This window comes from Falco biarmicus, chromosome 4 (assembly GCF_023638135.1).
Source record: "Falco biarmicus isolate bFalBia1 chromosome 4, bFalBia1.pri, whole genome shotgun sequence".
NCBI classification, from domain to species: Eukaryota; Metazoa; Chordata; class Aves; order Falconiformes; family Falconidae; genus Falco; species Falco biarmicus.
In genome coordinates this window covers 42,876,334-42,948,422 of record NC_079291.1, presented here as the reverse complement: position 1 = coordinate 42,948,422, position 72,089 = coordinate 42,876,334, and the positions used below count along the sequence as shown (strand labels likewise).

The 72,089-nt window shown below is 38.3% G+C and overlaps 1 protein-coding gene and 1 pseudogene across 1 annotated transcript; one reads left to right on the top strand and one right to left on the bottom strand.

Annotated features, from left to right (window-relative positions):
• Positions 1-5,906: 5,906 nt before the first annotated feature.
• OTUD1 (OTU deubiquitinase 1) lies at positions 5,907-8,736 on the bottom strand. Its single transcript, XM_056337665.1, has one exon. It carries the CDS (start codon positions 8,443-8,445, stop codon positions 7,129-7,131), a length of 1,317 nt encoding a protein of 438 aa, XP_056193640.1. The 5' UTR covers positions 8,446-8,736; the 3' UTR covers positions 5,907-7,128.
• Positions 8,737-19,964: 11,228 nt separating this feature from the next.
• Positions 19,965-69,384, top strand: LOC130147263 (uncharacterized; annotated as a pseudogene).
• Positions 69,385-72,089: the final 2,705 nt, after the last annotated feature.

Genomic DNA, 72,089 nt, shown 5'->3' with positions numbered 1-72,089 from the left:
CACTTAACTGACAATCTGAAGGACTCCTGGAAGCAAATATAGCAGGAAATTTGTTGTGACAATGCCATACAGGATAGAACAGTTAGAGAAACACTGCAATCCTGTCCAGTCATTTTAGGCAACATTTTGTTGTAAAAGATGATGTTCTTTTGGGATTTTGTTGAAATAATTTCAGTGTGACAATGAAGTGTTTTGAAGAGCATATGTACTAGGGTATCCCAACAGTCCCCTTTGCAATAAGATATTTGGTCAAGTTTTCCACAATTTCTCATTAAAAGATTCTTTAATTTACCTAACAGAGGCCAGATTTGTCCTGTTTGTCCATTTTGCAACACGTTTGCCTCTGGCCAGACTTATATAAAACTCTTCTACAAGGAGAGGAGAGTGACTATACAAATGCTATCAAATACATAACCAAATAACTACATTTTTTACTGTTTGATACCATTTCTAGCAATTTCAGATGTTACAGGAGCTCTTCAGGGCAACTGCTGTAAAATACTAGCTGAAAAATGGAAATCTACTAGGAATCACATTCACATAAATGTTTTACATAAATTATTGTGAGTATATACAAAAGGACAGCTACCTAATTGAGAAAGCATCCATAAATATTTACTTCCTAATAAGTAAGATAAGCTGCATGCCAAAAAAAAAAAAATATATATGAGGTTTTCAGATACCTGCAAAGGCTGTGCTGTTAGTAATACTGCTTCTCATCAAAGTCCCAGTGGGATTGCAGCTTTGTTGTGCTAAATGCTCTACAGTGCAGAAAAGAGTTGTTTAGCCAAGGAAGCTTCCTATTCATCACTTTTATAAGCATAAATCTGAAGTAAAAGGTGTTATTCTACATATATTCAACTTACAGGTTCAGGAAGGATGCAGGCCACATGTACAAACATTCCTAACCTAAAGCCAAATATTTCTTTCACTGGATACTAGACATGGTGGGAAATAAATGAAAAAAGTCATTATTTCCTGGGTACTAATAGCAAAACATTACTTTCTTTTTTAATCTACCAGTGTTAGTCTCTTGTGGCCTCCACTCTCAGTTTGGCAAAAATGTAATATGTTGTAAGATAACATTATTTCTTTATAAAGAAATAATAAATGCAAGCACAGGAAAGCTTTTAGATCAGCAGTCACAATGCTGATCTATAAGCTGATATAACCATCTTTCAGAGCAAAACAAGTCCTTTCACAACCTCTTCATTTTGGGTACCACCTTTCCCTCAATTATACATAAGCAGCAAAACAGCTGTCAACTCCTAAACTGATTCAAATGTCTTATTTAATTAGGTTTTGGTTTACAGCACAACTAGTTCCCAAGGTTGAACTTGAACGGGTAAATAATTGACAATCAACAAAAATTTAAATGAAATTAAAAGATTGAAGATAGGGTTTTGCAGGAGTAATAGGAATTGTGTCAATAATTAATGAGACAATAATTTTGTCATCACTCCTACCTTAAGACACAAAAGGCAAGGTCAGTCCCTGTGGGTAACCTAATCCAGTGGAGCTGAAGTTTGGTAGGAAAGCAAACAAGTCATATAAACACATTAGTTAATTGCTTAATTGCTTAGTCAAAGCTCAGTCTTTAAGTCATATGGAAGACAGGCAATTTAGATATAAAATGTACTGTATTTACAAAAGGAGTACATTTAGACGACAGGCTCTCTCTGAAAAAATATCAACAGAAGCTCAGCTGGAGTTCCAAAGATCATGTTATTTCTGAAAGCAGCCATCTAAACTTGAGTACAGCATCAGCAATGGGAAGAAGTATTGCTTTTAGCCATATTAGGTTAAATTGACACAGCTTACTAAGTTCCAAATCCCACCCAGAGATCTGAAACCATGCGTTTTCTTTCCCAGAAATGTTAGTTAGTTGAATAGCTGAAAAATGAAGTTTTATACTCAGCAAAAAAAAGTTTTATGAAGGAAAAATGCTGGATCCTTGTACCTGTGAAAATAATGTGGTCTAGATAACTAAACTATGGATTAATTTTTAAAAAGGTATCTCAAGCATTAGTGGAGTCACAAAAAGCTGCTAACGTGCTTTCTGTAATTTTTAAAATTATATTGGTCCTTGCAAACCATTTTGATGTTCAACCACACTTTAGCTCATTGATACTTAGCAACAAAAGTTCACAGGCAATAAAAAATGCAGTGTCTTCGCCTGTGAAATTTTGTTCAGTGTTTTCTGAGATAGTGTTGCATCCCTTCTTTCATTTGCCACCCCCCAGCAGCTTGGCAGGATAAGAACTTCGCAGCTAAGCACCTATGAGCAACCACAGTGAGCCTGATGCATGCTGGCCCTGGCCCAGCAGCACAGGCCCACTGCCCATCACATCGAGCTGGGATCTCCCCATGCTTGGGATGTGGGTGAACATGGGAGATAAAAGGATAGAAGATGACCCAGGCTCCTTTACAACCATCTCCCGGCTCCAGCCTTCCTCCCAGCTACCCTCCCCTCCTACAAGCCTTCTTCACTGCAGATGCCGCCCTTCACACAGCTTAACTGTGCTACAGTGCTGAGGGTTCAAACAGTATTAACCATGCCTTGTAGGAAGGACATAACAGTTTGTTTTCTACAACTTCCAGTAAAAAAACTGTAGGAAATAAAATACGCATTAAAAGCACAATGGTTTAAAAAGACACACTAAACAGGCAGGAAATGCCAAATTTAAGATCACACAGGAAAGATCAGTTCTACGTGTGTATGTGCATCACGACACTACAACTGCATGCTCACATCTTCTCCAGAGAAGCCTGATTTTATTCAGTAACTAGGACAAATGTATGAGGAGATGGAATAATAATCACTCGTGCAACAGAATCCTGGAAATTACCAGTGTTTTATTTCTATCAACTTGCAGTCTGAACACCATGGATAGGTTTCCTAGTATTAAAAGGATTTTAAATACTAACTCCAGAAAAATATGACTGAAGTACAATATAGTACTGCATTGCTATATCTTTCTATCCATTAATACTATAAACTTGCTTTTAAAAAAGACAGATTATAAACTAAAATTGAACAGGAAATATCAAAGCCACTTCTTTTCAACTAAAATGCATGTGCACATGTCATAAATCAGCCTGTATATTAGTAAAAAGTTCAAAGTTAAAATTTTTCTGCTTCTTTAAAAAAGTCCTGATGACCACAGATTTGCATTTAGCAGAGCTGTTGTCCTTTCAGACCATTACTCACAACCTTTCTGCATGCTGCGCACTTTCATACAACCACGCCACTCAGAAATGTAACAATCTTTTTAAAACCAAAGCTGATGTTTTTTTTATTTTGCACCAACATCTTAGGAACACTTATCAATGGATATCAATAAACTGCTAAATATGTATGAAAGAGTATAAGCAAAAAATAAGCAAAAAATGGTTAATGTCAGGTATTTGTCCCTGTTGTAAGATACCCGTCATCATTTTTTGCGTGGATTCAGAAGCCCTGTATGTGCACACTGACAAACCACTAAACCAAAATTAGAATTTTACCCTCAAAAATCCTATCAACTAATTACAACACAATAAAAGCAAAAGCAGCCAGAAAAAATATTTGGATGCATGTGGTTTTGTACATGTACAAGGAGTACTGAAATACACTTTTATTTACAAGTGACATTAATGTAACCTTTATCTTGTACACACGTAATATACCAGCCAAGCACAAGGAGACATAAACCCAGTAAGCTGGCATTAGGCAACTTTTATGCGACTAATTAAGTTACTAAGCACAAAGAGTCATCAACAACAAAACAACAACACTTACAGAAATCTTCCCTTTCCCAGTTTCCCACCACCCTTATTTTGGGATGCATTCATTGTACATACAAACCAACTTGGTTCTTGCAAACCTTGACTCGTATAACAGAGTCTGTTCAATACACCTGAAAATTCTAACATATCCATTGCACATTTAGTGACAGAATGTCATAGTCTGGGCAACCTAAGAAACTCCTGAAATGAAGCATCCAACCTGTCAACTAATTCACAATTGTATTATAAAATACAAGCAAAGATGGTATTGCAAAGCTTATGGTCCCGCAGACTCCAGTTCACATTCACTCAGTTAAGAATTAAAGCGTTTTCTACCTGACTTAAAGGACCATACAACCAAACACGGAAAATCAAGCTCCCCTTCTCACTTATTGCCTGTTGACAATAATAAAGTCTGTTGACCAAAGTCCCCAGACAGGTCTAAGGATTAGCTGGGTTATGCAAGTGATTAGCCAAGGTTAAAATATTTGGGTACTGAAATAATGCGCAAGGACAACATTTGTCCTTCCCTTGTTACTGGAATTGTTGAACAGGGAACAGTAAGTGAAAACTTGCAACTATCTACTAGTGCTTTTGCTGGTGGCAAGTAACAATGTTACAAGCAGTTTGGTAAAGCTTTGTCCACATTGGGATCACCGCATAAAACAGCCTCTACTGTTACTCAAGCAAGACACCACTAGCTTGCATCTGAACTTAAATCTCAGATGAACTTTAACCACCAGAGCTGTAAAAAAAGTTTTCACTTTCCACGTGCCTGAAACATCTGACGTGCCATTTTTGTCATTTCATTTTAGAATAAACACTGTGTAATGCAAGCTGCAAAAACAATTGCCTCGTTACACGCTTCAGCAATACATCCTCAATGTCTTTGCAAACTAGTTCAACAAGTAACCTAGTTTTTTCAAATTCCTTAACGTTACCTGCATGCCCCTGTGACTCATGCAGTAGCATCAGAATTGCTAAGGAATCCTGTGAGAACATATCCCAGGGTTCTGCACTGTTCATTTTTAAAACTACTTTTTTGTTGATATTTTAATATAAATTATATCTTACAGAGTGAACACTTTATTTCAATCCTTCTTTGCTTAGCTTACCCTATGAGTGTTTCTAAGGTTTGTGCCACAAGACACAAAATTTGTAAACACAATTCATGAGACAGCTGAAAATGTTAATTTTAGAAGACCTAAAAGTTAAAAGTTTGAGATATTGACAACTTTGAATTAATCCATCATGTCTAACCTGAAACCTCAGCAGTCTGGATACAACATTTTTAATCAGTCGAGCACATCACTGATATTTAGTGATGCTGTATTAATATTTCTGTGCTTACGACCTGAGCAGCTGTTCTCGTCATCAGCTATCTCTGTTCCTCACAAACACACCCATGTCTGCATCTCTGCCTTGCTCTCACCTCAGAACTCAGCTTTCCAGAGATTCAGTAAAGTTAAGCAACAGGTGGACTGGCAAGACTGGTCTTTCCCAGTATTATTTGACCTTTAAATGAAGGGGAAAGCATGATCATGTGCATAGCCCGCATTTACAAGTATTTTGGAAATAACATAATAAACTTAATTAAATCTACTCTCTGCATCACATAAACCAGTATTAAATATACACACAATAAATTCTGCAGCTCTTCATTACAAGTGTGCTCAATTAAGACTGCTCCATTTCAGCTATTTAGTTCATTTTTAACCCCAACTTTAACCCAGTACCCTTATGTCATTGAAGGATGACCTAGTGAGATTAGGGGTAGTTTTGTAAATACATGCATGCCCACACACATGCAGAGTACTGTTTAACAACTTGCAAGGCATTTCCATCTTGTAAGGGGAGCAAAAAGCTGTATTTCCTTGTGACATTATCTCTATTCTAGTAATAAAAAGAGGGTTGCCGAGGTAGCTGTGGTGACAGCACAAATGTAAAACAAGTTTGGGACTGGCTGCAGAGTGGAGATTCCCAGTTACCAAAGTCACACTTGTGAAGTACCATGCCTCTTCTTCCTGCCTCTTAATTGGGTAAACCAAGGCAGAGAGGCTAAATAAAGGGTCCTGGGAATTCACTCACAGTTCCTCACCACACCAGGAATGCAAAGGGTGGACAAGAAAGAGCACAAATAAAATTATAGACTTTATTCATTCCATTTTAGCTGTGAATAGTCCTATTATACAAATAACAGTATAAATTCCAAAATCACAATATATTACAAAATAAAAAAGTACAAACTGCATTACTTAATAAATATATCTAACAAGTTAATCAGAAAGTAGAAGAGAGAATTTGGATTGGAAACATTTAAATGTTTGACCCAGCAAACCATACAAACCTCAGTTTAAATACTTTTATTCTTTTAAACCACAATGTGGAATACCATTCCTGATTGCTTGATTAGAAAATAACATCAAGTGAATAAAATGTTGTGATCAGATAATGATTCGTTGGTGCAAAACCAGTGCCAAAAAAGAAGCAGGGCTTACACAAAAGACACCATAACCCCAGAAACAAGAACACAAACACTGAGGTGCAGCCAAGGCAATTATTGCCAAAGCAGGAGACTATTATCCAGTCACAACATTCTATTGCAAGTTAATGTTCTGTTATTACAGATAAATAATATAAATGGAGCAGAGGGCAAGCCAACCAGTCAACAAGAGGCCAGTTTACTCAAAACAGTAATTAAATACAGAAGAGTCAATTGCTCCCTGTACTGTTCATGTGTAGCTGCATTCCAACTGGCTCAAAGGACCTGTTCTGTGCTCCAGGCAGAGAAAGCAACTGTTCTGAAAAGCAGTCTGTTCATACTTTGCTGCACTTTTACAAAAACCATTGTTTTAGTTTTGCAAGAAAATACCCACAATGCTTTCATCAAATTAGGGAGGGTCAGTTTGACATCAACTTCACTTTGTAGAAATATAAGGTTTATGGGTAAAAAAAACACAGCCAAAAATAGCTGTTACATCATAAGCCTTATTTACAAAAACTGTTTACAAATGTTTTTGGCTGTACAGCTGAAAGCCAGATACCAATGCAAGATGTAGAAGATGGAGGTAACAGTTTAAAAATATTGTGCAAAAAAATACATTCTTATAGAAAACAGAGCCAGTGGGGAGGGGAGACACATAGATGGAGCATCTGCTTGCAAATAATCCGAGGCTAAGTTTTTACAACAAAATATTACAAACACGTTTGTATCTATCCCCCAAAATCTAGTGTCCTTCTCTGTCTGGGGTGCTGCTGCTGCTGCTTCATTAAGGATTAAGGCATCACCATCACAGCCAGCACACCTTCCGTCTGTCTCAGTCCCTGCAGCAAAACTCCCAGCCTGCAGCCCAGGTGGTCTCACGAGCAGGCATTCTGCTCGATGTACATCTTGGACAAGGACACCGCCATGGACTTAGCCAGCTCCTCATCCCGTCTGCGCTGTACCTGAGTCTGTCTGCACCACGCCTCGTACTCGGGGTTGGGGCACACGCGGTCCAGCACGGCATCATAGTGCCCGTTGCTAAGCCAGCTCAGCCAGATACTGGGCCTTGTGGGGTCCTCGGGCCCCAGGTAGTGAACCATGGTGGAAACGGTGGGGCTCTCAGGCCGGCCGCCCGTGGTGAGGTGGATGTTCACGTTCAGCATCTGCCCCATGGCCAGCAGCTCCGGGTAGCCGGCCCAGGCCCCGTCCTGGGCGGCGCCGATGAGGAACTCTCCCACATCACCCTCGATGATGGGGTTGAAGTGGTCCAGGTGGTCGGCGATGTAGTGCACAGTCTGCTCGCGGAGCTCGCTGTGCAGCCCCTGGTCCCCGTACACCGCCTTGCAGACAGCGCGGTAGAGGCAGTTCCCGTCGGGGATGATGTGGAAGCGGAACCGGCCCTTCTGCCGCAGGTACTTGTCCTGCTTCTCCACCTCGGCCAGGTACAGCGCCAGCTTCTCGCTGCGCTCCGGCCGCCCGCCCGCCTCCCGGCGCTGCTCGGGGCCCGCTCCGTCCTCCTCCTCCGCGGGCGGGGGGCCGGCGGCGGGCAGCGCCTGGCTGCCGCTCCTCTCCGCAGGGCGACAGCCGGGGAGCAGCCCGGGCTGGGTGCCGGCGGCCGCCGCCTGCAGCGCCTGGCAGTGCTCGCTGAGGCGCAGGCTGCGGTTGCTGGGCTCCTCGGCGGGCGGCGGCAGGGCGGCGGCCTCGTCCCCCCCGGCCTGCCGCATGCTCTCCAGGATGCCCTCCAGCCAGGCGCGGCTGCGCGGCGAGGCCGGCACCAGCTCGGCGGGCGCCTCGGCTCGCTGCACGATGCGGATGGGCACGATCCGCTCCAGCGGTCGCCGCCGGCTGACGGTGACCTGCGCGCAGGAGCTGTACTGCGGGCCGCCCGCCGGCCGGCTGCCGGGGCCCGCGGCGGGGCCGCTCGGCATCACCTCCAGGCAGGAGGAGAAGGCGGGCATGGCGGCGGCGCTGCTGCTGCTGCTTCCCCCTCCGGGAATGAAGCCGTCCTTGGCGGAGCTCTCGGCGGCGGAGCTCGGGCCCGCGGCGTCGGCGGTGCTCGGTGCCTCCGCGGAAGGGGGTCCCGGCGACAGAGAGACCTTGAAGACACCGGCGGCGCTCGGCGAGGCCGCGGCAGCTGCAGCGGCCGTCCCGCCCGCTGGGTAGTGGGTGATCACGGAGCTGTAGAGCTGCATCCTCGGCTCCCCGCGGGCGGCGCTTTATAGGCGGCGCCGTCGGAGCCGGGGCGGGGAGCTGCGGCGGGGGCCGCGCTGGGGCTGCCGGAGAGGGTGAGCCGCCCGGGTAAAAATAAACAAGGGCATCACCCCGCGCCGCCCCGCCCCTCGTCCCGCTGCCGGCCGGGCCCCGCGGCACCGGCAATTCCGACTGCGCCACCAGCTCCGCGCGGCCCCGCCGCCGCCTGCCCCGGCCCGGCCCCCCCGCGAGCCCGCGCGGCGCGCCGCTCAGGCCTTTCTGGAAGCTGCTGGAGGCCGGGCCCGGGGGCGGGGCCGCGCCCGTGTTTACTTCAGGGCCAAGGCACGTTGGAATGCGTGGGAGGGCGGGGCTTGGCCGCGCGCCCCGCCTTCAGGCGGAAGGGGATGTGGCGGGGAGGGGCGGGGCTAGCGGCACCCTAGCGGCGGCTGGGGGGAGGGAGGGAGGTGGGAGCGCTGCTCTGTGCCCTGGGGGTCTGGGCCTGAGGGCGTCCTCTCCCCTGTCCCCGGGCAGGGCCGAGCGGTGTGCGGTGGGCTCGGCCCGGCCCGGGCTGGGCTGGCTTGGCCTGGCCTGGCCTGGCCTCGCCTCGCCTGGCCTCTCGCGTTGGGGGCCGGCTTCCGTGGTCTGCCTCAGCCCGCTGCCTGGCCGGCGGTGCCGGGGGAGCGGCGCGGGGAGGCTGAGGGAAGCGGGGTCCTGGGCCTGAGGAGCGTTTCGGGGGAAATGCCGGTGTCCCGTGCCGGGCTGGCGGTGCCAAACCTCTAATATGCGGCTGTGAAAGCGTTTGATAACGGGAAGTGGTGCAGAACCTTCAGGGAGGGGAGCGCTGCGTTGGGTGTTCCCGGGGCCGGCCTGGGGCTTGCCACAGAAAGCAGTGAAAGCCGTATCTCGCGACAGTTGGTCAGCCAAGCGGTTTGATTTTTAGACTTGACCATCGAGTACAAATTATTGGGGATGTTCTGCCTGCAGCTGACTGATGCTACGTTGTATCCATGTTATTGCTGAAAAGAAACGATACTTCTGCCTACATATAATCAGTGTTGTGATTCATAATTTGCAGCTGGGGTAGGAATAATATTCATTAGTTTTCTGACAGTCACTGGCACAAGCTGCTATTTGTCCACCTGCCATCCTACTTCGGAAAATGTAGTGCATGCATACATAAGAAGTACATTATAAATAATCATATAATAACAGGAGAGACCAGATTTAAAATATAGGTCTCATAAAGATCATTGTTAATTGGTTTATTAATGCCTGTAGTGTCTTAACATTAAGCCATATCTTTTAGCCTTAGCTGTGTTATAAATAAAGTTGTATCTAACCCTTTGACCATGAATAATGATGTTATCTGTACACACTGGATTTGATTATGTTTTGACAGGCATGCTGACCAAGAAACACCAGTTTACACTATGATTAAATGTTAACACAACCTTTCATTCCTACCAAAATGGAAAAAAAAAGGTATCAACATATGTAATTTCAAAGTGATGTTTTAAAAATTTGCTGGATTCCATCCCACAGTCTCAAAATATCTTCAGAAAAGCTATAGTATTCTGAACAGATTGCAGCACTTTAAAAAACCAACTGAACAAACCCCCTTGATTTTAATATTCCAAAAATTTTCTTTTCCTTGCTTAATTTACGTTAATTAAAAAGACAGAACTAAGAGACACCTGCAACAGACTGCAACGTCAAAAATAATTGTTTCTTTGGAGCCTTGGTTGTCTTTTGGATCCATGCCCAGGGGTCTATTTCCAGCCTTCAATTGCAGCTGATTCCAGGGCTACCAGCAACACAATACAGAATTTCATTCTTTTTACCCAGAAAACATGTTCCGATCCCTTCAGCTAACTTGCAAGTTGAAGATGCTGAAATCCTTCAGGCTAGAAACTGGATATTAATGAGAAAAGTTTTCATGTCTACCTTTTTTATTCTGTATAAAACATGGCTGCTAATTCCATGCATTATTGGGAACCTCTTAATAAAAATTTACAAAGTCAATATATATCCAAAATTATTGCCCTCAAAACTTAAATGTAAAAGGTGTATCAGATATGAATCAAAGCCCAAATGTCCTGACTTACCTGCTACAGTGAGAAAGTTGGTATCTTTAGAACAAGTGGTGATGGGCATCAGCCAGGAGCATTTCTGGCAGCCTGTAACAGGGGAATAAGGTATTACAACTGCTCTGAAATTACAGAGTGACTCGAGTATTTCAGAATGTTCAGAACTTTGTTTTAAATATAGCTTGTGAGATCAGTCAGTGAGTCTATTTCTGGACTAATCATTGCTTAGAGAGGAATATATATTGATCAAATAGTGGTAAATTGAAATCTTCTTTCCTTGAAATGAAGGCTTGGAGCAGAGGAAAGATTCCTGTCTAGTTTTATTTCTTAGTAAAAACTTGACAAGGTATATTTCCAAGTTAAAATATGTTGTAGTATATTCATCGTTAATTTAATGTAAAATCTCTGAAAGTTTGCCCCGTCCTAGGGGGTTTTAAATGTGCTAATAGCTGTTCATTGTGGGTTTGTTCATTGTTATTACAATAAAGATGTACACTACTTCACGCTCACTAGCCCTTCTACCTACTATTTTTTAGTTTTAAAAGGGTATCTCTGTGGTTTTACATAGTGAATTTCTCTCTCTGCTAGTAAATGCCAGAGCTGACTACAGGATGGTGGGTTCAGAGTCTTAAATAGTCTGGTAAAAGGGGGGTGGGGGAGAGGCAGCTCTTTCTGTTAAGAGAATAGTAAATGGATCCAGCAGACTAAGAGCACTTTGTCATAAGTGAGTGCTGCATTTTGAATACTCAGTACTGCAATTTTCTTTCTTCTAGGATATTATAGCAGCTCCCACTAATGACTGTTCTGCCTCTCCAAAACCATAGGTTATTTGGAACAGTGGTACATTAACAGATGGGCAGCTGTTTAATTCTGATTGTTAGCTATAATGAGGTACAATGCTTGTGGTGCTTCATTTGAGGAAAGAAACAGATTTATTTTGTGCACCCGAATTGCCATCATGTTAGTATTCTGATTCTCTACTATAGCATATTCTGGACAAAACACTTGTTTATCTCTGAACAAAAATCCGAAGAGTATCCTGAAATACATGCTAAATATGCCCAAGTTTTTCATAATGGTAGCAGATATTTTGTTCTTGTATTCTGTTTTCATTTATAAATAGATACAATGTTTTTCCTATATTTTCAGTTAAAATGCACACAGGAGGATTGCTAATAAGGTTAAAATACAATCAAAATCTGTTACTAGGTAACAAAATCTGTTACTAGGTAACTGAGAGACAACAAACATTTATACCACTGTCTTAGTGTTAATAGTATATTACTATTAACATATTTATTACCTCCCATATGAAGCAGATGGAAAGAGAAGCTCACCCTGGTGTGTTTTACCTGTGGTGTTATTAAATACTGACAATGTAACGTAACCAACATTTTCCGTAAGTGAGCATCCCGAGTTAGTCACACGCACTTGGCCTGGGGGGAATCCAGTCTCTCTGGACAATTAATGACAAAAATCCCATTGAACTGCTGCAGCACAAGCATCTCATGGCGAGTTTTCAGCTTTCGTACTAGGAGTTACCAGAAATCAGCACTAACCTAAAAGGTCATTTTCTTAGATGTCTGCCATCTGGTTTTAACAGTAATGTCCTAAACCATGGCCTACTCCAGAGAGCAATGGACAAGCACTATGAATCCAGTTCTTGTGGAAAAAAAAAAAAATCAAGGAAGAATTTGAATGTCTTCATTGCAAGGGTATCTGTAAAAGCCAGGGGCATGTGCTTGTGCCTTTAGGGCCTTTTGCTACAGGAAGATGGGGGTTTGCTGTTTCCCTGAGCTGCATATAGAGCTGCTGTTGATTCCAGGGAAAAGCTAAACTTTGCCTCAGTGTGGCGCGGATAAAACACAACACATAGATTGATTGGTTCCAGAATATTCCTGCATTTGCCACTTCTGTTACTTTTGCATGCATGTTGTGGCCTCACAGGCAGTAGAGGGGTTTGGAAAGCAAGGAGAACACAGTATAGAGAAGCCTTTCACTGTCTTCCACAGGTTAATGTTCCTGGCTTCTGGTTCACTCATTATAGGTTAATACAGAATAGATCTGGAAACAATCTGTGTAGTAATAAAGCATAAACATCTTCTGTGGTTAAAGTTTCCCCTGACGTGACTGTTATCACTGGTTACACTGCACATTCCAGGAATTGTTTAGATTGTTTAGAAGGCAAACCATGATCAGAGAAACAGCTGTGGAACAACAGTGGTATTCACTGACGTAAAACTAGATGCCTGAGAGTGGAACTACTTTTAACTTTAATGTGTAGTAGATAAATGATTGACATAGAAGGAACAAATTAATTACATCACCAGGAATATTTGTTAGCAAAGAAGGGAGAAGTTAGCTTAAATGATGTATTGAATGACACTGAATAAGCATTTCCACTGCCTTTTTTTTTATGCCAGCATAACAGCGCTTCAGCCAAAGATGTTTCTGGCTGAAGTATTTAATGAATTAATAGATCTTTGTAGATAATTGGAAAATGAAATGTTTAAATTTTATTAATAATTTGAAGTGGTGTATCAAGGACAAAAATAAAAAATAGAAAATAGAAATATGTATCAAGGATCTTCCAATACAGGGAAGAAATACACATAAGCTGGAACTAAAAGGAACTTCCTGTACCATCAGTTTTACTCTCTGTTGCCTGCAGGTGATCACATCATATCATATAATTTCTTTAATAAAATTACCAAGTTATAGATAACTTATTCAGGGTATAGTTCACGAACCTGTAAAGATGTCAGGAGCCAACTGACCTGTCAGCCAACCACCACTGCCAAAAGGAACAATTCTTCCCCAACTCCCAGTCTCTTTTTTCTTCTCCTGATGTCAGCTGCTTTGTGATGGCTTAAGTGTTGGTATTAACTAGACTACCTAATTTGTGCAGCTCTGAGTGTACCAGCAACACAAAAAGGAGAGTAAGTGTATCCACACTTACTTCTGAGGTGTGAATATGCTGCATAAAACAAGGGCTGTGTCAGAGAGCTTTGCCTTACATTTTTGTTCTGCAGCTTCTGCTACACTGTCATGTTAAAATCTTATTAAAATCTTACTCGCTGTATGGGTGCACCAGTCATTAGAGATGTAACCCACACTGTGACATCATGTGGCAAGAGTTTGTGGAAAAAGGGCTGCTAGTGATAAATATAGATATTTGCTCATATCTCAAGGTGTCGGGTGGTATCCCACTTGGTAAGTGAGTCTCTAAATGTGAGCAGTGACGCAGGTCAAGTCTCTCATTTCTACTCAGAAGTGTAGACTGCATTTGTGGTGGTCATTGTGCATAGAACCTTAAGGTGCAACCAGGGGAAAAAAAGGGGATTGAAATGCTGTTTCCTCTGAAAAAAACTAGTGGTAATAATGTGCTATAAACAAGTCTTATAATGTATATGACATTTAGAAAGAGTTATCTTCCCTATTTTAATAAACCTTACAAGATATAAAAGTGTTTGTAATGTCTATATTTTGTTATCAGTTATAGGAAATTAAATAGTCACTTTCTCTCCCTTTCATGTTGGTTAATGGCAAATTTAGGGTTGTGGAAAGTAGATATTTTGGCTAATACCAAGAGCAGAAAAGGGTTCGGACGAGGACAGACTGTGAAGGAGGTAGGGAAAGTGGGCAATACAGAAATACCAGAAGCAGGAAATCACCACTCACAATTACAGGAAATATTATTAATAGATTAATCTTGATAAAAACTGTAAGCATAAAATAACTGTGGTAGAAAAGAAGGTGCAATATTGCCTACTCTTGAAGTGAAAAAATACTGCAGTGAGACAGAAAGTAGCCAGCACTTCTACGTGTGGCCTCGCAACAGAAAGGCTTTGGAACAGACTGATTCAATGGGAAGTGTCATCTCCTCTGTTCTCCACAACCTTGCAATGCACACCTTTCCCCACCCTTCTGCCATCAGTAAGCAGTAAAAGGAGGAATCACCACTTCACACAGAGAAGTCAGTGTCACAGAAAACCACATTTCATCATTCATGCTTTGAGAGTCATGGAATAGCACATAATTCCATTAACCAGCTTTGTTGTTCCACTGCTGAGTCCTTCCTGTGAGAAAGGGCTGTGGTTACGTACTACGTAACCAGCTCAGCAAGTCATGTCCTAGCCCTGATGAAATGTAGGGAGACAATTTACCTCACCACAATTAAAAACCTGCTCTGCTTCCATCTGTGTAGCACAGAGCTAACTGTTAGGGCAAGGTCAGATCACAACTATGTAACTCCACTGTCTAACAAGAAAAAATAATGCAGGTAGAGCCATTAGAGAGCAGAGATGACATCAATTCATCCTGACTGATGTCCTACTCTGTGCAAATAATTAAAATATTTCTAACCTAGTTTTCCACAGCTAAATCTACAATACAGAATTGTTTTTCTGATTTGACATTTTCCAAGTTCTAATACAGCAAGAGATAATTTAAAAGAGCATTTATAACAATGATCCCAAATCTGAAGTAATTTTCACTGGAAGAAGTCAGAAACAGCTACACTACAGTTAGTGGATTTATATCGAAAACTCCAATTAGAACAAAATCTTAACTCAGTTTAGTTAGCCTGAAATACAAAGTAGTGTTCCTGATGCTTTGAGTGAGCATATATAGAAATCTTTAAATCATATTTTAGTAATTTGAGAGTTTCAGTACTCATTCCAGTGTAATTGAAACATTACAATTGTTACAAAGAATCACTAGTTGTGAGAGTTACATTATCTTTACATGGAAATATAAATACTCTTCAAGTTGTGATTTATATGGAAGCACAATTTTATGCAAATCAAGCATTAATTAGTAATTGAGACTCGGAATGCTAACTAGAATCAGGTTACAGTATCAGACCAGGGCCCTTCAACTGAACAGAGGTTTTTGTTCATGTCTATCTGAATTTCATAGAAAGTAACTATAGGAAATTTAGTATCCCTCCTCTTGCTGTATGTAAATGAAGTTTCTGACACTGCATAGTCCAAGGCATTACCAAACCAATGAAGATAGGGATTAGAACAGGAAATAAAAGGTGGCAATCGGCGTGGCTAGAGGAGAGACAACTGAAGATAATTTAAAGCAATAGTTGCACTGAAAGAAACTTGCTAGTGGAGTTCTTCAAATACCCATCTTGGGACCGACTTTAGTATTTTCATTAATTACACCAGCACTTAATGCGCTACTGATTTTCACAGTAGCTGAGCAGGATTTTTACAAGAAAGAGGATTTTTGAAGCATCATATGGGAAACTTTTGAAGACTAGAGGAAGAACTGGTTATGTGACTAAATGAAATTCAGCAGTGCAAAATGAAAGAGCATCCACCTGGTGGCAGGTCAGTATTTCTGTTATTAGCAGAATCTCATCTGTGGGAGACCATCAGGACAGGAGAAGAACCCACACATGCTATTCAACTGGAGAACCACTGCAGTTTCTGATATGATGCAGCTTTCAAAAGGACAAAAAGGATCCTAGAACACAGCAGGTGAGAACATATCCAAAATAAATAAGCATCTCTTGTAGAAAGGACTTGTGAGGCTTCATTTGGCATACATATGCATTTCTGGTCAATGTTGCTTAGGGATGTTGAATTTTGGCTGGAACATGAGCAAAGGGGAATTAAAATGATCAGGGCACCGGTGACTGTCTAACAAGAGAAGACTAACTGTTCTTGGCTTGCATTAGCTAAGGAAGGTTGAGAAGGGAACTCTGTAAATACATCACAGATGAAATGCTAGACAGTGAGAAGAGCTTGTTAAGTTAAAGGACAGTGTTGGCCAAAAAGAAATGGATACAAACTGACAATGAATAAATTTAGTCTTGACTCACAGCCTTGGCTTTCAGATATGACATAATTGCAAGTAATTTTATGAAAGGACCCTAGTAACAAAATAGTAGCAGCAGCATTGTGAAATCAGGATGGCCTATGAATGTGAGGACTATTATAGTTTAATGATAACAGTAGGGCAACAGCTAGTTAAAGACTTTGATCTTAATATGCATTCAAGTCTTGTCCTACTTCTTTGTTCCATGTATCTCTCTTTCCTTGGGTTTTATAATCTGTCATTTTCCCTCCCTGCAAATACAGCTCTCTTCTGAAAATGTGGTTACACTTTTTTCTTCCTCCAAATTGTCCAAGGAATTAATGTAGTTTAAACAAAGAGCAACTCTCTTATGAAGTTTGCAGCTGCTTTATCAGACTTGCAGAAGGATCTATATGCCCAAAGATCTGTTCACTTTTTCCAACAAAGCCAGTGAGAATAAAATAGATACATTGTATTACTCTTAGGTCAACAAACATGGCTCAGATAATGAGGAAAAATAGGAAATGTGTAGGGATATGATTGTCATACTTGTATTGTGACCCACTCTAACTTAGAAAATTGTTTCTCTGAAATACAGGACTAAGAGATTCTGGGTTGTAAGAAGAAACAACTGTTAGTACATGAACCTGGTTACCTTGGAGACCTGGTCAGAAGTTAGTGAGCCAACATTAACTCTTGATGACTTTTGTCAAAGGCGACTGAATGTGTAAAATGATCACAATTAGAATATGAAGCAAAAACCTGAGAGAGCTGGAAAGGAAGAGCCTTATTGTGTGTTGCCCATTCCGTCCTGTCCCTGAAACGGAACATTTCAGGCCAAAGAGATGAAGAGACACATCACAACAGCCACAGAAGCTTTGTTGTTCCATTCCAACTTAATGGACCCTCAGTACTGTGGTTTGATTAAGCAGTAAAAGGGTATCTTGTTTTTAAAAGATGTTATGTGCAAATGTAAACATCAGTTCCTTAGTGGTCAAGTTCATCTAAGCTGAATGGGAACCCCTGGTGAGAAGGACATGCTTATGCAGAAGCCCAGTCTCTTCCTTGTGGTTGCTTGTGGTGCCACACTTCCTCGCATGAAAAGCAGAAGCCCTGGCCAGCAAAACAGCGATGCTCCTGGACAGACAGGACACCAGTCAGAGGCAAGTAGGATCTTGTTTTCAAAGATTACAACTAAACTAATTTTGCAGAGTTAAAACCAGTATTCTATCACGACATAAATACTATTCTGTAAGATGTGGCACCCAAACTATTCCAAATCCATTTTCAGCAGCTCCTAACTGAATTAAAAATCATAAAATCCATTTCAGGGAATTTGGTAAATGAAAACTATAAACAAGTAACTTTTTATTATTATCTCAAAAGAATCAATAGCTGGCCTTGCCCAGGCTACACAGTAAAGACATTTCTAAATAAACAAGGTTATTATGACTGCAGTAGGTAATTAGGGTGTGAAGCATGGAGCTACTTAACATAAAGATAGTAGTTAGAATAGTTATGACCAGACTGTAATCAAAAATAAGAAAACAACCGACACAGAATTACATATATCATAAACAAAGTGTTGATTTTTTCAGTGTTTTCTGGTGTTTATAAATAAATGTGAATCTTCTGATCAGATTCTCTAATGCATACAGCTTGCTTCTTTCATATGTATCAAAGCAATATATGGGGTTAAGAAAATGAGTCGTCTTCTGTAATCTGATCCCTACATGTCATAAAAATTTTGATGCAATTTTTTGGCAGTTTTTGCCACATCACACTACAGCCAATGTTCATAAACTTTTTCTCTGTTTCCAATGGCAAATTATACCTTTTCCCAAAACAAAATGCACTCTTCTCTACATTATCATTGTTGGAAGGTGATGTAAAAGACAGGTTTTACAAATGGTGTGTTTATGCCAATTTCTGCCTTTCACTCAATTACCCTTACCATTTTTCTAACCAAAAGAAAATATCTGAAAAGAATACCTGAGTTACAAGTATCAGTTTAAACTATTACTCAGCACATGTGACTTAATAATGAAATCTCCCTTTTTATAGTCTTTTAGGTAATATTTGTGAATGTCTTGATGACTTATCTCCTGCAGTATATCTAACTTCTTAAACTTCTTACCAATTACTTTTCACTAATATAGAGAGATAGCTGTTTTATCCCTTTTTCAGCTTGAGCTCAAGGAAGAAAACAAATCAGGCATTTAATTTTATCTTGGCAGTTTGTATCGCTTTCCTCATTTCTTCTTTGGATGAAATGAGAGAGAGCACCTAAAGCATGCAGAAAAGGTTCAATTAATAAAAATTCTTTCATTCTTGAAAATAAAGGCCCGCTTTTTTCTGTAAGCCACATGAATCCCTGACACTTCTGTGGATTCACAAAAGTTGAAATGGTTTTACCCATGCTAATCACTCCAAATATTGCAAATGGTCTTTTACTCTTTTTGGATAAAGGAAACTGAGTCTGTAACCTGGTTCATAAAAATTATGTATCACATTGAACAGACACAGGTGTCAATCCTAGCAAAATTCAATTCCATTAGAAGCAATCATCCTGTTTAAAACTCCCGACAGTTTGTATTAGATAAGACATTATTTTGCTTCTATATTTATAGAGTTGTGCCGTGTTGATGTGATGTTTGATATTAAATGCTTGCCATCTATCTAGCTGGAAGCTGAGTTCAAGCAACACTGAAGTGATTTTTAGTGTAAATGCTAATAACTATTGAGCTGAAAGAGCACTACACATCAAGTAGCGTATTCAAAGACAGAATCATAACTTTACAGGTTTTCCAGCTAGTTCAGACTCTCTGATGGACTTCTATCAAGGGGCAGTTATAAGAAAATTATGCTTAGCTTTTGGATATCACCCTGTTGCCTCCTAACCATGTGAAAACTGGAATGTCAAAGCCTAAGTTTGTTATTACAATGAAAGCAAACATGCCTGCCACTCATAATGGCTTATACTTATGTCTGACATCACCTTCTTCTGGCCTGCAGTCATCAACTTGCCTCAGATCTCTTCTTCTACCTCCAGCACCTAAAATGCTATTCTGTGTTTCCTCCACATTCTTCTTAATTCTCGTGTAGCTTCAACAGCCCATCTGAACTCCTCACTTCTGTTTTCAAACAGACTGGATAAGGGAGAGGTGGATGAAGGTCAGGATGGTCAATGTGTGGTGGGAATCATTGCATTTGGGTGCCTCATTCTATGCAATATTCTCTGAAACATGCCATAGTGTGGGGAAAACCTTTCTTGCACTCAAAATTTACCTGGAGCCCACGAACCCTCCTCAGATAATTAACCTCCAGTGAGTACCTAACCACAGGCATTTTCAACTTATCAGCACTTCTAGCCTTAATAGGCTTGAGTTAGCCGGATCCTTGTAACAGTGAGGAAGTTGGCTGGAGGTGGGGAAGGGGTTACTGTAGTAGATTAATGCGCGTTGCACGAGAAAAGCATTGAGAAGTGAGTGAGATTCTTTGTGGAGTAACAGCTGCCTGGCAGCACATAGCAATCTGTGAAAAGCGTTCTGCCTGCCGGCCCCTGGGACGCTGCAGTCTGCTCCCCAAGGGCGAGTTTCCGAGGCTGAACCGGACAGCGGGGCATGCCCCCGGGGCGGGCGGCCTCTCAGCAACTGCTGCCGGCAGCAGCGCCGCTGCGGGCCGCGGAAGAGCGGGGCCTGGCGGCGGGGCCGGCGGCGGTTCCGTCCCGCGGGCAGGCAGGGGCGGGAGGGCTGAGGCGCCGCCCCCGCCGGAGAAGGCGCGGCGTGGCGGGCGGAACCGCACCCCGGCCCCGGCGTCACGCGTCACTTCCTGTCGCCGCGGCCGGAAGTGTCGCCTCTCGCTGCTCCGGCCGGCGCCGCGTGCAGGGCTTGCGCGTTGCCATGGCTGCGCGGGCGGTGTCCCGCCGCGGCGGAGGGCGGGCCCGGCCGGCCGTGAGCGTCCCGCCAGGGAGGGCTGCCGGCCCGCGGCCCCGGGCCTCCCGCCTGGCCCCGCAGGCGCTGGAGCTGCTGGCGCTGCCTGGAGGAGCCGGAGCCCGAGCGCCGGTGAGGGGCGGTGGCGGGGCGCTGAGGTGCGGCGGGCGGGGGGCTCGGGGCCCGGGGCCCGGGGCCTGGCCCGGCGTCCCGCGGCGCCGCAGGCACCCCTCGGCGGAGGCGGGTTGCTGTCAGAGCCCGGGCTGGTATGGGCACGGTTGCTTTCTGTGGAGACCCCGGCTGGCTGTACAACTGCAGGAGGGTGAAGCTGCAGTTTTACAGCTGGAGGACGGTTCCCGATCGGTCTCGGGTGATACCAGGCGTCGTTAACGGCCCCGTTTCACGGGTCTTTCGAGCATGAAACCGAACGCACCTAAATTTTGCTCTTGGTAATGCTCCTGGAGGGATTATATGACACAGAAGCCTCAGACACAACTTACACGACCAATGTGATCAAGTTAGTGCCACTTTATTAAGGGATGCACAGCAGTTTATACACTAGCACAAAGCACACACATTGCTTCTAGATTGCTAATAGGCTAAAGCTGCTTGTCTATTCACTCTCCTGCACTTATGATTGGTCACAGTGTGGTATCCATGCTCCTCGCCTACATTCTATTTTCTTATTTTTCAGTCCAACTCCTTTATCTCTTTCCCATGTATGCTCTTCCTTAATAGTCCAACTTTCTTATCTCTCTGCCAGTACACAGTTTCTTTGTCTCTCTTGGCCTTGCATATGTCCTTCGCAACAGCTGCAGCCTACTGTTACAATGAGGCCACTCGGTCTGGATTGCTCATAATATGTCGGTTGTCTTCCAGCCACTCCACAATTATACATGCAACTTTCACCTAAATACCTGTCTTACCTATTTAACAACATTCGCTGTATTTTGCTGCTGTTCCAGAGACTGACAAGAGCAAGGCTTTATCTTGTATACACTTCTCTCTTCTGTGTTGGAAGAATCTACTTGTACTTTTGATTGTAAGTAATCTATTTGTGCACTAAATTAAGGTTAACATAGCCCATGGTAATTCAGAGTTGGTTGTGCTGTGCATCTTAGAGGGCAGCGTTACAGCTGGGATCACAACTGCGTCAGTGAGGAGTTTCACACACAGAATCATGGAATAGTTTGGGTTGGAAGGAACCTTAAAGGTCACCAACCCCCCTGTGTCAAGCAGGGACATCTTCAACTAGATCAGGTTGCTCAGAGCCCCGTCCAAGCTGGCTTGAATGTTTCTAGGGATGGGGCATCTACCACCTCTCTGGGCAACCTGTTCCAGTGTTCCACCTTCTTTGTAAAGAATATCTTCCTTATATCTGGTCTAAATCTGCCTTATTTTATTTTAAAACCATTGCCCCTCGTTCTATTGCAACAGGCCCTATTAAGAAGTCTGTTCCCATCTTTCTTACAAGCCCCCTTTAAAGTACTGAAAGGATGCAATAAAGTCTCCCCAGAGCCTTCTCCTCCAGGCTGCACAACCCCAGCTCTATTGGCCTTTCTTTGGAGCAGCTCCGATTGAATGCTATTAAAATTTTAAACTTCTTTGCCCAGTTAGGATGACCTGTTTATTAGGTAGACTGGGGCAAGAATTTTCTGATGCCATCCATTTCTAACAGAAAAGAATTTTGACAAAGTAAAAATGTGCTTTTAGTGATTCAATGTTCTGATTTTTTATTAAAAATGTAACAATGTTGAGTGTCTTTTAGACTATGTTAATAGTATCCAAATAGTCAGTGAGACAGAAAACCCAGCTCCTAACCAAATCTAGAACTCCTGGACTGATATATTTCTGTGCAGAACGCTGGAAGTAATCTATTTACTGACAAAAGACATTCTTTTCTTTAGTGTTTTCTTTTATGTTCTTTAGTACAATGTTTAGTGTTTCTTAACTTTTGTTATTTGAATAAAAAAACTTGTCTTCATGAAACAAACAGGAACAAGTGTTTATTACATGCTTTTAAACTCCCATCTATCTTTAAAAAGTCAGACAAGTAAAATGATTAAAAAATAGATAGGCACTTTGCCTCTGAATTTCCATAATTACAGAAGATTGATTAACTTGATTAATGCAAGTACTGTAATATTGCAAGTGTTTATTTCAATTCTGTCAGGATTTGTAGACCGCATTTCAGATTACTTAAAAATAGGGCATTACAGCACAGATCATGCTATGCAACTAGATTTCGAAGAAATAGCAGAATTAAAGGAGCTAGCTATTGTTATACAAGCTTTAATCGAGGTAAATTAGAAAAGTATCATAACAGAGTCTTCCTCAAGCTGTAGAACATGTGCTTTTGTCGCTGTCATGTCTGTTTTGTGTAATTCTTAAGGGATCTGTTTTGGCTTTTCTTCTGTCTTCATATACCTATTTCAACTAAATTATATAATTTCTGTTTTCAAAATAGAATAATGTACAACTATTGATAGATGAATTAGAGACTGGATTACTTGGCTATCTGAATCAGAGAAAATTACGTAGAGATTAACATTGTTTAATGTACAAAAAATAATAAGTGAAAATTCCGAGGGTTTAAACCTATCTAATAGTGGCTAAGAGTCTGGAAATAAATCTGGGCCTGTCAGTTCCATTGATACTTACCTGATATCAGTTATGAGTCTAGCTAAGGAGATGTCACACATCAGATTAAGGAGATTAAACAGTGCAGTGCTTCTGCAAATCACATATAAAAGCAAAATTAGAAAGAGGATCCAAATCAGATTATCTACTTTTGTACAATTATATGTGTATTTTAAGCAGCACCTCACTGAAATTTGATGTTTAAACTTGGGTGGGAGTGTGCAGTACATAAAGAGGCACAGTGCTGTCTGTTTAACATAAATGCCTTATCAATTACTGATGGAAGACGGGTGCCTCTAGAGACCTGCAGAGGGAAATATGTTCTGTCAAAATGCGTTTCTATCTGTCCCTTTACTATGTAAGAAATTACAAAGGAAGGTGCTTTAGAATATAAAATAATTATGTGCACAAAAAGGTGAATTTCCTAGAAAAAAAAAGCTTTCCTTTTTAGTCCTTAGATGGTATATATAGAACTAAAAATAAATGCGTTTGGTACTATTTTTGGAAGCAATATCTCATTGTACTTCACACCACTGAAAGACTTCAGAGTATTTTGCTCATCTGAGCCACTGGCAAGCAGAATGCATTTCCTTTAACAATTCCTCTCTCAGTTCTTGCTAAAATAGAGACATTTTTATGCTTTTTACCATATAATACTTTACAGACTGTTGAATTAGGATTTATAAACAAGTTTTCTGGGCTTACATTTTGATACCTGTGTTGATACACGTGTATGGGTCTCCTTTGCAGAATCGGACTAGCTCCTGTCTGGCAGATACTTTAATGTTCCTAAATTAGTTATTTTTTGAGAAAGCTAAATATCTTTCCTACATAAATATTCTCTGTCCATCAAATACTGAATCAAAATGTCTTTAAAAATTGCAGTACCGAAGGTTTGGAGGGGGAGTTTTTAGTTAACAGATGCTTTCCTTGCCTGGGACAAGTAAAACGCTTAATATTGTATATCCAGATCTTCCATTTCATGAGTTGCAGTTGTCTTAATGTCAGTTTTAAATTTATATATCCACAGGAGTGATACAATGGAGTAGTGCTTACAACAAACATTACAAGGATATCATTGATACTTCTGACATGGCAATATATGTTTATTTTGGCACATTTTTATAATTTTGTTCTGCAGATGTAATTACCATTTTCTTCATATAATTACTTGTAAATTTCATCAGAGAACATTATGGTGCAATATTTCATGTTTTCGTCATAGAAGGCTCTCCTTATTTAATAGTCTAACTTGTTATTTGGGGTGAGAATCAGCTCACAGATTAAGAAACCTACATTGTAGGTGTCTCATGGGGGTATCTTTGTCTGAGCAGGTCATCTAAACTTCCCATATAGTTAGTGCAGATCTGTCTGTGTTGTCATTTGAAATATCTAAAAATATGCTACTTGCCCTGTCTCTGGTTTCAGAGAGGGACAGGTTTCCTTTAGCCCTGGGTCACATATGCCAGTCCTGCATAAGATGTCTTTCATACCACATTTCTTGTGGCACTAAATAAACAGTAAATAAACACTACTCATGTGTGCATGAGCAACTGAGTCAAGTTCTATTGACTTCATTGCTTGTAACAGAACTTATCTAGTTCTTATGTAGACACCTAAATTTAGGTGTTTTACTCTGCAGATGGAAATTCCTGCTGACATCTTAAGATGTCCAAAGTATGGATGTGAAACTGTGAGTTCTGACAGTTTCATGACCCGTGACCAAGTGGCTGTTGTAAGACCAAAGAGGATACCATAGGGCATAGAAATGCATTAGATGCTTGTGTTTAGATGAATGAATCTAGCTATCAGCATCTTGAACAAAGTAGTGGAATCGTCTGAAGTCCACTAAAAATAGTGAAAAAGTCTAAAAAGAAAAAGCTTTTATTTTTACTAGCTTACTTTGTGTATGAAAATAAGTAATACTAAGATTTCAATTTTTAGCTCATTCACTCCCTCCAGCAAGATTTGTTCATCTACGAAAGCATCATTCAAGCACCATATGAAGAAAAAATTGAAGAGCAGGCTTCAAATCTTTGTAAACATGTAAATGATCGACTGACAGACATTGAGTTTTTACACAAGTAGGTAAACAGAAAAATTGCTATTCACTTACATGTTAATCTTCACTAGATTCCAGTTCTCGTTCACATACCCTCTTTCTGCAGAGTAATACAATATTTTACTTAATGAAAAGTAATCCACAAAAGTATTGAAAGTAAGAACGTTTTTTAAAGTGCTAATATAGATTTAAAAGCGCATATCCAAGGTGTCTTTGCAAACTTGCAATTAACAGAACATGGATTACATTGTACTTGGCATATTAACAACCATATCTAGGAAAACTTGAATTGAAATGTGGTTATTTCTAGTAAAATACTTTATGACAATATTTTAATAAGCAAGAAACATAGCACACTTCTGGTGTGTATAAATTATTTACAGTTCTTTTCCCATGTGTTTCTTTGCAAATATAGAGCCAGTGATCTTTAGGCAGTAACTCACAGCCCATGCCAGCATTAACACTCCTAGGCAATCATGTTACAACTAGTGAGCACTCACTACAAGGGAGAAATATGTATAAAGCCTCAGTCGTTTTCAAGCTTCTGATATGAACATTAAAAAAACATAATAAAAAAGTCAATGCAGAAAAAAAAAAGATAGAAAAATAACATGAGCTTATAATTGGTTTTAAGTCCAAGAGCTTGGATAGCATTTAATTTTCTTAAATGAAAAAGAATTATATTATATAAGAGTTGTTTGGTTTGATTTGGTTTTGTAATTGCTCCTGTCCTTTTATTGCACATGAAAGTTGTCAGCAACGTGTTAGAAGTTCCATTGCAGAAAGAGGTCCAAAATCAACAGAGCTACAAGTAACAGTTGTGATGCATAGGCTGTTTGCAGAGCATTGAGGTGGGTTTTAATCATTAATGTGGTAGTAGACTGCTGGTCTGCGTATTAACATGTTATAAACTAATTACAGAGAATAGCTTTGTATTTGAATTTTTCATGAAGACGAAGCATTTAAACTATATTGAATAGAAACAAAATAATTAACACAAAAATATAATTGTTTTTAAGGTATTGTTTCCCCCCTTATGCAGTTTAACATACTTGAGTATAGTTTTAGATTAGTGACATCATAGTTACTACAATATGAATGAGGTATGTTAGTAGATACCAGTGGGATGAAGCAAAAATCACAGTTTTTAATTTCCTGACAAGTGAAAAACATTTGACCACAAAATACTCAAGCAGCATAGGATTAGACCCAAATAAGCAGTCAGTGCTTACTTTTCTGTCTTACTGAGGGTAGTCAAATCAAATGAAGGGATGAACTTTTTTTAATTTGCAGCAAAAGAAGGGAACTTGCTTTAATGGACAGTCTGTGATTGGGTCTGTTAGGAGGCAGAAACATAGTAGTCACATAAAATGCTGTTTAGTTCAATTAAAAATGAAAATGTCTTGATAAGTTCAGTAATTGAACTCAGGTTACCAAATACAGAATGATGATCAATGGTGGGCACTCCAGGTGGCTTTCTGCTGCCCCCTAGGGACTGTGCTACAAATGTTCCTAATTAACAGATTTCGGGATGTAATTGGAACAGTAAAAATAATCCGAATTAGAAAGCATGGAACTTAAATTTCATCTTTCTTCCCCCACATTCAAATGGAGCATGCAATTTTGTACTTCCTGGCAAAACAAATTCAGTATTAAAAAGAATAATAAAAAGCTTCACTTACTTTGTGGAGAATGTGATGGGTAAAAATATTTAGTTATAATTATTCTACTGTTGTTTATACATAGCACAGTCAAGTGGAGATATATAGTGGGAAGTGTGTACAGTGTATTAACATCATCTGATGTATAATACAGTATATAAAAAATCATAGAGAACCCTGGAAGGAGAAAAGAATGCGTTTCCACAGAATGAATGATCTCCTAGACATGTGAAGGGACAGGAGAACAGGTGCACTTGTGAATGAGTTCAAACCAGCATTAATCATGTGGATGTTTCAGAGAATAGGATAGAGAAATGTGAAGCAAAGGAGAAAAGTTCACAGAAAAGATGTGAGGAACTGTGAGGCTGAGGAATTTTAAAAAGATGTGAGAGGAAATCAGAATGCTGAAAACACTGAGCAAGTAACAGAAGATGATACGCATTTCAAGAATGCTGCATAGCTTAAAGTGGGCAATTAGAAGGCAAAAGCTAGGTTTTAGCACTGAAGGAAAGGGTAGCCTCTGTAAAGAAAGTAGCTACAAGATTTATTAAGACTTTACAGAGAGTGAAAAAAGTTAGTTTTATACATTTGTTCTTCTTTATTCCTGAATAATGTATGTAGCACCATCACTTGAAGAAAGAAATTGTGCTCCAAACCCAAGTGTAAAACAGGGATTTTCCCATGAGAATTATGGAATCTTCCTAGCAATTACTTTAATGGTTTAAACAGAGTTGATTTTAAAAGCACTGTAGATTATATAGACTCTTTGAAGAAGAACTGTGTTCCCTTTTAAAATTAGATACTGAAACACTCCTTTTTGGGAGCTAGTCACTTCTGAGAAAAATTAAGAGAGTGGCGTTTATCTCCTGTAGCATTTAATCACTGCTGTACACATGTTTATGATGCAGCTGTGCTGACCTTGCTTTCTTGATAGTCAAGGCAGAGAAATGGGTATTTTTTAGAACACAGTTCATCAGATCTATTTTAGATACCTACTTAAGGGTGAATTGAGTTGTCCTCTGGACTCATCTGAATGTACCAAATCTCTACAGACTATTAAAAAAGCAAAGTGTTACTAGCTAAAACGTGAATGTCTACATGTGGTCAAGCACTTCTGCACAGACCATCTAGAATAATGCAAACTTAATTTTGTGTGTGGTAAGTTTTCTTTCCCAAATCCAGCTCATGTAATTACTCCATGGTAAAAAATGCCTATGAATTCCATGGAGCATATGGTAGCAGTGTTCTCACCAGGGGTTTGTAGGAGTCAGGTTCCCTTTGCTTTGCTTTGTCATTGGAAGATCTTGCATTACTTTTGGATTCTTCTGGTCCAGATTCAGCAACCAGGTTGAAATTGGCCCCATCCCAGGCCTGTGTATAGCTCTGGTAAAGTAGGTGGGGTGCTCTGGGAAAGGAGAACTGAGTTTGACTCCACTGTGCCTGAGGAATAATTGAACCCTACTTCTTTCACTTCGTCAGCAAGTGCTACAAATGTTAATGTATTATACAACAGAGAGTATTTCCTGCTAATACTAATATTTTAAAGAAGTTAACCAATATTTAATCATCTAACCTTGGAAATTTGAACTAGGTATCTAGGTGCTCCTGAAGGAAGAGCTCAAACACACTTTTGAGCTTAGTGTTTCCTACTGGCCAGCTGTTGGCAGTCCGCCACCTTTGAGAGACATTTCTGTATACTGGGAGACTGCACATACTTTTCTTTGAAAGTCTTATTTTTATTTTTTTACTACATGACAAGTAAATCATCGTTGTAGGTGCTCTTCTTTTATCTTTTAATGCAATTAAACACTTTGCTTGTGCGATCAAGAAGGTGCACAAATAAATACCAGTAAGGCAGTTAATGTTTTAATAGTTTGTTTATTCTCCACTTATGCTGTATTTTCTCCTTATTTTATATCTTACATTTTTAAATACTTTCTTCGAAAGTTTTGAAATACATAGGATATGGAAATTTTTTCCACATTTCCTTTTTCTTTGTTGTGTGTTTGAATTCTCTAGTGTTATAGATTATGTATGAGATAGAATACACCTTTTGTTTAAGCATTTGAAATGTCAGATACAGTAAAATTCTATTTTTGATACTGGAACAGAACTTTTTAATGTAAAATATGCATTATGATGTGTCCAAATTACAAAAAAATATTCTGTAGCTTTCAAAAAGGGTTATGGAGTTTATGCAAGAGTCTCACTGAAGAATCTTTTCTTGTAATAGAAGTATTACAACATAAATGGAGAAGACACAACATGTTTACCAGAAAAACTTCTGAAGCTTTTACGTAACTAGCTGCATGAGGCAGAGTCCAAAGTTGAAGATCTGGAGAAAAAATTGCAGGAAGACAGAAAAAAAAAAAGGAGGACTAAAATGGTATGTTTTTGTAAAAGATCATAAACTCATTACTCAAATGTGGAAAGCTTTAAACATATTTAATGTAGTGTATTTCTAGTGCATTTATTTTGATAGGAAGCATTAGGTTGGGAAGGTACTGGAATGCAATTTGGGATTATCCTTTGCTATTTTAAGTATTTTGACTGGAATAATTTATAGTACTCTATTAATGTCACACAAATTTATACCAGTGATAATCTGGCCAAGAGCTGGCGAGTTGGCAGTTGTACTACCTTTTTTGATCTTTCTTTTTCAGTAAAATTAAAATATTTTATAAAATATTTTTGTAAAAACTTAACAGAAACATCCCAAAAAATAAACTCAAAAAGTTTTCTAAAACTTTTATAAAATATTACTCTCAATACTATTCTCATTCCATGTATTAACATCTTAGTTTCAGGAAGGTCCACCTCGTTTCTACTGCTACTTAGAAAAGTACGTACATTGCATCTTCTCATGCTTCTCTTCATTCCTACTCTCTCTAAATTACTCCTAAAATAAATATTTTCTTTTTTTCCTCAGAATTGTGGTGTTAATCATTTAAATCAGCATTTTGAGTATGCACTGAAGATTATCTTAACTTAAAATATAAAAATTAAATACAAAATCCCTCTTTCTTTTTATTTTTCTTAACTCCTGCAATAGAAGTTCATGGAATATGACAGGTACTTGGGTACGGCCATTAATAGACACAAGAAGCCCTTTTCAGTTATGAATCTTTTTCCTCACCCAAATAGAGTAGTTATAATGGCTAAGAACTCTCCTACTTATTCAGTCTGTAGTCTTCAAATGGGAAACATAATTCAGTCGCATATGTCCATATATCATCTTTGTATCTCTTCTGAAATATAAACATATCCTTCTTCTACCCAAATTAACTGTATTCGTCAGCAGTTCACTGAAGCGTAAGAAATCTGTAATGCTTTTTCAAACTTCACATATGCTTTAGGCTGATAAAAAGCAGTCACAGGCTCTAAAGAGGTTCTAGCCAAGCCTGATACTGGATTGCTTTTTCATCTCTGCTCTCTACGCATCATTGAGATGTGTAGTACTAATGACATCTGAAAATGCCATCTAACTATGCTAGCATTAGATGTACCCTCAGACAAAACTAGCTGTTTCTCCCCAGTTGGAACTCACAGCTATGCAACCTGCTCCAGAACTGCATCGTTAAGCCAGGTCAGTCATTCCTACGTAGGAAGGAAGTGATAGTAATTCCATCTTGCAACAGCCTGTTAGCTACAACAGTCAACAGTGATATGGCTTATTTCTTTTTTGCTTCATTTGGGTAAGTCCCAGGGAGGCTGTTTTACTTTATGAAAATATGTATATTTAAATGTTCTCTGTAATGGGGGCTTGAGTCCAGGCTCACATGTGAATATACTAAGGTTGTAATTGTATTCTTTATCACTCAGATTTCTTCCCCAAAAGAGGAGGCGGCTATATGTGAACAAGGGTTGTCATTATCATAATAGGCTGTGGAATTCTAAGGGTACAGAATCACCTCCTCACTATCTTTTAAAGTTCTGAGTTGGTGGGATTACTTTCAGAACACCTAGCTGGATCAGAAAGCAGCTTGTGAAGAAACATTTGTAACTTCCACTGAAAATTAGATGTTAAACATTTTGTTGCTATTAGGGTTCAAAATAGTTTGGCAGCAGTACTTAAACTGTCTTGCAGCTTTTAGGGGTACAAGTTGAAGTGGCTGTAGATTTTAGTGCTGTAATGCAGAATTCTTTAGTGCATCATCAGGGATTTTGATACATATTTTGGACTCTGCCTCTTGACCAAATGGCATGTGTATACCCACTGTAGCGGCTTTGAAACCCACTGTAAAGACACCCAAACTATCACCTGGTGGTCACTCTGGAGCCAGATACAGTATACTGATATATATGCATGCATTGTATCTAAAAAATTGAGTTCTGCCTTGAAAAAAAAAATCATACTTGTAGATTCTCATTAATAACATAAACTGAGAAGCTAAATAGTATTCCAGCTTTTTATGTTACAAGCAAATGACACTAGTTTGAAATGACAGAGAATGTTGAGAAAAACAAAATGTTAACCGACTGTACTAATTATAGGATTTAAGTAAGAGGGAGGAGATATGGCCATAGGTGTTACCGAAATCTCAGAATGAAAAACTTATCGACACCAATGTGATGTAGATAAGCAGACACTTCTTTATTGACAGCCGGGTGCGTGAGCGAGTCCTCTCACGATCAACGCACACCAAGCTTAAAATCAGATACCATATATAAAACTTATTCATACGTATTCATTAAGTATTCATGCATAATCACAATATTTCCCATGAATCATTAATATTCTCCTCCCATATCCAATTCTGCGCAGTAGAGCTTAGAAAGGTCTAGAAATGGGTCTGGGGTACGATTTGGGTAGGTGGTATGTGAGTCGGTGGTCGCGATCTCCCCCTGCCGGAATTACCTTTTACTAAAGTTCACGGTTTCTTGGCAGGCAACTACAAGCTGTTCCAGTTGACTCTCCCCAGTTCCCATTAATCTCATATTCTGACATCTCAATACACTTTCTACATACAGAAGACTGGTCAGATACAAAGAAACCTTTCAAACCCTAAATTATTACCTAAGTTTCAACAATGATTCCAGCCCATTCTTCTGGCCTTGGTACAGGATGTACAGAGGGTCTCATAGCAGCTTTTACTGAGCAATTATAAGTTTCCTCAAAATATATTTTTATCCTTCTATATTTCTATTCTATAAAATAATTCTATAAAATCAAATAATCAATCAAATAAAGTCAATCAATCTTAACTTATTAACAAATTGATAGCATAGTCATATTCCCATCAAGAAATGTGTTGTAAGGGACATGCTGAAATATGGTAGACCTGTACCTGTAAAGTTGAAATCTTTGGCTAAAACAGCTTTAGAGAAAAGATGAAGTAGTTTAAAAAAATTAAAAATTATAGGAATGGTATTCAATATCAGAGAACAATTTGGTTTTGAAATTGTTGGTAAGTGTACATTAAGACTTTTGTTATCCTGAACTTGTGCTAGTGTAATTCACAGGTCAGGTTCTATTACAAGCAGCAAGCTGGAGAAGAGGATGAGTAACTCTTGAAGCACTTCTTCATGTCATGTGAAGAGACAGGTGGTAATGTTAGAATTTTTTTCTTCCTGAAATAGGTTTAGGAAATTAGAGTTTCTATCAAAACTCGTTAAATTAGCATAGCTAAATGCTGCTTTCAACCTTCTTATTTATTGCTGATAATAGTTTTCTAAGGAATTGATAGAAGAGAATAGAATAGAGTAGTTTTCAGTTGGAAGGGACCTACAGTGATCATCTAGTCCAACTGCCTGACCACTTCAGTGCTGACCAAAAGTTAAAGCATGTTATTAGGGGATTGTCCAAATGCCTCTTAGATGCTGTCAGGCTTGGAGCATCAACCTCCTCTCTAGAAAGCTTGTCCCAGTGTTTAACCACCCTATCAGTAAAGAAATGCTTCCTAACGTCCAGTCTGAACCTCCCCTGGTGCAGCTTTGAACTGTTCCCATGCATCCTATCGCAGGATGCCAAGGAGAAGAGCTCAGTACCTCCCTCTCCACCTCCCCTCCACAGGAAGCTGTAGAGAGCAATGAGGTCTCCCCTCAGCCTCCTTTTCTCCAAGCTAGGCAAACCACAGTCCTTAACCATTCCTCACAGGATATTCCTTCCAGCCCTTCCACCAGCTTTATTGCCTTCCTCTGGATGCGTTCGAGTCTTAAACTGTGGGCCCCAAAACAGCACACAGTACTCAAGGTGAGCCCAAGGTTAAAGATAAGTTAGTGGCTTGTGCCGTAAGTATATGAACACATTTGTGTGTGCTGCTGGTTTTTTATACACATACATGCAATATTTCAAAAGCTTGATTTACATTGGTGAGGAAAACTGATCAAGGCTTACAATCTGAACACAATAATACAAACAAAAATGCTGAAATCTCTAAGAAAACAGTATTATGTGATCAAAAAGCCATAGTCTCATAATGAAGAAGGACAACAGCTTTTATTAAAGTTCTGGTTTAGTTCCATGGCAGGATGACATTAGCAAATGACAAAAATTAAAGCAACATACAACAAATGTGGAAAAAATATAGCTATTAATATAATTAGAAGAGTTTGAAGGGTATAAAATAGACAGTGTATCAAGGCAGGAACTATAAATGGCACCATTAGAAACAAAATAATCTTATTGTATTGGGAGCAGAGGAAGCGGCTGCAATTGTATGAGCTTACTCTTAGGTAAAAATTATAGAATCGTTAATGATGTGAGAATCTTGGGGGGAATTTAAAAAAGAATGTCCTGTATATAGGAGGAGGTAAAACAAGGTGCTTGTATCCCAGGTTAATAAATACTTTCTGATTTATTAACCTCCAGAAAAGATTTTACAAGTTTACAGAGTACATATTTTTAGATGAGGAAATCAAGATAGCTTAGATCCCGGGATACCCCAGAGGCTGCTGCCCTGTTTGTGTTAGATATGTTAACATAATGGAAAACTTAATATGGGTTTTCCTAATGGCACTAAAAGTTTTATACAGAATAGATCTTTTCCAACAAAGCTGATTTCATTATTTCAGTAGAATACTAGTTGAATGGTACCTGTGAAGACAAGACTTTTGCAAGGTGTTTGATTTAGTAGCACTGTTTAAAATGCAGTATTTATTTTGCTATGGTAAGTTATGTCATGCCTTAAAATTAGCATTGTGATCTTCCACTAAAGGGGTTGGAAGCTCCTAAAAGTCTGTAGTTGTAGACCTTGGGTAGAGGTAGGCTTTTTGCCTACAGGGCAAAACCAGGAGGCACAGCAGTGAAGTGTTCACTTCAAGAACTTCAGTCAAAGTTACATTATGTAGACTATGGAGCTTGTAGGATAAATATCTGCTATTGCCATTTGTCCTTTTAACTCCGGTAAGATGGGATGCTGTCCAGGTCTTGCAGTTTGTATAATTTATGAACCAGATAAAGACATTTTCTTTGGACAAAGCTCCTGTTCAACAATGAAAGATTTAAAAAAATACCTGTAAATGAGAAATCAACATTGTTTAGGTCTTGTTTGGTTCTTTGTTTAGTAAAGTTCTGTAATAATTAATAAAGGTTCCACATTATTCACCAGTGACCTGGAATTAATGTAAGATACTGCTGATTAAACTTGTAGGCAACACAGAGTGATAGGTAAGTAATGAAGTACATGGCAGTTGTCACAACCTGTCATGCACTGGGTCTATTGAAAGAAATTCTTAGTTATACCGCTAGAAGCAAGGAATGCAGCTCATACCTAGAATGGGAAGCTAGCTTCAGTGTCTAGGAAAAAAAAAAAGGAGTGGGGATGGGGTGGGTAGAGTGTTGGAGTACACTGGCAACTGAACACAGACTCATAGTTTGCAACAGTTTTTTAAAGGGTTGATGGAATCCTTCAATTATTAGACTTAACCTCTGGAATCTTGTGAGTACTAGTGCTAGCCTGCACAGTTAGGGAAGTGAACAAGAAAGTGTCCAAACATTTTTAAGAGGCAATACTCTAAATTGAAAAACACAGCTTAAATCTGTTTACCAAATAGTTTGAGATAACTTGATTACAGAAACTGGATACCTTGCCAAGGAGAGGGCTTAGGGTTATTTGCCTAGGGTTTGGGATCTATACAGCATTCTTTTAAGAAGTACTGTACACGAAAACTTTAGCATCTCTCCAGGTCACAAGAAGCATTTCAACAACAATTCACAAGACTCCTCTAATTCATCTTTGCCCCATACATGTTTGTGAATGGATGAAAAAGGGGAAAGTAGAGAAGGTTGGTTGCAATAAAAAATTAGTGTTAAACTGGCTGCTAACCCTTCATCCTCACACTGCACTTCAAGGACTACTTCAGTATCTATGCAATCTTTAGCTGATCCATACAGTAAAAGTTTGTCATGATCAGCTGCTTCTCCCAGAATTCTGCCTTTATACAAAACAGAAACAAACATTCGCTGTTTTCTGCTGGCACAGAATTTGCAATTAAATGCCTATTTTTCCTCCAAAAGCTATGCTGTCTTTAATCTTTTTTCTGGCTCTGACATGCCTTGAAAGGTAAATGGAGCTATTTGGGCCAGTAGCAACTTGCCAGTCCCTGCCTGGCTGGTGTCTACATTTTGTTACATTTTAAAGACCTCCATAGATGACAAAATCAAATACAGCAGCTACAGTATCAAACCACTATGAGAATGATTGGTGATTAGAACATATTGTCAAAGGATTGATGGCATCTTGATCTCCTGAAATCTTGAGGCCTGGAAACCCTATATGCATGAGCTGAATTGAAGGTTACGGGTGTAGTAACAGTGGTTGACTGAGAAGTAAATACTTGTATTCAACCAGTGGCCATACTAGAGGTTCCCATGTTCAGCCTTAAACTGCATTTCTTTGAAATGTACAGATACAAACTGTGGAAGAATGAAAATTACAAACAAACAAATGTAACATTATGGATAATAACAATAAATACAAATATCAAAATTATAATTTCCCTTTCAGCTAAAAACTCGTATTTGTAAATGAGCTGTTTTTATGACAGCTTGTACAATTGCACCCTCTTGTGGTGCACATAATGGGGACTGTAAATACCTAAAGTACAGCTTAGAAATTGAAAGGTGCATAGTAATTTGGGGGACAGATTTTTGAGTGGATTTGTTTTCAAGGCAAATTGCCAATAAATCAACAACAGTAACTTCAGTTTATAATTATAACTAGAACATGCTCAGATATTTTCTTCTTTCATGTCATAGGAGAGCATCAGTAATAGGCATCATATTTCTTTGCAGTAAGAGTGCAAAATCATAGCTGTTATTCAAAAGGCCAATTGATTATTTTGAGTGTATATTAAATACTGCAGGGTACCAAACAGAAATGCATGCTTCTCATCTGCATAATAAATAGCTATATTCTCTCACCTTTACCTATTTGGCTAGAATACTATGAGTATAGCTGGATGAATCTAGTTGAAGTTTGCTATATTCCAAAATTATGTATGTATATCTGTCTAGTATTATTAGAAAAGTAATTGTAAGTCTACAATACATAACCTTAGCAAATACATAATAGAATTTATTAAAATTAAAATGTGCATATTTTTTACTTAAAGTAATAAAACTGTTAGAATGAAGGCAATAAAACAGAAGAGGTGAGAAATATTGAAGCCTCCTATATAAGCCGTGTTATTATCGCCTTCCAACCTCTAACCCTTTTTTCTTACAGCTTAAAAGTTCCCTAGTTTAAGCAAGCCAAACGCTGCCGCTGTGGGCAGATGGTAGAGAGAACACTGCTACAAAACCTGCCACTCAAAGTGTAACAGATGACTGTAGCTACAGAAAATTGTCCCTTTGTTCATTTTGCTAATGAGTGTCCTCATTGCAGCAGGAGACTGAATAGTTAATTACTTGCAGTTCCTGGTTTGGGCAGATGGTGGAGCTAGAGCTAAAGGTTAGCTAAGTAATGTGCAAAGCACAAGTTTGTGGAAAAAAATGTCTTTTGTGGTTTTTTATATCCTTTCCTTAGCACACTAAAAGGTTATGATGACACTTGTTTTTGAGATACCATTTAAAACTTAGCCACAGGATTAATTAAACTCTTTTTATTTTATGTAAAAGTTCTTCTTTGTGCATCAGCTGTTGATGCTCAAATGCAGCCAGAGCAAAGGAACAAATACTTAAGCCTATTAAGAGCTGAAACAGTTACTTAAAAGGTCTTTAGAAATTCTGAGTTTGTTTTGCAGTGGTTTAGAGTTGACCACTGCCAGAGCGGAGTGTTAGCTAATTACTTAAATATTGCATACACTGTTGTCTTAACACTACTTTTTCCCTAGAGTGTGCTCCTCTGTTCACAGGACTTGGTAACAAGTTTTCAGTAACAGCATGCACTCTAATAATTATCTCAGAATATTAATTTTAAATCTGTTACTGCATAAAGAATGTTTAAAATGAAATACTATTGAAGGATGTTATTAGAATTTATTAAAAATTTCCATTATTAAAAGTAACATTTTTGTTAATCATACTTGCTCTTTATGTAAACTGCTACTGTTTCTCCAGTAAAGGAAGAGGAACCACAAACTAATATGATTACTTTCCAGAGCACTTGGGATTTTATTTACATGATTTCTTATCAAATCAGTGAAAACGTTGTGGCCAAAATTTTATGCACATTGATAACTTGTTCTGGTAAATTGAAGATCACAAACGTCTTTTTTGAGGAAAGCAAATAGTTATGGACTAAATTTTACCCATCATTACATTATACTTTAAGTTTACATGCCATTTGAAAACCATGGAATTTTATTTTTGAAGCTCTTGAACGTTTTTATTTTGAAGCATTTTTTTAAAAAAAGTTCATGTTTTTTCTAAGCAAAGCAAATAATATCCTAAATTTTCTTTAGTAAGCAAAGAAACTGCTGTCTGAATCTTCTCTTTTGTGTTAATATTTTAAATGGTTTGGGGAGTTACTTAATATTCTGGTATTACTATAAAGATCTGTGCCAGCTCTGAAAGCTTTTCTATAATTTTAAAAGAAATATGTGGCAGTAAAATCTAGACAGCCATAAGACAATATATTCAAATGTTTTCAATAGCTTTGAAACCAACAAGAAAAAAAGAGTAGCTGTCCCAATAAGCTTCAGTTGCATAAGAAGTCTTTTCCATAATGGACGTGGCAAGATTTAAACAAAGGACACGCATAATAAAAATGTAAATGAGTTTGCTTTACTAAAACTATAACTTTAAAGTCTTTTGTTGCATGTTATCCTGAAACCTTCTTACAAGGTAATCACTGTTTGCATAGAGATTTAAACCGTAGTCTTCAATAGCATTAAACCCCTGCACGGTCTATGTGTGACAGGCATGCAAAGCCATGTTAATGTTCAGAATATGAATTGCCTCTGGGTGGCTCCGACACCAAGTAGAAAACCAACTGTGTTGATATCAGAAGGCCTGATGGACTCCATGCGGCTCCCAGCCTGAAAACTTCACCGCTTTGACATGTGATGTGCTCCTCATGACACTGGCAGCACTGTCACTGAGAAATGGCACAAAGGCAACAAGCCCCCCTCCTTAGCCATGCACTTTGCAACCCCCTGGTGTTGCCTGTCCACAGTCTCTCCTGCCTGCCTAGTTACGGACAGCACTTCATAAACACGGGGGGAAGTGTGGGTGGATAGGCCCCAGCTGCCTTCCTGGACACAGCCTCCATAATAAATTGACCTGAATGATGAGGGCACACAAACAGTATGATATGCATTATTCCTGTCAATAAAATGTCCCCATGTGTTATGGTCTTTGTATATAATGTACTGCAGCCTTTCTTCTAGCAGGGACCTATTTAGAGTCTCGACTTTTTTCTATTCATATTATGACTCTGTAATAGAATTCAGAAATTATATGATACTGTGTTGTATAATATTATACCAGTGCAGCATATTTAAATCCCCGATTCCTTACTTATAAATTCAAGGCATAGCAATCTTTCAGGTTGTCTTTGAAGATGATGACCATGAAAAAAAAAAATGTTTGAAAAAGAGAATGAGGATTTCAAAGAAGAGGTTTTTAAACTGCACAATGAGATTTCGCGTCTCGAAAATGCTCTGAAACACTCTGAAAAAAGAAACTATTTATTAGGTAAAGCTTTAAACTGATGTTAGATCAAGATGATTCGTTTAAATGTGGCATGGAAGAAATGTCACTTGGAATTGTTAACACGCTTCAGAAGGATGGTGACTTATTTCTGGACTGTTGTATTTTTCTGGTATTGAATGCTAATTTTGTATGTATTTGTAGAGAAATGAATACATATTTATTATAATTTTAATGCATATATTTACATAATTTTAAATTATGACAAAGGAATATTTGCTGTGGCTTTTGAGACTTCTAATATTGCCTAACAATGTGGCTAGGGTTCATATTTTGTGACAGATACATACTGTAAAGTTACTGAAATAGAAAAGTGTCATATGTAGATGGCTGTATTTTTAAATTATGATCTACTATTTTATCTTAAAGGAACCGTATTAAAACCTACTCTCTCTCTCTAGTAGTTTTTGAGCTTCTGCAAAATATCTGAATGTGCATTTCTTCCTGTAGTTAGTTTTGTGTTTCTGTGGAAGTTTCTAATGGGATCAGTTTCTCTCAAACAAGCCATCGCTAGTTTTAATACCTTTGCTTTATTACAGTTCTTAAAAGGAGAGGGGGGTTGTGTTAAGTACAATGTACAGTCTTTACCTGCAGCTTACTTCTCATATATTGCCAGAGTGAAATATTTAATGGAGGACTAGCAACTATGGCAATACAGTAGAATTTGGCTATTGAGCCTTGTTGTGTCCATATAGATTAGACCCAGTATCACCTTTAACAGTGGCGAGATGAATTTGACACAGACAGTATTCCTGATTCCTGTTTATCATCTGATTCAATGGTGTTTCTTATCTTTGGTAGTTTTGTATGAGCAATAAAGAACCACCTGCTAAAACACTTTGTATTGGCTGTGACTAACAGCAAGGATGTCCAGAATTAGTATTAATGAAAAGCTGTGGGCACTCGGTCACACTTGGCTCTTGAACTTACTTCTTCATCTCTATCTGACCAGCCGGCTTGAACAGCAGGAAGAAGGCTGTGAATGTCAAGGGCGGTGGTGAAGGTCACAGTTCTGCCAGGACTCTCATCCCTGGTGCATTCCGCTGGGTTTAGAGACTGAGCTGAAGCAAACATTTTGAATACATTAATGTAGGCACATAATTTCATGGGTTTTCTCTTTCCCCTCTTGTTTTTAGATAAGCAAGTTCAAAGAATGCAATCAAAAATGGACACAGATGAGCAACTGTTCAAAAGGTACGGTAATTTTTACTTCTGTAAACTACATGCTGGGCAGAACAGTAATGATGGAAGTGTATAGTCCAAATAATGTTAGAAAACTTACTTTAACTTGAATTATGTTACATTTTGGTTTATGGTAGTATAACTCACTGTAGAGTAACAATGGATTGGTATTCCTTTAATGAATATAGTGATTTTGATTTTCTCATCCTGTCATATTTCATAATGTTGTTAAAACACAGTGAAAATTCTGAACCTTGGTAAACTACAGTAAAATGATTGAATACTTTAATAAAAAAAGTAACACATTCATTAAGCTTCTGAAGGCAGGGAAAGATTTGTATAGGTGAATAGCTAATAACTTCAGAAAATAAAATGGTTATTTTTTGTAACCTGTGACTTATTAAACATTCCACTATTCCTGGGTAGAGCTGTTAGTGTATGTGAATTATTATTTATATGCTATCCGAGCAAAACAATAGCTGAACAAGATATAAAAGTCAACTTCTTAAAAAAACTCTTCAACACCAATGTTTGTTAACTAATATATTATCTCAATAAAAGGTTGACAGCCCTCAGTGTTTTCCCAGGGTAACATCTAGGTGTCTTTCCAGTGGGCTTCCTATCTTGTGATAGTTCTCAAGTGACTTTTTTCTACAGCGTATAGTTCTCATTCTGAAAATTAAGAAATAGACACAGAACTTCCTATAACAAGCATTCCTTCTGTGACCTATTTCCAAAATGTTTTGTAGGTAACTCCCTTATTTGTGGAGAAATATAAGGGAAGTGATAGTGATGCTTCTATAAGCTATTCCATAATTACTAAATTCTCATGCAAATTCATATTTTAAAAAAGTATATATATTTTTTGTGGGATCTGAGGCACTGGATTTCTCAAATCATCCCTTTCATTGCGTTTCCGTGTGACCTTAGATGAATCTCTCTTCTATGACCAAGTTTCCCACTCTGAAAATCGTGATACCTACTTATCTTTACAGTAGCATTGAAAGGGTAGGTTCGTTAGGATTCAGTACATGAAATCCAAAAGCAGAAGTGGAATATTAATTGGCCTGTCTAATGCAGTAGTCTATCAAAGAAGGTATGTGTCTTCTGTTAGTTTTTCTCTTTTTCTATCTAGGTTTGGCAATGCTCAGGAATCCCACTTAAGTTTGAAGTCTCATTATGCTGGAAAGAAAGGGCCAGTCATCTGTTCCTGTACTGAACGTTTCTTCTTAGTTCATTTGCAAAGTTGAAAGAGTATTTTTAATGGTACATTTTTTTGATCTTTTCACTCACAAGAAAATCTTCCTGAAACTTACTCTATATTTTCCTTTCCTTCCCTTCATCTCGATATAATGGAGGACGTTGTCTTACATCTAGTATCTGCCCATAGGTACGACCTCAGTCAGTGGATTTGAGCATCAGCATAGGAACTCTTTTCTGTTTCTGTATGCCTCTCACGTGATTTGGAAGTGCTACATTTGTGTTAATTTGGATCATGCCCCTTCCTGCCAAACTGTCTCCAGTACAGCTACCTGTATAGGTAACCCTTCACAGTCACTGCAGTCTGTCAGGTGAGCTAAATTGTAGGACAGAAGTGCTGTGAGAAATCTTTGGAGCACTCCTCTTCTCATACTAATTCTGATAATGAGTCTAATTGTATTTCCATTCCTGAAAGTAAAACTACTATTCTAAAAAAATACATTTATTTTCTTCCTCCACCCCCCACCCCCTTCCATCCCATTGAAAGATGTTCTGTTCTTAAATTCTGTGGTTAAAAAGCTTTGATCTTTACAAAGAGGAGCTGGGCATGAAAGCACACACTGCTGTAGTGCCCAGCAGTTGGACATTTCACTCCAGAAGTGGAGTTCACAAAGTTGATACAGACACCAGTACCTAACATACACTGAATAAAGAAAAGTTAACACTTAAAAATGGGATTCAAAGCGGCCACAGTCAGTAGTAAATGATGATGAAACATGTTGAAAGCACTGTCTCTTACATGGACTAACTAGAAATCAGATTGGTTTCTTGTAGGTGGTACTTGGAGTCTGGATCTTCCTCCTGTGCCCAGGCAGCCAAGCTGTGCACTACCTGTGTTCTCTCTAATTTCTCTCAAAGCATCATAAGGGATGACAAGGACTGAGTTTTTCATAAGGACTGGAACAATTTCCCAGGGTTCTGATCTCTGAACTTGAGGACCTTCAAACCTGTAGCTCCATATACCAATGATTTAATTGCTAGTTTACACTGTGTTCTGGTGGGAAAATACTCTCTTTAAAGCTGGATACAGGGAGAGCAAGCATAGAAGAGCCATAATTTCTAGGCTGCATGTTAGGATGCTCAGCATAGAGGAAGGGACGTTTCTATAGTTTGTTCTCATTCTTCAGATTTTTGCTGAGTATTTTTGCTTCGATTTAGGGGTGGGTGGGGGAGGCATGTTTTGTATACTGTTTTCTTGAAATTCATGGTCTAATGTAAAATGCATAAATGAACTAGCAAGTCAGAACACAAGGTTGTCCCTTTCTCATGCAGTCACAGCTTTGGTATGTCATCAAGCTCATGCATGAGTATTCTGTATCTAGTCTCATGAATTTCATATTCTTTGTGTCCAATGGCACAGCTTGAACAGAACTGGTGGCTTATTCTCATCATAGAGGAGTAGTTAGGCTACTTTTCCATGACTTCGGATATTGTAATCAAGCCCCATAAAACTCCCAGCGGCATACAATGTCGGCTGCCCTGATTTGTGGCTGAGCATTCTAGCTTCTAGGTTATTATGCTGAAGGGAAGCATTTCTCCATTTTTATGAAAGAAAATTAATGTCAGTGTTGTACTCAACATTGTCTGGTTTAAAATATGTTCAAAATGCAAATTTGGTAAGTAACAAACTCTGCTCCTGGTGACACTGAGAAATATAGATGTTTAACTTTCAACTCCCTAGTGACAGTAGCTCTGACAGAAGTCCCAGACAGCTCAAACCCATTAGAATCAAGGAAGCTTTGCCATGCAATGTAACTGTTTAAGGGAGTTTGATTCTGGAACTTCTCAAGAATTCATAAATAAATTCTGCTTAAATTGCTCTTTAGGCATGATCCTTTGTCCTCGGTGAGACTAGATGTGTAATTTGCCTGACAATATTTACCTCACAAGGATACATTAGAACTTGCTGCAGATAATATAGATGTCTGCACTTCTTTCTACAAATTTACAAGAGAACAGTGGCATTGCTTCTATGGTTCCGAACTGCAACTGCTGTTTGACTGTAACAACTTTCCACAAATATCCATTTTCCTGAGAGTTTAGGTCACTGAAGTTTCTGTTTCTAATGGAAGAAAAATGCCTGCCTCCTGTGACATCACACTCAACTTTGCTTGTCAAAAGAACTTTGCATGTGTGACTCTTGTGACGTTATTAAAAACCACAAGGAATTATCTAGCTCAAAGTGAAGATGTCTATCTGTTAGCAGTTATAATACAAAAATATGCATACATCTACATGTAGTCTGTTGATCAGGGAGACTGTCATTAGAAAGGATTTTTAGAGAATTATGCCTGTTTGTGATATGAAATCCAACATTAATTCTAACATGTTTATATTTGAGTTGATTGAAATGCAAGAACAAATGAAGGCAGAACTTGAAAATGAAAGACTATTAGATAAAAATCTGGTAAGATATTTATGCATACATTATTTTTTGCAAACCATCATTTACTGCAAATCTAATAAAATATGCAAAAAACTTTTAATAGCCCATAGATTGAGTAAACTTATTTTTTAAGTAGGGAAGTTGTTTTACATGTGAAAAAAGATAGTAAAAATACAGTACAGTTTAATTTTGTTCTTACTGTATTTTGAGAGGAACAGATGTAAACAATGCTACTAGAAATATTTTTTTAAGAAAACACTACTATTTTTTTTAGAAGGACTTGGAAAATATTTAATAAATGCAACATTATTTGAAAGGATTTGCTGCTGCTGTTTACAAATGTCATAGGCGATGATGCCGAGTTTTGTCTTAAAATATTTTTGTATTCTGCATTAGTCTCATAAGAACACTGCCTTTTATTTTCTTTTTACATGATCCAGGAACTTTCCAGACGGCTGGTCCTTTATTTTACCATTTGACTTTTTTTTTTTTTTTTCCTAGCCTGATTTCGGACTGGCTTTCACACTGATCACCACTAGTATGTCTTTGTTACAGTAAACTGACTGGGTTTATTATAATAAAAAATAAAACACAGCTTGACTTGCAATCTAAATGTGCTGGAAAAGAATATGATACTGTTTAGAAGAGAAAAGGTTGTGAATAGAAAATCAGTACCACTTCAGTTATTTAAACATTTGCTTTTCTGCAGCTTGTCAAACTTTGTGCCAAGTCATAGCTGCTTTACTTTGTTTTGTTAATCTCAGCACCATGTGCCTTGGGCCTTTTTAACAGGGGGCCAGTCCCGCAGTACTTACTCAGTTTTCAGTTTCAGTGAGTCTGGCTAAGTACTATAGGACTGCATTTTTTGAAAATTAGAGAAAAAACCAAAATATAATGTTGCAGAGTAGGTCTTTCAAATCAGTTTGTGAAGGTTAAAAAAAAAAACAAACAAAAAACAAACAAGTTGCCTATTAAATAAATTGTAAGAAGCACCTTCATAATGAAAATGGTTTATAATTCTCATCACATTTTAAGAAAATTTATGTAACCTGAATATGTAAGCAAGATTGTATTGGAACTAGGAAATTATAAATAAAAGATTTTAAAATTTGATGGTCTAAATTTAGGCCAGGGAATAGACTTTGCTCTTTCAAGAAAAATCTTTTGGGATAAGAATGTGCCAGCAGAGAATCCCAGCTAACATTAAAAATTACACAGTCTGATTTGTATATTTACCAAAGCTTTTGAAGGCATTATTGTGAGATGATATAACTGAAGCTTGATTCAGCTTTGTAGTCTGTTTCTGAACTGATATGTAACATGAAAACAGCTCAGATTGCCTTCTGGATCATAGCTGAGGCACCTAGAAAAATCATTTTAAGTCACAAATTGAGTTGTGATAGTTCTAAAAATCCCAGTGGGACATTTAACATCAAAGCTTAAGTAGTCAATTTTGATATATCCTTAATGTATATTAAAAATACATTAGACAGACATTACAAAAGACATTAGAGAGCTTTTATTATTTCAGGAGAAAAATAAGTTTTCAAAATAATTTTTTTTTAAATAAATATTAATTATTGGACATGTTACTTCTTTTTATTATTATTCCAGAGTTAGTTCTGGTTTTTACCTAGAAATGCTTCATCTAAGTAGATCTTTGTGGATGAATTGGGAACCTTTCTTTGCACGGATGTAGTAATAGTCTGAGTTCAAAACAAATGAGTACATGGGAGTCCAATCTTTGCAAAGGCTGTTGAGTGAGATTTGGCCTCCCTCTTCCCTCTCCTCCTAATTCTAAAATCAAGCACACTGTTGTCAAACATCTAGAACATATTTGGGAGGTTGGTTCTAAGGTCTTTAAGTGCCCCGACACACAGAGAGCATGCATCACAACTAATTGTGAAATGTGATGAAGATACCTTGACTACTCTGCAATACCCAATATTAGTTAACATGCAACGTTTTATGGCCTCATCTTTTCATTGCATATTTTCAAACAAATCACTATTAAGCACAAAGGAATGTAATGCACAGCAGTAATGCGTTTAATTCAGGTAAGTCAGAGTAGTAATGTGCACACTGCATGGGAAATAACATTGAAAATAGAATGCTTATCCTTGGGGAAACATCAAGGAAGGAGTAGATTCAGTGAGAACTTAAATGCTTTGCTCACCGAGACTTCTTGTTGGTACTCTGAGTGCATACAAATGTGGAAATGAAAGATGGACAAGCAAGAGAATAAAAACACTCTCAGAGTACATAGTGCTCAAGAGAAAGAGGAATGAACACCGAATGCAAAAAGTAACTTGTAAGTAAGGTTGAATCTGAAAATATAAATGTCATGACATATGATTGGAATTGAACATTTAAGCTCTCAAAAGATCTTCGAGTTTTAACAAGTTTTTTAAAGGATTTTGTGAAGATTATTACATACATGTAATATTTTCTGTTACCATACAATTTGCATATTTTGATTTATTTATTTTGACAATAAATAAAAATGTTAGTGATATAAAGTGACATTTCCTAGTGGTTTAAATCCTGGAAAATGTAACAATGTTAGATGAAAATAAACAATTACAAAGCAGAATCAAGTAGCAAAGTACTCAAAACTGAATCAATAGTGAAATCCTGGAACAAATCTTAGGGGAAAAAATTCATTACATTTTCCCCTTTTATCATCTTTAATGATTCTATCAACATTCAGTTTCATTTCATTGTCTGTAAACAATATTGTTGCTTTCCTGTCATTTGAGTAGTACAAATTTGTGAGCAATGCTGAGCAGTAACACAGAAATGACTGGCTTTGTTACAACTCTTTGCAAGCCAAGGAGCTGCTGTCACTTTCTATTGTTTTTGACAGTCCCAGCTTATATTCAACAGAGGTTTTGAAGAAAAAGTGTAAGTATTTCTCTTTCTAGTTACTATGTCCCCAGATGGTGAACTGTTTTTCACTGTCACAGATCAAAGTGCTAATACAATTAGCTTTAAATCTGGAAAAAGTCATGTGCCTTTTGAATATACCATCCACAGATGAATTCTTCATTTCTCATTTTGATACAATTTTTCAATAAACTATAATGTTCATTAATATTAGACTTTTTCCAAAAGTTTATGCCTATAGTTTTGTTCGTATCTCTTGGTGGTTCCTTTTAGCAGCAGCAGAAGAGAGAAGAAACCAAGACGAAAGTGCAAAGTGTCCTAGGTGTGGCACAGAAAAAAACATGCAATTAACTTTATTTTCCAAGTAAAATATAGATTTTATTAGCTAGTATTGGAAAGTGCTCTGCTTGTGTTATACCTCTATTTTATTTGTCTTAGACTAGTTTTTCTCTTTTTCCACTGGTTTCTCTTAAACCTACATTTGTGCTTTAACTGAGTAATGAAATACTTCCCTTACACTGCACTAATAAGTCTACTTTCATTACAACTATACACTTGTAGTCTTTTTTTCCATTTAATCTATATGGAGTTAAGTAACATCACTACTATACTAGGTCCTTATCTTCTACTCACTATCCCTTTGAACTGAAACATGTACTCACTGTTCCTTGCCCTTTAATCTAGAGAGAATGAGCATGGCAGATCACAGGGCATCATATCTGACAGCTGTAATTATGAGTAAGCATAACTCTGGGTTTGTTTGGCTGAGTCTGGTTGAAGAAATAAATCCCTTTATTACCATTTTACCCCATACATAGCTAAAAATACTGAAAAACATTTGAACACTAGACCTCAAATCCTTGTTTTTCCCACAGGCAGCAGTGCTTTGCCAAAAAAATACATTACATGAATCACAGAGACAGAAAACCATTTGGCATAATTCAAGACCAAAAGCAGCACAAATTCTACCTTATGCACAGGCCATAGTATTGCAGAAGACCAGCAACTTACTGTGCTACAACAGTGTCTTCACACAGCAAGTTTTAAAAAAAGGTAGCTCAGGTATTGAATAGACTTTTCTTTCTGAAGCTTAAGCTGAGAATCATGTTCATCCACATGTAAAAAATATTTCCTGTACTTCATCAAGATTAACTAAGTAGGATGTGATCCTGAAGGGACTGTGGAAATAGAAGCAGAATTTATAATGCTGCTAGGGCATTTGGGTAAAGCTGGCATCTGAGTTAGTAACTCTCAGGAAAATCGTGTGTGGATCCTAAGTGGTGCTAGGAGGCTCTTGAGAAATTACTAAGATACCTCTCATGGAGATCCTCTAGTTCCTCTATGGTTTTATACCTGATACGAGGTAGGGTTGCTTATTCTTGTGAATGTATGCACTTAACTTGTCCCAGCCTTCAAGGAACAATAATGTATGCATTATAAATATATACAGCTGAAGGGAATCTGACAAACATAAATATATATATAAAGTGATCTTACTACATTGTAGCTGTCAGTACTCAGGATATTAAGAAATCGTTGAAATCTCAAGAAATGTTTTTTGGAATAGAGAACAGTCTGCAAATGAAGTATACATGACTACATAACTAAGTTTTTAAGTGGTTTTAGTGCTTAGTGTAATTTTCAGAAGTAATCTGTCTCCCAAACACTTTAAAATATGCCCATGGTCAAGTAAATGTACTAACTCCACAAAGCAGTTCACTCAAGGCCTTCATTTGTCCTTCATGAAATTTTAGCTTCATTTAAAATGCCATGGGAAGGGATTCCAGTGCCAGTGGCCTAACTGATTTTGTAAGAAATTTTTATGTCTTTGTGTTATTCTTAATGTCTAGGGAGTAACTCTCCATTTATGCTTTCCTTTTTTCATCCTGAATGATCAACAATGCTTCTTTGATTTATGGAGAGACAGCGTGGTCTGCTTTACAGAAGTCATCCTTCCTTTCCAAAGATTTACTCTTGTAAGTCCTTCTGTACAGTTGCCAACTTTGGAATCCTTTAAGTAAAGAACATGTGAGAGTAATAAGGAAAAAAGCTTTAACATTTTAATAGCATTTGAAAGTTTGCCTTTAAAAATTGCTCTTTCTTCCTTCATAAGAATAATTAGCAATTAAGAATCTATAACCAATTTCCATTAGTTATTTGAACTATTTAAAACCTCACTATAGTATAAGTTTTCTGAATGTGATATAACCAAATAAAAATGTAATTTGTCATCTGTACTTACTACTACATCCTGTCATTTACCAAAGGTGTGAGGACAGTTAAACTGGATTTCTCTTCTGCTATGAATTACATTTTAATAATTTTAGAAAGTAATTGCCTCGAAAATGTAGAGAGAGATATATATTTGTGGATTCTTTAACTTTTGCAGAATATTTTTATTCTAATAGCTGAATAAATGTAGTGAACCATTATAAGAACAAAGGATTTTTTTAATTGTTGTATTATCCTTAAGGTTAGATTGAATTTAGGTTTCACAATGCCTTTTTTTGAGTAAAGCACTGCTGATATCCCTGATCTTCCTAAAACTTCAAATAATAGGAGGAAAAAAAAAAGTCAGTGCTTAGAAGTTAATGTCTAAATCAATATGTTAATCAGCCTCACTTTTTGAAGCTGGATTTCCTTCAACAGTTATTTGACATATCCTATTAATCATAGTTAGATTTGGAAATCTATGGCATGTGGTGAGAACAAGCCATATGCTGAGATAAACTGAACTGGAGCACATCTAGGTTAGTTGAAATATGTGTGATGTTTAAAAGTGGTATTTGCTTTTACTGAAACAAAAAATTAGTATACAGTTAGTAATTATCTATTTGTTATTAGACTTATGGCACAAAAATGTTATAGGCATAGAGGAATATTCTTTAATCAAGAATTTAATATTTAAGGGATTCAGTATCATTTAACTACTGCTTTGACATTTGCCCAGATGTCTACTTGCCCTAATGCTTTAATGATACAGTAAAATCTCAGCAGCGACAACATAAAATTTCAGTCTCAGTAGCAACGTAAAATTTCAACAGAAAATCAGCCTCCACGCTACCTCCAAAACTTTTTTTCTGTCCTTTTAAGGACAGATCTTTAGATCTCCTCTTTTGTTCTAGTAGAATTTGATAAAATAAGAATTTCAGGTTTTCCAGAACTCTATTAGGTATAATCTTTGTGTTTGCAAATTCTTTTTTCCTGTTGCTTTTTCTAGTATTTTGTGAATAAGTATATCAAAAATCCACTATCCATTGACCAAGTCTGTACCTGTCTGAATATACTTGAGGAACTGAAGGAGCCCTTGAATATAGTTTCACCTTTAAAATTACCTGGCCTAGTTCTTGCGTTAGAAATGTTTTGAGGAGTTTGAAACACAGCTTACATTTTTCTGTGTTCCTTTAATACCTGATTCTCCTGTTCTGTCTTCCATTATCCTTGGCTGTATACTGGTTTTGACCAGTTTACTGCTGCTGTTTCACAATCTGGTTTTTTCCTTGTTAGCTGAATTTTTAAGAATATCTCATCCATAATAACCATAGTTTTGGTATGTTACTAGTATTCATACTGTTGTCCTTTCTAGGGCCTACAGCCTTTTTTAATTGCTGTTGTGCTTTAAGACACATCAAAGATAATAGGATTTTAACCTGGTGAATTAAAAATTAATTTATTAGAGCTGTATGGATTTGTATTGATATTGATCAGTAGTGTATTGATCCTGCAAGCCTCACCTAGCAATCCTGCCCATAGCTCTACGGTCCTGGGGGGGGCGGGTGCCTCTCAGAAACCCTGCGACTGCATGGCCTGAAGTGCTTTCAAGATACAATCTGCTGTTAATGAGTAAAACACTAAATGGTATTGGAAGGTTCTGCTGTATAGGTTTTTTAATTTTTGGATGCAGGTTTGAAGGAGCACACAACAGCACGTTCAATAAAGTTCAACTAGTTTTCAATTACTATTAAATTACTATTAAGTACACATATGGTGTTAGCTGATATTTTACTCAGTGTTTGTACTGCAGCAGGTTTGGTTGTGTAATTTTGTTTTGTAAATGGAGCAGGACACCTGCATTCATCTCTAGAAATTTTTATGTATCTAAATAGGGATTATATTTACACTGGAAAATCCATTTTGTTATAGATTAAGGTTTTGAAAATAATAGGATATCTGTTTATACTCTGTTTCAGTGGTAGCTGATGACTGCATACTGCACTGTTGATAAAACTGGGTATATATGCAATAAGAAATAGTGTTTATTACATGAATAGGAGACTAGAGATGGAAAAGTGTGTTAGACCATTCTAGCTAGTCCTTTCAATGGCGAGGTTTTTTTTATTGAGTGGTTTTTATTCTTTTCTTCACTTAGAGCAAATAATTCATATCCAAGTAATATCATGATGGGAAGGGTACAATAGAATAGCAAAAATAGTGTCACAGGTAATAAGATTGCCACAGTTCCCCAAAGTCTGTTTCATAGCCGCATGTCTCTAGTTCAATTTCTTGTTTTCGTTCTGTTTTCTAACTTGCCTAAATTCATCCTTTAACTCCTAATATTTAGTACACACTGAATGGTTTTCTTCCTTAGTATTTCTTTTTCAAGATTTACTTGTTATTATCACAAAACTTTATAATAATATCATAATTAATGGGGAAAAAATTTATTAGGGTTGAAACCTCTCCTATTAATACTGTTGAGGCTCATTCAAGTTTGCCAAATATTTCTGAGCTTAAGTAGACTAAAATGAGTGAATTTTCTATATGATCTGAACTGATATTTATAAAACCGTTTTGATACCCCTTATATTTTAAGTAGTGGAAGCTGTGACTATATCCAAAAAAGAGGACAGTAACTTTTGGCTAGCACGTAAATCTTAAGGTTCTAGATTTTTTTTTAAATGGCTCAAGTAATTGTAATTTCTGGACAGAGGAAAGAGTATTCCTGAAATTCCCCAAAATGGAAGATTCCCAGACAGGTCACTGTGTCTGATATTTACAACACTCTTCTACATTAGGCATAAGCGAAAACCTACCAAGCCCTCTGAGCAAGTCTATAAAGCCATTGTATCTTCATCCATCTCCAGGCCTTGGTGGCTGTTCAGCCAACAGTGTTTAGTTTTAGAACCTTTTAGGCAACCAGGAGTCTTGTTGAGGGTGAAATCTAATCATATTTTGACATGTAGTAATAATATTGTTAGTAATATAGCTATAAGTAGCTTTTTGTACTGAGATAAGTAGGATGTGTTGTATTTCTAACTTTCACCTCATAATATGAAAATGAGATTGGCAGGACAGGGAGACGTTACCAAAAGATTAGTTGCAGAATGCTCTTTCCTAATCAGTAAGTTACAGCTACAGTGTCTGAAAGCTAAGTGTGTTTGAACAATGGATGAAGATCTTAGTGAACACGAAAAACTTTAGTTATTAGATTCTAGACATGCTTAATTTGCTAAAAATTAATTATGTGTTTGATTACGTATCTGAAATATATTAAAGGTCTTCCCTGAAATGTAATTCTATAATCACCATGCTGATACACGGCATCCTATCTTATACTACAGAGGTCAAATTCCTTACCAAATTTAAATTTTGGAATCCTGTTCAATAGGACTCATATATTGCTTTCCAGGAAGCAACAGAGTTTATTTGCAAGGTTTAAATCAAGGCGAGTTTCAGTTCCTTTACATTGCCTGAGGTACTGAGGTGCTGTAACCATGCTGAAACACTAGCTAAGCAATTACTTCCTCTGCCAGATATGTGGTTAGTGTTCATCTGTACTGAGGTGTATCAAGCAAACTTATGCAATGAAATTTGGCATTTTTACGAACTATTCATTTGCAAATAACATGCTGTCATAATTCCTATTACATCAAAGTGTATATAAGGAGACAAATATATAGTTATGTGCTGGGAACACTTCATTAATGACACAGAGAAAGGATTTCCTGTAGAACAGATGGCCCTTGTAGTGTTAACCAAACTGTTCATCTAAACCAGCATTGTCTGGAACCTAATGCCCTCAGGCAAGGATCCGACCCAGTTGTGGAGGGGCACCATGCAATCATGACAGATGGTCCTGTGCTGAGGCAGTCCGAAGACCATGCATATGTACCAAGGGTAGTTGTTGAAAGCTGAAGCTCACAGTGGAGAATATTCAATAGGCTTATGGCTATGGGGTGCCCTGGTGTCCTACTCTGAACAACAGTAACGTAAAAAATCAAAGGCACATAAGAACTTAAATTGAATGGAAGGAAGAAAGCAATAATTTCTAGGCCCTTCACCCAGGTTTCATTGGATTGATCAAGAGCAGGCAGAAACTTGTTTCATTAGCCTCAGTCGGCTTAAAGAGGGTGCAAACTTTAGAGCATCATTCTGCAGTTAGTTGAATGAGTAACAGGAATAAATACTCAGAATTATACATTTCCAACTGCTGAAAAGCAAAAATTTCAATGCACTAACGCACTGATGGTTATTACATTAGTGTATAGTGTTTCCTATCAGTTTTGTATTAAAAACTGAATAAAATCTTACGAGGTTTTAAAGCTGAAGGATATGAAATGCAGTTTAAATAGCATGGACTTTTCTGATCAAGATATTGATCAAGACTCCTCCTGTATTAACAACAGGCTTCAATCAGCTGGAGGTGCTTTTGAAAAGGGGCAGAAGTCTCACGGATCTTCAAAAGTTGAATTTTAATCCAGTTGATGGTTGCTTTCCACATCTCCACATTCTTTTCATCCAGGAAGAGCATAGTTTTGAGAGATACATGTGATGACAAAGACTTCAGAGGAGTAAATAAAAACACAGTAGAAAGAATATCAAAACACAGAAGGGACTAAAGCAATCGAATCAAAAACATGGTAATGATTTGCAGTGAGGAAAAGGAGTGAGCTGAAAAAATATAATGGAGAGAATTTATATATTTAAAACTGATACGGTTGATGCCTAGAAATTATCTGCCCTTAGCATTAGTTTTAAAGTGGGAGGGTTTCACCATCTTTTCACAGCAAATGTTACAGGAAGCACAAGTGCAACTGTCATTCATTTCTTTTGGACTGCCATACTGAACAGCAGTTTGGAAATACCACTGATTCCTTACAGGACCATCCCAAGAGCTGGGGATCTTCTAATTGTGGCAAGTCTGTAGACATGGTCTTTTCTACCCTGCCATGTCCCAGCAGTCAATGAGGGTACCAGTAAGGGTTACAGAAGCCCTATTATGCTTATATTTCAAGCAGCTGCGAATCAAATGTTCTGGCTTTAGAGCTGCTTTGTTCTTTGCCATTATCCCATGGCTTGAGATCTAGCCCATTCTGTGTATAGCTGCAATGGGCCTGATTCTGCTTTTATAAACTCTCCGCTTACCCAGGTATATTGTCACTGAAATCTACATATCTATATAAAATCCATGTGTGTAAGGAGAATTTGACCATGTGACTGGTTTTGCAGTCATTCAGTAGTAATTAATATTTACAGTGAATTTCATTTGCAGCTTTCATAGTAGGTAGATAAAATTACTTTTCTTTATCTAAAAAGGCCGGATACTGCAATGTGTCTGCAATACTATCTCTTCTTTAACTCTGGTGTTTACACCTCTGAACTAGCCACATAACTACCAGCATGTGTGTGTGAGAGAAAGTGGAATGTATCTACAGCTGAAAAAACAAAATGAGGACATGATCTGGATAGGGCTAGGGTTCAATACAAAACACTACGAAAAACTTGGAATTTCTGTTCAAACAGATGGGTGGATAACGTATTTGATTTACCGGGTTCATGTCCAGTGTGTGTGTGTGAAAAGCTGTGGAAATGTAACAGGGATGAAATGTCTCTTGGAAGAGGAAATATGTATTTGTGTGAGGTGTGAAGAAGCAGAAGGACTAGGGAGAGAACTGAATAAGAATCTCAGCTTTGGATTTTTTCAGATTTTCTTTGTGGAATATAATTTACAGTTGGAAAAGTAGCATATATGAATCTGTGCAGAGAGAGAATGGAAGGTTTGAGGTTGTTTAGTTTCTTTCAGATTTCTGATACAGCATGCCTGGTCAATGATGCTCTCTTTTCCTGAATGATAAAAACATTACAGGAAACTAAAACCAGTTTGTGTGCTCATTAGACTTTATTTTTCAATTTTCAGCACTGCAAGTAGAAGAAAAAGAAGTTACAATGACCAATCTGCCAATGCAAAGTGAGACTGAAACAGTAATGACTGAGGAGAAAAAAGAAGTGGAAAAGGAACATCTTACAAAACAGAAATATCTTAAAAATCAGAACTTACTGACAAGGTGCCTTTTTAATAATCACAAGCTAATACATTTGGGTATATATTTTATATATGTTTATATACAGGAGTTTTTAAAGTCTATGGATCTCACAGAACTACTGCATCTTTAACATTTTAGTTGCTAAAGTAATGGTAGTACTAGCTATTTATGTAGCAGCTTTATCCCAGGACCTTACAGAATTTCTCATTACATTTCTCCTGAGAGAAATAGGAATCAGCTTCCCAGAGAGGAAAGCGAGGTTCTGAAGTCACACAGGCTGAGTCCAAGTTGTATGGCATGGATGCTCTGTAAGCACCTGGATAGGTACTTCCATCTGATCAGGCAGACTGGAAATGTGCCACAGCTCCCTTCTAGTCTGTGTACCTGGATTTTCCTAGCATTACACTTGACATGGGACTGATTTGGGGCAGGGCACCTGCACAAAAGCAAAGATTAGGAAGCATTCCTGGACCCCAAGTATAGACATAATCATGAAAATCAGAGTTAGGTCTGACTCAGGAGTTCAATTCTTTGTTCTAATCACTTGACCATATACTTTCCACAAACTACTGGTTTTGCCATGGGGAATTTGTAATGGTAGGTCTTGAGTCCTCATCCATTTAAGGCAATGGCACTAAGATGAAGTTCAGACACATATACATATGATAAGATTTCATTTAATTATCCACAGTACTTTTTTTTTTTTTAATTGCCAAAATGTTGCCTAACTGTTGCAACCCTTAGAAACAGAGAAAAAAAAATTATCCAACTTCAAACTACTGGCTTGGGTTACAAAACCTTACAGTTTTTAACAGGATATTGGAAATAGCTAACAGCCCCAAACAGGGAAACTTGTTCCAAGAACAGCAGTATGTATGAGCAAAACTTTGTATTTGTTTTTGCATAGTTGATGAAGGAAATAAACAGTGTTTTGCTTAGTTTCAGATAACATATGTAGTACCTGAGCAGCAAGCTGCTGAAAGAACCCTGACTGCTGAAACTGAGAAACTGGAGAAACATAAAGGTCAGGAAAGGCAAACCACAGAAAGGTACTGGCCAATTTTTTAAGATGTGGCTTTGAAGACTTAAGAAGCCTCTGTGCTGATTTAACATCTTCTCTTTACACGTTTTTTTTTCTATCTTAGAAAAGAAGCCGAGCAAAGTAATACAATAGGGGAAAAGAAATTCCAGATTTACAGAACAGTTTAGTATTACTGAACTGACTGCATTGATAAAACACTTAGACCTATAAATTTTGAAAATTACATTTGTGAAAATTAAGGTAGCGATATACATTTTTCAGTTACCTAGTCATTAGCATTTAAGGATGTAACAGCTAGATTTAAGAAATTGGCATTAGATATTAATAGACTGAATAATATACTGAATGTGTTTGTAGCAGTGATAAACACTTCAGACAGGTAATTTTGTACAATTGTGTTAATAGTACTCAGAGTTCTTAAAACTTGTGTGCTGTTAGACTACATTTTCTTTAATGTCTTGTTTATGGCAGTCTGGAATGAGATTTTAAGCTGTTAATACATGGGGGTTTAAACCTGTTTGTCTTCTTTCCCAGTGCCTCTCTTTCCCAGAATTCGTTTTCATCTCCCTTGTTTCATACTTCACCATTTTCTGTCACTACACTTTCTCTGTCTCAGAACGACAGTGCTTTCTTCTGTTCCTCATGTGATGACAGTTCTCCTTTGTCCATACTCTTTTACTCAGCCAGTTTTCTTCTCTGCTCTATCCATCCTCCCTAAAATCTTCATCTTTCTTCTCTATATTCTGAAACACTTTGGCTGGAAAATGCTGTGTTGAAACCCACAAATTCCCTGTAATCATCAAATGCAAAGAATTTCTAGCAAAAGAACGTGGAGGCTCCCATGGAGCTCTGCTGAGAGTCATAGAGACTGACTCAGAACTGTAGTGCTTCTAGGTCACACAGCTCCAGCACAGATTTGGGACACATCTTTCTGATTTGCCATGACTGAGATTGAAAAACTTGTAAAGCTATTAGTTCTCTTGGCTGGTCTAAAGCTGGTCCTAGTATAAATCTCGCCCATTGAAAAAGCCTTATGCTGTTTCTTGGGCAAGTAGCACTTAGCCAGCCAGATGTGCCAGGAACTACATCTATACTAACAATTTGTAATGGTGTAAATACTCACATTTGTCTTTGGGTCTTGGTTCTCTTACGAGCCCCAGAGTGTCCCTGTTGCTTCACTCATATTCTGGAATAGAGAAAACAGTTCCTCTAGACAAAACCCTAGAGCAGTTCTGGTGCTAGTTTGTTTCCTGTAGGCGGTACAGAGGAGATGGCATACCCACATAACATCAGGCCACATCTCAGAACATGCAACATGTGTTTGGCACCATGCTATAAAAACACCTCTCTCATAGGCCATGACATAGCCCTGGGCTATTTTAGGTAGAAAAATACAGACTAAGAATATCTAAAATCCACACATGCCCCACAGGATCCAGCCTGGCCCAGTATGAATGCAACCAGTCTGCCCTGGACGTCAGTGTGGACAGCAAGTTGTGCAACACATCTTAGGTCTATGATTTTCTCCTTGCAGCAAAACATTTTGGTAGTGCATATCTTACATAGTGCACTCAGCATCTTCATTGTCTGAAGAAACATGATGTACTAAGACTGAACTCCACAGCACGCAAATAGGGTGGAAAACCTTGTTAGCCTCCATTCTAACAAGGGCTGTCAGAGCTTCCCTACTATGTTGTTGTCAGAGTCCCAACTATGAACCTGAGAACTACTATGAAAATGAGTCTGAAAGGTCTGGAACAAGATGTGGAAGCTGTAGGGTTTATTGCCAGAGGTAGTTTGCATGTGCGTGTTGCCTGGAATGGCAGAATAGAAGATCCCTCCTGGCAGATGCCAAATTACTTTAATAGTTCTTGGTGATATCTTTGCTACTGTTGTAGGGATGAATCAGACAAACTTTAACTTCAAATTTATGGAGTCCTGAAGGAACTTATGTAATCATGTAAACACTGTATTTCGTTCTTTTCAAGCTTCCCACCCCCCCCCCCCCATATCTCAAGATTATGTCAAATCATCTGGACTGATACCAAATTTTAAGGAACAAAATTTCCCACTAACTTCACATTCTGCTGTATTTCAGACAGTTTTTTTCCTGCACTTTTTAATCTCCTCAACACTCATCAAAGGTGTGGAAATGCAGTCAGTAATTCCTGTCCTACAACTGGTGAACTGCAATGAAGGTACATTCATTGCACCACAAACGCTCTGTATTGTACTTCATGCTTGTTTAGTCTGATACAGTATTTCTAAGGTCAGTGGATAGTTTCTCATTAAATATAGTATTCATTGAAATAGGCCCCAAGTTATCTTCTCATCTGAAAATGGTGAGAATACACTACGTTGATAATATAATGACAGCATTATCAGTGCCTTTAGTAATAATGCAAGTCTCTGTAGAAAAATAAAGTTCTATTATTCTTGCCAGGTCTACTTTAATGAGTACACACTGTATTGCCTGAATAGGTAAGTACTGGAGGGTTTTTTTAACAGAGACCATTAAAATTATTTGTTTAAATAAGAGATTAATTTGTAATTTTCTACATCGCTAGTCATTGTAACATCATAGAAACAGATTCATTTTGATGAAAAGCCAATTAATGGTGAGATATAAATAGACTAGGGGAACATCCTTATTTTTACTTCATTTTTTTCAGATAGTTTATTAAAGAACCACGGAAATTATTTACTAACAACAGGTGAGTATTTGGGCAGCGCATATTTGCCTTGAATTTTGCCTGTTTATTATACTCATATTTTTAAAAAATAACTATAAAATATGTGAGCCCTCTTGTGGCCAAAATACTTTCTATGTGTCATGAAATCATCAAAGACTGTGCGGCCTGGTGAATGAAGTACCTGAAAAATATCTGCAGAATATTGAATGTAAATCTGTTTAGTTAGTACTTCTAATGCCAGTTCTCTTTCATTTTTCATAACAATTAAATCCATTTAAGTTTTCCTTTACATCTTTCTTAATTTACTGTTTGTAGCTAAAATGCCCATGAAGTTCTGGTTTTGTAACCAGTTGCAGACAGAGCCCAGTACTCCAAGATTGCTGATAACATTATCCATTCTGCTGTAATTGCCATGAAAGATGATAGTTAATGTAAAATGGGTTTCATGAAGATCTTCTTTATGATACAAGGTTTTTTTTACTTTAAAATCTTCATATATATCAATGATCTGAATCACATAGGACCAACCACGACTGTCAGTCTTTTAGTTGTTAATGAACTGGAGCTGAACTCTGTGGAGATTATGAAGCAGAAGAGACTATATTTCACTGCCACTTACCACTCTTCACAAATTCAAGGGCAAATAATCCAAATTACATATTTTTATTTCAGAAGAATTATCACATGATACAATAATTTTCATCTTTTTCAAGGTTTTTTGATTCCCTTCATTAAAAAGATCTTTTTTCTGCAGTGTAATACCTTTCTTTGTAAAGAAAGAAGAAAAATTTTACAGCTGTTCAAATTACCTCTTGAACTGGGCCTTGAGAAATTAGGTAGAAATTTTCATTGATTAGATAAAATATCAGCACTCTGTGCTTAAAGTTACAGTAAATTTGCAGGCAGGAAAAGGATGGTATTTTAAATTCAAAGTGTGTATTCTACTCCTCTGGTTTTTCTGCTGCATAAGGTCTGTTACTTTACTTATACATGTAATGTAATATATTAATGGCATTTTAATGCATATATGTCCCATGGATTGCTGAATGCATACTGGTTATTTGTCCTAATTTTGCTGATAGTGTTTGCTTAATTATTTCCCCTGAGGCCTGAAAAAGATAAAAAAAGTACATTTTTTTATAATGCTATTTTGAAGTTGTACTGGAGAGTATTGATTGCAATATCTTAACCATCTTCTGTATCACGGTCTTTGAGGTACTTGTGTAAAATTATTTATTTATGACACAGCTATAGATGTATGTTAAAGAAATGCAAACTATCAACACATCTATTTATATTTTTCTGGTGTAATCTGGTCTTTTATTTTTGTTTTCTGCTGTTTGTATTTGTGTTTATCACAATATTTTCAGTAGTATGGAATCAGATTAAAACTGGAGTATATTTGTTAATTCTTGCTCTGTTACGCTGTATCTGGTTTTTTCCTAAACAATGTAACATATATTCATAAATCAAAAGAGATGTCATATTCACAAATATGCTTGGTGTTCATTGCTAAAATGAATTTTATCATTGCATCCCTAATATAAACTCCCAAGGAACTCTTTGGACTGTAGAATTAACAGAATTTAAGGCTTCTAGTACCTAATACCCTATAGAAATTACATGCACAGGAAATACACAGGAGTTTGTAGAAAATATGTCAGAGAAGAGGCAAAGATTAGTGAATTTAGTGAGGAGAGAAAAAAGACAAACCTCACATTCATTACTGGTGAAATCAGGTAAGTTTCTCATTTTCAAAATTTTAATGAATGCATATATTAATTGGACAGAGCAATGGGTAATAATTCATAGACTGATAGATTTCTTAAATAAGAGGAATTCCGCTGCAGTGGTTTTTTACCTTCAATGTTTTTTACCAGCCTTCAATGTTGTTTTAAATGGGAGTGTCTCCTAAGATTAGCCACTGATGGTGGATAATGATGATGGCGGTGCTCTGAACTTGAATTCGACTGATTAATGATCATATGAGATAGGCTGAGGCTACCCAGAACTAATACGCTCCATCTATATTTAAGAGTCTCTTATATTTACAACTCTCAAGTGAATATCAATCAAATGTGTGCTTCATTATAGTTATTTTGATGTAAATTGAAATTCCATTTCAGTATGTTTTTAATTATGTGTTTTAATTCTTAAGAACAGGTTAATGTAGGTTAACAATGTTAAAATCTTTCAATCAATTTTTCTGCATGCAATTAAGGATGAGATGCTTCTTAGAAAAAAACTGCAACACCAGTTACTAGCACTTAAATGTACATCTCTCAGTGAGACAGTAAGTGAAGACAACTGGTTTATTTCATTTAATGCTTCGTTTCTATTGAAAGAACCCTTTTTAATACAACAAGACATAGAAGCCAGCTCATGCCATATGATAGTAAAAATTATGAAATATAAGTCCAACAGAGGCAGATTGTCAAAGTCAGATATGCTCGGACACATGCAGTACAATCTTGTGTACATAATCTGTGGATACATATAGCACATACATTGTGCCTTCGCTAGGTAAACATAGTGTCCATCTGCAGAATATGAGTGAACCATAACGATAACTTTTTCAGCCAGTTTGTGAATTCAGACTTGGACTGTAGGTCGCCCCTTGTAGCCACCTGACAGAGAGATCAGGAACTATGAGGTCTGGTGTATTACTCGCTCTGTGGGCTACTCAAATTTTAAGTCCTAACATGGCAGGGAGAGCCACCACAAAAAAGTCATCTGTCTCTTATGCAAGTGGGTACAGCAGGCAAGAGTGAAATTAGGGTCCTTTTTTCCTGGGAAGTTAAACAGGGGAAGATACAGTCTAGTCTAGGTACAGGACTAGCACAGCCTGCTTACTTCCTGGATCAGGGGAGAGGGCTCCATAATAACTCGGAAGTCCTTTGGGATTTAATTTAAATGCTCTAGATTTCAGAAATGTCTTCAGACAATCCTTTGGATGGGCATGGGTTAGCGCAACTTCATATTGTCTCTGTCTCTGTTCAGTTAGACACACGCTACACTGTGCTTGGAGGGATTTAAGAAAATTATTTTGGCAAAACGTAATTGGGAGATATAAATGTTTAAAATACATTTGTTGCATAGCAGTTGATCTTAAACAGAAAAATTGCATTTATTTCCTTCATATAGAGTTGTGTTTTGTCGCATTTTGTGCTGTTCTGACAGCATAGTAAGAATTCCAGGGAGAATGAACAAGAAAGGAGCTTGCCAAATTGAAAACATTTTGAGTTTACCATCACTAGCATAATAAATGTTCAAACATAGATTTGCATTAAAATGGTGTCTTCCATTGATTTTTTTTTTCCTGATTGAAACCATATATCAAATTTTGTTGCAAATATATTCAACTCTCAATGTAAAAGATGTACAATTCAGATATGGTCAAGTTAAAACATATCCCCCTGATTTAGGAATGATTATACAGTGATGACAATTCCATATTCAATTAGGCAAAATGTTATATCCTTTTTAAAATATTTTATTAATGTTGGTTTCTCACTTATCAGCTTATATGTCTTAAGCTACACTTTCTTGAAATGTGTTTAGTATGTAATTAGCCTATTACAGGTGGCTTGTCCTGTTTGTATTGAAAATGATACAAGAGGTATGAAGGGATTCAGAGATGGGTTATATTTGCCTTCAACTTTAGTATGTAACATTTTTTTCTAAACATAAATATTTAATTATGTTCTGTACTTAATAATGATAATATTTTTGACAATTCTGTGAAGCATAGGGTAAGACTTTTATATAGTCAAGAGTCAACATTTCTCATTTGCATAATGGAAGATTGGGAACTCCCATTTCAATGGGAGTTTCTTGACATCGGACAGTGACTTGCTGCAGACATATATGGAATTTCCCATTTCTCTACAATGTGAATCATGATTATTTACATGCATTTTATATTATTGTTTATTTTTTAAATCTTTAATATATTCAAATTTTCTGAGTTGTTTGTTTTCAAATGCATGTAATAACAAGTATTCGTGAAAAGCATGCCAGCTTCAGTTTTAAAGCCAGCTGCAATACAAAAAAAAAAAAAATCAAATTAGGTGTCTGCAATTCTAACCACCTAATTCTAAGCATATGAACTGGAGTAGTATCATCTCAGTGGTTAGCAAGGCCAGCATAAGCCTTATTCATCCAGTTCTAAAATAAATGGGATTAGCAAAATGACTTAAATAAGAAATGAGTGGGTTTCTAAAGCTATGAACACCTCCAGTTGCCTAACTGGTAAGGGCTTAATTTGTCTTGTTACCTTTTAGGCCTAATACCTCAACCTCCACAGATAAATTATCAGATTACTTCAGGTGATGGAGAATTCTATACCCAGTTTGTGAACACAGGTAGAATCTTTAAGAGAAATAAATACATGTCACTCAACTGGGATTATTATTTGAAATGCTGATATCTAATGCAAGACGAACATAAAAGCCTATATGATACAACTATTTATGCCAGAAAATAACAGGGATCCAGGGGCCAGTGTAGTGCCAGAAGATATTCATGTGAGGAAAAAATTACATTTAAGTAAAGGCTAATGAAGAGTAAGATACTGTTCAGGTTGCTACAAGTAATTACGGAAAAGACACCAAGGTTACAAAAATAATGCGTTTTCCATTTTAACCATCAACTCGCATAAAGATAATAAAGCACAATTTTCAGTGAAAAGCATCCTGAAGTGTCTCTTCTCAATTTTCTAAACAAGTCTCTGCAAAATAACAAAGGATTAATTGACTTTCAGATGCTTCTCTCAGAAGAGAACATGAAAATCTCTTAGCAATACTTTAAAACTGTGGAAATATTTAAAAGGAATATTAGATGCTTAAGTGCTTAGAATTACGGGTATTAATAGTCTACATAGTACACTAGTGTGTCTGTTTCTAACAGAAGTCAAATTCACTGTACCCATGATTACATGACCTTCTTTAAATTATGGAAATGAATAAAACTAGTTTATTAAGCAAGATGGTAGAAATGTGCCTTATTCATGTTGTAACAAATTGCTGGTCAGAAATACAAGTAAGTATAGATATAGATAAATACACAAATCCTGACTTGTCTGTGTATATTTGTCTGAAATATATATCTTTTATATATATATATATGTAAATATGCATGCAAATATTACATTCATTATGTCCTGTCCTGCAAAAAGGGCATGTATGAAACAACTCCAGTTCTCAAAACTCAGTAGAAATATTTATGCTTATTTTAATTAAAATTGAGTCAGGTCCTAAAATAGTCTCTCAAGAATTAAGGCCATATTATATTTGGCTTAAATGCTGGTAGCTAAAATATCTCTTGGGGTTTTCTTCAAGCACACATTACTAAGCTAAGCATTAGAATTGTTTATATAAATCTCATTTCTGTATTTCATAATGTTTCTTTGTTCTAAGAACAGTTTTAATTTTATTTCTTTTTCCTGGAATTCAGATGAACTTAACTGTAACTTGGCTTTCTAGTTATTTAGTCAACCAATAGCTTCTAATCAACCTTGATAAGAAAATATTTCTCCTCTAGCCCCCAATGTATTCCCAGTGTACAGAAGACCAGAAAGAAGACGAAGATTATTTCCTTAGAGTTCCAAATGCAACAAAAATGGACAGTGATTGAAGATGGTGAGTCTGAAATTTGTGATGCAGAGTAACCTACTGTGCTATTTAAGTCTTTTCTTCTTAGTGCTTAGTGTATAGTTGAACATGATCATATTTCTCCAGCTCTCTCTTTCTTGTAAGATTTTATAAGGTTTTGAGGTACTGTCATCTCGCTCTATGAGAAATCACAGATTAACTTAATTCCATTTCAATACACCATGAAATTATGTATTTGAAGAACATTATAAGAACTTTATTAACCTCTGCCTCTACGTGTGCTATAGGGTGGGTATCAAAACCATACTTCAACAGTAATGCATCAAAACTGTAATACTAACCTCTCTTGTTTTCAATATCTCTGCTATTAAAAAATAAAAAGCATAATAACCATTAAGCAAAACACTGTTTGCGATGTCTCTTAGAATGTTGGTTAGTGGGGATTTTGTTTTGACATACGACATCACAGTTTCTTTACTTAAGCCTTGTGATTCCTTCTCCAGCAAGATGTTTAAAAACATGTGCTTAATATCAAGCATTTGGGTAGCACCCTTTTAGCCCAGTGTATTCTTAGGGCTAAAACCAGGTATGCACTCTGAAATGGTTTGTAGTTCTTCACATATGTATTTCTGACTGACTTTATAAATGTAGGGAATGGCTACGTTTTCTACATTTGTATCTCTAAATGCACGAATATATAATTTAAACATTTCTCTTTGGCCTTGCGGTATACTTTAACCAATGCAAGCATCTACCTTGGGCATTGCTCTACTCCTTGTGTTCTGCTTCTGTAGCTCTTCTCCAGTCCTGTTTCTGATTCTGTATGTAAAAACTACTTTTATTTTGGAATGACTTAGAGGCAGCATGGGTACGGTGTTTGTTCTGACAAGGCTCAGTCCCTGGGACACTCATGATCCTGGAAACATAGTCATCTTTGCTGGTTTACAGCTAGCGTTGGCTGTGCTGTGATTGATAAATAGTAGTGATAAGGACAACCACAAAGAAAGAGATAATACATTGTACATCACAGCACTTTACCGTTCTGATTAATCATTTTTTTTTCTTCTGGTCAGCTGTTTGCTGAGGCTATGACCAGAGAGCCAAGTTAGCTCTGTATGGTTTTGGAGCATGATTTCAGTGTCAATCTGTAAAATTGTTCCCCATGCAGAAGGCCAAGAAAGAAATTAAATTAAAGAGAGCAGAGGTGGTTACATTCAAATGGACTTGAATCTATTACATGTGGTAGCATTCATGCTGTTGGTGACTTTTATCTGACCCAGATTTCAAGCCAAAGAGTCTGTGTGGAGCAAGGAAAAGAGTTCTTTGTTTCCAAATTCTAAGTTAAAGTATGGTTGTCTCGATTCAGTTATTCAAGACAAGGACTCAGAAGGCTTGGAGGCAGGAGGCAGCCTCTAAGAGAACATTTTATTGTGACTACGTAGGTAGGAATGGTTGGGATGTTTGAGTATTTATGACTCATTGCAAATGAAGTGGTTTCTGTTCTTGATATGCAGATAAAAGTCTGATTGCTTCAGTGACTGGAGGTTTCACACTGATTTCCTTTACTCTACAAAGACTGTCTAACAAATACATAATAAGCCTTGCAGATACCTACCGAGCAGGAATTTCTCCAACTAGGCACTGTTACTAACATTTCTTGGTGATTGCCAGTGTTTCTGGGAATTTGAGCCAAATGCTGTATCATTTTTTTCTCAACAAAAAAAAAAGACAGTTCATCTATGCGAAAGGACTTCTAGAGAACTGTCTGCCTTCCTTTTCTCCTTTCTTCAACCTCTAATATGCACAGCAAACTGTAGTTTTGAGACTAGTCTTTTTGGGACTAGTCTGGAGAGTTTCTTGACTGGCTGCTGCCTTCTTTCTACCACTACAGTAATTTCCTCCTGAGTTTTTCACTGATGGTGAACAGAGGAAAACCAGGCATAAGAGAGCCTGTGATTGATTTTCCAAGTGCAATCTATGACTCCATCACATACCTAAGTGCAAAACATTATTTAACAGTCTTCGCAATCTTTTGCTTACCAAAGTCTCAGGGGAAGAAGGAAGCTATGGGGCTTCAAACAAAGCATAGCAAAGCATAAATGTGATTGCATTTCAATGTGATCAAGAATTCATGGAAAATTCATCTCCATTCTCTTTTAACAAAACACAAGCACATTTCAGCTTACAGAATAGTTATATTGATTTGTTTTTATTCTTCAAACCTACCATTCTTACTGAATATTGGCTGAATGAAGAACAAAATTTAATTTTTTTTTTTAAATAGTGGAAGATCAGCTGAATTGAGTCTGTTGAAGTAGAAAGAAACCACACTTTCAGCAACAAGGTTATCAGCTTTTGCTGATGGTTTAAAGGAATTGTTGCTAGCTTCAGTGAGGCAACATGGAGCACAAAGGAAAATACTCCGATTTCTGACATACTTAAGCAACTGTTGCCTTAACAAGACCAGCTTGTCTGCTCATCCTGTTCTGATGATGCTCAGTGTTTATATTATATGAAGCTATTTGTAACATTCATAGATACCTTGTAAATGCCTGCTCTAAGCTATTTTAGATGTTATGTGTACCAAGGTTCAAAGTTAAAGAGTTCAGGTTACTTTTGTAACTTTGTGGAGTACACAAGGTGTCCAGCTGGGGAAGAGGATGACTTGATCCCGCTGTTCATAGGACCCACCTCTGGCATCATAGCAGTCTACATGTTAATATACTCTGATTTCTTGGTTTTAAAAAGCAAACTGTTTTTCACTAAGCAGTAGTGGGAAATGTTCCTGTAACCTGAATTCTTTTACTGGAAAATGCTTCCAAGGTCTGACAAACTGAGTTTCTACATGCCACTCCAGGGACTCATTTTCTTTGATGTTGCACTGGGTTTTTTTGTTTTCAGCACTTCTGAAACAAAGAAGGGGGTGCAGGCGGCATTGGTTAGCAAACAAGTATTCACTGCAGCATCAATTTTACCAAAAGGAAAATACTCCCTGAACTAGAGAAAATTATTAGAAACAAAATTCTTGATTAATTTACTTTAAAACAATACTAACCCTGATGCTTTAAAATGATTGAAACATGGAATAAATTCATTGGTTATGTGAAGTATATCGAAACTGTGACTCAACAGAAGACTCCTCCAATGTGATGTTTTGTCTTCTGCATAGAGCTTGATATCTTTCTCATTAATAGTTGATTAGATTGTAGAGTGTATTGTCTGCATGCATAATTGAAGCTATACAGAAATAATTGTTCTAATTACCATGCTATATATTGTCATTCCAGGTACAGACCCATACTGCTGGGTGATGTCTGCCCTATAGATTCCCCTCAAAGAGAATATGGGATATTCTGAAGGAATCCTTGATGTTTTCAATTACTCTTCTGCTCTGGAAAGTATCTTCTTGACAACGGTTAAATTCTGTGTGGAATATTCTGTAGTAACAAACCTCATCTGTGCTTCCATATCTGAATGAATTATTAGAAGACGCCCAGTCTATTTGGTCATAACATTTTCTGTTTTGTACCCCTACACACTCTCTTGCCATGGATGCTGCCACTGGTGGAATGAACAAGACACAAAAGGTACTAAAAAAATTAAGAGTTTTTAAAGAAGAAAAAAAAACTATTACCTCTTCCCAACTTTAAGTATTGATCTACCTAGCTTTAATTGCAAGATACACTTGCCTTTCATCTCTCATGGGATTTTTGCCACAGGCTTTCTTGAAGATTTTGAACATTTAGGCTGTTGCAGTACGTACAGTTAGATTTCAAGTGGTGTAAGCGGCTTCTTTGCAGAACATCCCATTTCCACCTATGTTATTGCTGAATTATTGATACACAGTGCTGCACATTGGAGGACGGTTCCAGAGTCCTTATTCAATATTGATTGCATGAGCTTTCTCTAGATATATGGAGTTTTAGGAGGTTCAGTGCTTGGAGTCACAAACCATGTGAACAGATATACATAAGCACACACCTAAAGAAGAAAGTTATCAGTAACTGTTTGTCTTCAGATTAATTTCTTCCATGTGCATATGCAGGTCCCTACGGTCCAACCTGCCCTCCTACCTCACCTTCTCAGTCCTCTGAAGACTTTTCCAGAAAAAGCCAAGCAGAATGTACTTTCCCAGAGCTTATAACTGTGAGCCGAGGATGAGGAAAGGGCTTCCCTACATTCCACTCTTGAGTTCTTGGGTTTGTATCTCTACAGTAACAGCAATAAGTAAGTACCAGTCAGAAAATAGGGGTTATTGAAATAATATTTTTAAACTATTAAACACAGTAGATAGTCTGTCCAAAACTGGGCAAGGATTTACTCTTTCAATAATAGAAGGAGTTTACTTGATTTGCTTCAAATCATCTGATCAGATGTTCAGGGAGGAAAACTGGTAAGTTCCAAACTGAAAATAGTATGTTCAAGCTTTCCAAGGAAATATACTTGGAACACTGCTACCCCAGTTCAAGAAAGAAATATCTACAGGGTATAAATGTAATCGATTTTTAGAATATCAGGTTTATGTCAAGGATAACAAGCTAGAATTTCTTTTCAGGATACTGAAGCCCTCAATACTGATGTAAACAGAAAGTGCTTCAGGTATATGATTCCTATTTAAAATATCCTTGATCAATTTTATTGCAAGCTGACAACTTGTGGAAAGATTATTGACAGCAGTTCATAAACTTTCACTTAGTAAAGTGAATGTTAATTTCTTTTCTAAAATGGTGAAATGCATTGCTTTGGTGACTCTGGCAAACAGTATGGAAGTAAGAACAGTTTTAGTGCTCCACATCAAAGCCTCAGTGAAATCATCTGTTGGTTGCATCCACACATATGTGGATAAATCCAGTGAATTGCATATACTAAGGTAGAATTAGTTGTGGTAAATCTCAGGTGAGTTAATTGTTTGGATCTTTTTCAGCTAGGGTAATTGTTCTTAAAAGAAGAAAATGACACAGTGCTCTAATGCATAGGTTTTTTCTGTGAATAAGTTCGTTGACATTTAACAAAACAAGTAATTACTTAAAGACATGAAAACACAGGGGCCTAGTAATGTATGATAATCTCAATGAAGTAAATTTTAGGAAGTGAACTGTTTCCTTTATCTGTTCATGAAGTTCCTGGATCTGGGATTCAAGCGCTGCATCACTTCCCCCGATTGTCTGACTCTGCATACAAGTTTAATAGTACAATGGAATCTGTAGTAAAAAGAATTGTCACTTTATTAGCTTCAATATAGATTATTTATTTCTATACAAATATGTTGTTATTTAAATTTTCTGACGTCTAATGTCAACCCTTTTTAAAAATAAAAGAGAAAAATATATTTTAACGTCCTGCAAAACGAAGTATTTTATAAATGCTATGGGGACATATTAAACCTCTTTATCCTAGACAGGTTCCAGATCAGCACCTGCCCCCAACTTACCTGTAGCCTTTTCTTTTTTCAAATAGAGCTTTTTGAATTCTGTGCTATTCTTGTAAAGTAGTTGCAGGTGTGAGCTGCAAGGGCAGCCTCGCCGGGCACACATACCCACGTGTGACGATGCGCTCGGCGGCAGCGGCGACTGCTCTCGGTTTGCGGGCGGCGAGCGCGTGGTGGTGTGCGGGAAGAGGAAACGCACCGCACAGCCGGGCGGGGGGCAGTGTCCATAACACGCGGTGTGTGGCCGGGGAGCGTTCGGTCGGCAGAGCCAGCGGAGCGGCCGGCGGCAGCGGCCCGGCGCGGACAGTTACACACCCGCCCGGCGGCCGCCTGCCGTCCTCCGCCGTCCTCCGCGCCGAGTGACCCGGCCTGGCGGGGCAGCTGCCAGGTCTACCATGCGGCTGGGGAGGAACGAGAACGTGTTGGTTCCGCTTAGGTCTGACATTTACGTGCTCTTGTAGCGTGCGTTCTGTACAATAAGGGAGCGATGGGTTAGTGTAAACGTAGAATGTACCTAGGTGAGCCTTCAAAAGCCCGGCTGAGCCCGGCTGGGCGCTTCCTCTGCAAACGATCGCTCGTAGCGTCGGACCGAGCACCAGCCCCGCGGGGAAAGGGGCGCCCGCAGCTCCCACGCAGGCCCGGCCCCCGCCCGCCGCCCTGCGGCACCGCGGACACGCTCCGCGCCCCAGGGGCACGGCCGGCCCCGGGTGGGTACGGGCTGCAGCCCGGGGAGCCGCGGCCTGGTGCTCCCGGCCTTGCCGTGCGGCGGCAGCCCGCTGCGGGAGCCGCGCCGGTGTCCCCGGCCCGGGGGCGGGAGCGGGAGCGGGCCCGGCCCGTGCCGGCGCCAAGCTGCCCGCGGCAGCGGTTCGGGCAAGGGCCGCCCGGTCGTGGGCAGCGGGAGGCTGTTCCTGGGCTTTGGCTGCCTTTCCCTGCTTACGTGCCGGGGATGGGTAGATGTGCTGCCCAAGCCTGGACCCCGCTCGCCGCTGCTTGGCGGCGGGCGGCGCTGAAGGCGTGTGGGCGAGTGCCCGGTCCCCGTGGCCAGTAGCCGCCGCGCCGGGGCAGGCGTCAGATTCTTCTGGAGTAACTCCCCGCCACAGACCTGCTGGTGTCCACAGGAACGTTTCGGGAAATTATTTTTTGCCAGGTTTTAAAGATGGTCCAAACCACCGCCCGCAGGTATTTAGAGGAGCGTGACTTAGATGTGTGCGGGGTGTGAAAGCACTCAGCCCGCTCGTACCCCAGAGCCCTCTCGGTGAGTTGAGTTGAAGCCGAGAGTTTTGCCTGTTTGTTTTTGTTTTGTTTGTTTGATGGTTGTTGTTTTTTATTTTAGTCTCACTTCAACGTGCGATCACGGAGGAATATTGGGAGTGTACAAATTGCAGCATTAAAAAAATAAGCATATAGTAACTTGGGCTACTAGGGCACGAAATACTGAAAATCTGCACCTAGAGGCACCTCTCAGCGACTGAAGGAACCTGTCCAGGGCCCGGAATCCCCCAGACTCCCCATGAAGTGTAAGAGCTCCGCGGAGTTCAGTCATCCATCCCTCTACAGGATAATCCGCAAAAGTAGCTGTAAAGTCATCCCGTCCAGGTGCACCGCCCGGTAGGAGGGCTGGTAGTTAGCGCTGCAGGTATGAGTAGAAAACTCGAAACACTTGTAAACTGTATTTCACTTAAACTTCAATCTGCCATTAAGAAATGATGATGCCTAGAGATCCACCTTTAGGAACAGCAAAAGGAAGTGTGCAACGCTGGAAGGTGAAGCTTTGCCACAATATTTACTCTCTTCCTTGTTTAAAGATGATAAAGCCGAGCACCTAAAAACATCTATGCTTTCCATTGTATAGCGTCCACTGCTGTTGATTTTTATGTACTCAGGGAGAGTTTTCTCACAGTCCGCTGTTTGCATCTATTGACTTTGTAATCTGTAGACAGACTCTTAATGAGCAGAAAAGACAAGAATCTCAGAGATAAAACCTTGGAATAACAGTGAGCCTTTACAGCTTGTCAGTAAGAGAAAGCTCAAACATAAATATCTGATTTACAGAAGTAACACAACTTATTTTGATAGATTACATTGTTTCTGTTTCAAATTTTTCTGTCAATCGAGGAAGAAGAGGTTAAGAGGTCATATTTTTTTAGAAAAAATGCTTGAAAGAGCTCTTTCAAGGGATTTTTCATGAATTTCAGCCCCATACTTAATTACTTATTTGTGATGGTGCATAAACTCTACTTTGACAGTCAAATACGCTGATTTTGTTAAACGTTGTTTTACAAATCCCATCAAAGAGGCAAGAACAGGCTCAGACCCTCCCCACACAGGCCGCAGTGTACTGGTTTGCCCCACAGTAGCTCCTGACAGGCCTTCATCACACCTTCATCTCAAGTTTCATCTTTTTTCCCCTGTTGGGTGAGGCTGTGTTGTTGCTTTGAGCTGCTTGACTTTAAGAGGATGCAGAAAATGAGACGGGCTTTGTGAGAAGCAGTGAGGTCAAGGTTGGGAGCTGTCTGTACTGAGAACAGCGATTACCCAGCGAGAGGCGGGGAAGGAGCGAGGCTGGGCTTAGAGGTGCTGAGGCAAAACTCCCCTGGCCGCAGCGG

Bases quoted from the DNA above. Each gene is read 5' to 3' on its own strand.
- OTUD1 (XM_056337665.1), bottom strand. From the start codon at position 8,445: ATGCAGCTCTACAGCTCCGTGATCACCCACTACCCAGCGGGCGGGACG.